This window comes from Lutzomyia longipalpis, chromosome 1 (genome assembly GCF_024334085.1).
Source record: "Lutzomyia longipalpis isolate SR_M1_2022 chromosome 1, ASM2433408v1".
Classification (NCBI taxonomy): Eukaryota; Metazoa; Arthropoda; class Insecta; order Diptera; family Psychodidae; genus Lutzomyia; species Lutzomyia longipalpis.
Window position 1 is genome coordinate 28,016,244 of NC_074707.1, and position 72,089 is coordinate 28,088,332.

General features: G+C 34.8%; 2 protein-coding genes across 4 annotated transcripts; both read right to left on the minus strand.

The window, feature by feature from the left end:
- Positions 1–6,542: 6,542 nt before the first annotated feature.
- On the minus strand, positions 6,543–21,184 carry LOC129797698 (protein obstructor-E). 2 transcript variants are annotated; one of them, XM_055840516.1, is made up of 5 exons: positions 20,965–21,184; positions 10,407–10,616; positions 10,128–10,316; positions 9,135–9,345; positions 6,543–6,823 (listed from the first exon to the last, which is right to left on the minus strand). In XM_055840516.1, the coding sequence occupies exons 1-5, from the start codon at positions 21,005–21,007 to the stop codon at positions 6,769–6,771; spliced, it is 708 nt and encodes a 235-aa protein (XP_055696491.1). In that variant the 5' UTR covers positions 21,008–21,184; the 3' UTR covers positions 6,543–6,768. The 2 variants fall into 2 exon arrangements, with proteins under 2 accessions (XP_055696491.1, XP_055696489.1); XM_055840514.1 differs by lacking the exon at positions 6,543–6,823 and adding an exon at positions 7,674–8,610.
- Positions 21,185–31,310: 10,126 nt separating this feature from the next.
- Positions 31,311–33,643, minus strand: LOC129797541 (esterase B1-like). Of its 2 annotated transcripts, XM_055840244.1 has the most exons (4): positions 33,151–33,643; positions 32,939–33,076; positions 31,960–32,847; positions 31,311–31,893 (listed from the first exon to the last, which is right to left on the minus strand). In XM_055840244.1, exons 1-4 carry the CDS (start codon positions 33,286–33,288, stop codon positions 31,432–31,434), a joined length of 1,626 nt encoding a protein of 541 aa, XP_055696219.1. In that variant the 5' UTR covers positions 33,289–33,643; the 3' UTR covers positions 31,311–31,431. The 2 variants fall into 2 exon arrangements, with proteins under 2 accessions (XP_055696219.1, XP_055696218.1); XM_055840243.1 differs by having other exon boundaries at positions 31,311–32,847; positions 33,151–33,388.
- Between the last annotated feature and the right edge of the window lie 38,446 nt (positions 33,644–72,089).

A 72,089-nucleotide genomic window follows, 5' to 3' on the forward strand; every position in this document is an offset into this window, starting at 1 on the left:
GCAGGGACTAGGACTGATTTTTATTGGTATTATTTTCACATGGCTTTCCAATTGTTTGTCCCATTTCCCACACACGAGGCCACAGAGACATATTCCATCCGCCCCGTTTTCCCATTTACTAATGGATCCCCAATTCTCACTCAACTGCATCTAAGCAGAAGTGAATTTTGAGAGGCAGGAAGGAGGACCACCCAGCCACAGACTTGGTTGTAAGAGAAGCCGTCCCGCATTTTTGCTTTTCCACTACATTTTTCAACATTTTCCTCCTGACATTCCATCCTTGTAAATAATTAAATAATAAATATTTGCAATGAAATGTTTCCTTGCTGAATTGTTTTTCCTTCTTTTTTTCCTTCTTTCTCTTCCATTCCCACGGCTGCTCTTCTCTGTGACCTTTCTCCGTTGTGGTTACAATAGCAGGGAGGACAACAAATATACCCGTGGGCAAGTTTTCCTCCGTATTTCACCACGACCAGTTGAATTATTCAACGAGATACTTGATAAAATTTGTTTTCACGTCCAAATCCATTTTATTTCAAGTTTCTCATTTTTTTAAAGATATTTCGCTTTACAAATCGAAACATATCTTTGATTAAATTGATATTTTGTTGATTTTAGATTTTTTTTAAATTATGTAAATCAAAATAAAGCTCATATCTTCTTTATTTTGGGTTTATATTTTTTATTACTGTCTTTCGGCAACTATGCTCATAATTAATTATAAAAATTAAGAAAAAAAATTTTTAGGTTCAAAATATTAATAATTAACCCCTAGTTCCCCTATTTGCAAAAAGAATTTGTTTAAGAATGGGAAAAATAGACATTTTGAATAATTAAATTTGTGTTTGAATGTTTTCAAAAATGAACCTCATTCACCTCATTCAAAAAGTTGTTTTGACAAAATGTAAATTGATATTTTAAGGTAGATTTATATAGAAACAAAAAAAATGCAATATTTTTCCACCATGCTGAGCAAAGAAAAATTCTCTTGGTACTGGGAGAATTATTTATTCTGTGAGTGGAACTCCCATGAGCTTTCTTTTGGGGGCATCATGAGAGTGAGTTTGTGGCCTCGCGCTTCCGTCGAGCTTGCGGTGTGATGAAATACATTTTTCTCATCCCCTCAATCCCACCATCCCTCGTCGCTCAGACTCTCATCAACAGTCTGGGGATGGTTTATAAAAATGTCATAAAAACTTTAGTTGGTAGCAGAGGAGGCCCTTCTGCTGCTGAATAAATTTTAACTTTTTCTTGTGATCTACCACGGTGCTCATTTTTTAATGATGATTAAAAATACTTGGTGAAAAATGTGGACATTAGGAGAAAAGTGTGATAAAGGTGAGGTTAATGCAAATTGGTGAAAATTTTGATTAAAAACTAATAGATTGCGTGCGATGAGTGTGTTTTGGTCCCTTTTGGGGAATCCAGGGTGCTTCTCTGCCCCAAGAGGCATGTTTTCCTCATGGGCACATTCCGGGGACGCACAAAAGAGCGAAGAAAGAGAGGCATGGAGAAAATGTATTTAGGAAAATTCAATTTGAAGTATCTTCCATACCCCGCAGTTCTGTTGGCATTTACTCTATGGATAAAATTCAAGCGCTTTTTTGGGGTTTTAAGTTTTCTCTGTGTATGGGAGGATGGATATATTCACTGTTTGAATTCAACAGCATTTTCTCGAGCCCCATGATGATGGTATTTTCCCAACCATGCAAAACGATTTAGTAGCTGAAAATCTGTGTATTGTTGATTTTACATTAAAAACTCAAAATGAGATTTTCCAGTATTCATCTCCACCCTCTTTCCCCCAACCCTGGCTAAACTTTTATTTGATACCCGAACCAAAATAACTGAAATAAAAAAGGAAGAAATTCAATGGAAATGTGCGGAAATATGTCGTTTTGCTTGCCACAAGCATTATATTTGAATGAGGATGAGAGACCAAAAAAAAATCTATTTGTTGTTTTTTGCATAAAAATTATTATCCTTTCATTTAATGGAGAGATTTTTCATATTTCTTCCCCCACTTCATTTTATTTATCCTCTCATTTTCCCCTTTCTTGGATTGCTTTTCTACTATGGCGTAACAAGTAAATGTGAGAGAAAAAAAAGCAATGAGGAGTCTCTTTTATCCCTCTCCCCCACTCATTGTTGAGCTTTTCTCATAATTTTCTCTGCCACTGAGAGGTGCTTCAAAAAAAAAGTATACAAAATGTCAGGATTATAATGTTTTATAATTGCTTAATTGCTTCAAATGCCATGAGGAAGCTTTTCGTACTTGGTAATTTAATTTCTTCTAATCTTACCTCTTGGGGACTCTGTTAGAAAACCACCCCCATCCATGATGCTTCCGCATGAACCCCATAATTTCATAATTTATCCTTTGAAGTTTTCTTTCACCCTACGCAATTTTTTTCTACCTCATTCATGGGGGAATAAATCCTACAAAAAGAACTCCCAGTGGCAATTAATAAATATTTTTTATGCTTTTAATTTGAAAAGAAGCAAACCTACTCACTAATTTGTGCACATGAAAAAATTCACTTCAAGAGAAATTCCTGGGATTGAAATAAAAGTGAGATTACACCTACAAAGGTACATGAAGAGTTTTTAATATGTAATATGGATTAAATTTTATATATTTTTTGGAATTCTCTTTAATAAATTGAAAATTTATGAAAAATTCTTTAATAAGTAATGAAGACAACGCATTAGCTTTTGATGCACTTTTTCTGTTCGGAATTTTCAAAAAAGAGACTGTTAATATTAGTTGGTATACCACAATCGTGGCATACCAAGTATTGTAATCGTCGGAAAAACCGACCACTTCAGATCGGGCTCAAACTTGGTATGAGCACGTTTTAAACATCCCACATTACGAAAATGGTGGTGGAAAATTTTTGATCCGGCCGGCCCGCCGGCCGGCCTGCCGGCCGGCCGGTGCGCTAAACTTTGTGTTATAGCTCGAGAACGGCAATAGATAGAGACTTCCGGTTTGAGGTTTTCTATAGAAATATGGGTGTAAAATTTCATTTTTTCGCATTTTCAGAATCCAAGATGGCCGCCGTCCGCCATTTTGAAATACCGTTAACTACTTCCCTTATAGTTAGAGGTCTGAAATTTTAGTATGTTGTATAGCTCAGTGAGACGTTTTCATCAACAATTCATACTTGACGATCGGTCAAGCGGTTTAGCAAATATGGCGGCCTAAAGCAAAAAGTGTTTTTTCAATATATCTCGAGAACGGCTTGACCGATTTTAACCATCTTTGTATCAAATGAAAGGTATTGCGAAGCCCTACAACTGTCTAGAACATTTCAAGTTCCAAAAACATCCGCAAGAGGCGCTAAATTCAAAAACAAAAATTGCCTAACTTTAAGGGGCAATATCTCCGAATCCTCATCATCGATTTCTTTTAAATTTGGATATATTGTAGCCTGACTTAATATCTTTCACCAGTCCGAAAATGAAGAAAATCTATGTCGCCGTTTAGAAGATATTGCCATTTGAAAAATTCTTGAATTTGAAAAGTTCTAAGAGCCATATCTCTTGAACGGCTTATCCGATTTTGCTCAATTTGGTATCAAATTAAAGGTTTTGCAAAACTCTACAACTTTCTAGAACATCAGAAACCTCTAGAACCATTCCTTGATGACAAAAAGTGCCAAAAACTGTTTTGGTGAAACAAATATCCGCCATTTTTGTTCTAGATGTGACCTTGAATATTATTGAAATTTATGTCAATTTATAGCCTATTTTAATACCTTTCCAAAACTAGTCAAGAATTTTCTGTAGGTCTTATAGAACTTCAGATATGAGCATTTTTATCTTTCATATTGATGAATTTCATAAAAAAAATCAACTTTGCCTACTAATTCTGCTCACAAATTAAATTACAACGCATAGACTGACCCATCCGCGTTGTGGTATACCAACTCTAATAACTGGACGCGTTATGATTGACTTTTCCTTATTATCAATTTACCCCAATTTGATTCTATTCACCTTCTACGATACAACAGTTATGAGAATAATTTGAATTTCACTTTAAAAGCTCTTTATTGAAAGAGATAACAATATAGAAAGAAAAATTTTATACAGACCATCGCATGGCATTTGCTGTGTAAAACTATTGATATGACTTTGCCCTTTATATGTACATATGTTTGTGTATATTGAAAATTGATGAAAATGCAAACAGAGCAGCACAAGGAGTAGCATACTCTGTCGCAAAGAAACTCAATAAACTTGAACGAAGTAGAAGGATAAAGTTTTCCAAATAAATTGCAAAATAATGTACTTAAGATATTAAAAATTGAGATGAACAAAACTTCTAGATGGGGGTCTACCGAGAGACTGGAGTGTGCCAAAGCGAAGAAATATATGTCTTTCCCATTAAGTCAAGCAAGGATGAAATTTTTGCTTATTTTTTTTCTACCAACTTCACCATGGCACATTTAGAAAGTTTGTCATATACAAGGATGCGCATCCTCAACTAAATTTCGGCTGATTGATCAAAGTTTTAATGCATCAGGAATTTATTTGGTCGGGAAATACGATGAAAAGTCACACAAGAGGATGGAAAGAGAGCATTTTGCACAGCAATTTTATGTTGAACTTCTTTGAGGACAACATTATACGGTGTGTGTAAGATCTCTCAGGCATAGCATGGAAAGGTTTTAGAGGTGCTTTGATTTGGTTTTCCATCGATTTCCCAACAAAGTCACATCGATACTTCACACACACACACATACATAAGCGTCCCTATCTTTGGCCATCACCTTTTCACCCTGATCGTCCCCATGTTTGAGGGCGGTGAAAGGCAAATACACGTGAAATTAAATTTATTATCTCCGTTGCTGTCGCTGCTGTTTTTCACCCTCACCGTCACTTAATTCTTCCCCCATACCCTCATTAAGTGTCCGTCGATAAATTTTAATCTCAATCGTGCTAATTTGACGCTAAATTGTTTACACAGACACACTAAATGGGACAATAAAATCAAAGACACACAAAAAAGGGAGGATTTGCATAAAATATTTAAAAAGCGCTTTTACTCCCATCCCTCTTATGTGTGACCACGTCCCCATATACTGGAAGCATAAATCACAATTTTTCTCTCATGCTCATCTCCAACTTTATTGCAATTAAAAGTTTTTATTTAAAAAATTATGACATGTTCGCGAAAAAGGATATATTGCGGGATGCTGTGATTCATTTTTTTCTCTCCCCTTCTCATTACGCAGAATTATTTACGGAGCATGGTTGTGTGGTGTACAAAAAAAAAAACGACGAATGAATGCAATAAAATAAACGTAAAACATAACTTTTATTTATTTGATATTCAAGTTTTCGTTTACCAACTGAAAATGATATGCAATTGAAGCACCCTGAAAGCTATAAATGAAAATGGTTGGGGGTGCGATATGTATGTATGTAGCTCTGTGTGGTGAAAGGGGTGGAAAGAAGGTTTAGAAACAACATTTCCCGCCATTTACACTTATTAGGGTATTTTATAGATACTTTTATTGGAGTAACAACGCCCTTTACTCGCCCCAAACCCCATCTGTCGGACCCACACACATCGATTTGTGTGCGATAAGGAAGGCTTCCACCATTAAAATATATACAACTTTTGAGGCGTGGGCCACTTCTTCGTCATGCCATCGGCCAAGAAAGAGCAAAATCGTTGAAAAATTATACCTAAAAGCTACTAAAGTGACAGAATTGCGTTTAAGCGGGGAATTACCCAAAGCTCTTTAACAATATTAAAGAAGTAGAATCTTTTTCTTTTAAATTTTAACAAGCAAAAGGACGCTATGCACTACGCCAGGGAATTATTTTTATAATTGTTCTCGAGATGTACTTTTCAGGGGCATCTTTCGAGAAACTTGCTTCATTTTGATTGTTACATTCATTTCCAGCGACACTTTGAATTTTTGTTTAATAAAATTCATTGTGAATGATTTCAATGCTTTCAATGTGATTAAAAATAAAATTCAAAATTTACATTATTCTTAGCTTTAGACTGGATTTAAAAAACTCTGAAAAACTAGAACGTTATTTTAATTTATAATATTTTCTATTATAAACATCTCTCTGTATAATAAAGTTTTAATTCAAATATTCGTTCAAAAGAGGCAAAATTGTGTGTTTAGCATAATGTCATAAATTTTAATTTCATAGCAATAATTTTTATTTCTTTCTCAAACCCATTCTATACAAAAATGTTCTAAAACCATTTGATATACATTATTTTCTTCCTTAAGGCCTGTTCGTACCATTATTTGGTGAACTGTAGAACAAAGGAAAAGACAAGAAGGAACACTGAGAACCATTAAAAATGACCACGGGGCAATTATCTTCGTGAATTCCACTGATAGAGCTTTTGATGACATTGCTTGTTGGAGAAATCTTTTCTCTGATTTTTCTGATAATTCAGAAAATGTTCACAAGGAATGTTACTATATACCGCTTCCTCTAACTCGTCATTATTTTCCATCCAGATATAGTTGGGGAGGGGGTAGAAGGAATGAAAATGCACATTTTTTATACAACTAAATGACTTTACTTTCATTTTAATTTCTTTTATTGTCATTTTGGGCTAGACTTGGGATTTCAATTCTGGCAATCTTTCACTGTTTTTTTAATCTCTGATTTGTAGATATATCTGTATTTTCCTGATTTGAAGAACAACGTCTTCTTCATAAGCAAAAGCGTGGCAATTTTGAGCTTTTCTTCAGTCTTGCTGCAAGCTTCAGCGATGGTCATTTAGTAGCCCAACTTTTTCAGGGATTTCAAATCCACATCCCCATAGTAATCCTCACTGAAAGACAAGAGGGTTACTTTAAAAAATCAAGAAGTTTTTCCCATTTGTAATTAAATTATTAAAAAAAAAAAAAGAAACATTATTCAAAACTACAAAGTTAAATTATGAAATTAATGATAAAATTATATCTTGCTTACCTACGAAATTGAGATTAGGAGGACATACATAGGTTTTTTTTTGTTTAGGAAAAAAAAGTAATAAAGAATCTTTGGGAAAATGGTGATGTCAAAGAGTTGAGATAATAATTACGTTTTACATCAACAGTGTGTAAGAGAGAAGTTGCTTAAAACAAAAGCTAAACCATTACATAGAATGTATAGAGAAAAATATGTTTCAATGAGAAAAATTATTTCATTCCCAAGTATTGATTATTGTGAATGAAATTTCCTCCCACAGATTATAAAACAACGATTACACGAGTAATAATAAAATAAGAACATTTATAAGGAATATTATCAACAAAAAAAAGAGAAGGAAGAAAGTTAGTGGTCAATGACTTCAAGACAAAAAAAAATATTAAAAGACGATTAATAAAGAATGGAGAGAAATTTTGTGATGTTTTTATTTTTGTTTTGTTTATTAATTAATTATTATTTATCATATTACGACTTCTTTCAATGTAATTCTCCATTATTGTCTTCAATGTTTTTCTCACTTCTTTTTACTCCCATCTTGTGTCTTTGCCATGTCTTTCGCACGGCAAAGGTTGAATCACGTGTCAAGGTGTGTATACTGAACAATTAAAGAACCTCAGTGTAATGTTCTCTTTGTAATGTAATAAGTGTCTTCTGTAAGCCAACTCCTTCGTGTAAAACTGTCGTGTGTTCTGAATGAGTATTTACCAGTGTTTTGTGTTGTGTTTTATTCTTATTTATTTCACCAATTTTTGTCTACATTTTCACAAAAAATGCTTCATGGATAGAAATTAGTTTTTTTTTTTCAACTGATTCAGAGTATTTTTTCATGTTTTTTTGTCTGTTGTAGCTCTAATTAAACAAAAAGGGGAAAAAAGAAAATATCAATAAATAAAATTAATTAATTTTTTTTTCATAAGTATCTCTCATATGTTGAGTGTATCGAAAAATATACAAAAAAGTTTTTGTGTGTGAATTTTCGAGTGTTTTTTTTTTCTGCAACTAAATTGACATTTTGCGAATAATTATTAATGGTTTCAAGTTATTTCGCTCGGCAATTTATTTATAACTTTTTTTATGTTGATTTTTCTCATCTAACAAAAAGATCATCAATAAAAATTAAAAGTTCTAACATTTATTTATAAAACAGTCTATAAGTTTGGGTTCTTATTAACGTTGATTCATTTTGTTAAATTAATTTTCATATTAATTTTTTTTGTTTCATCTTGGAGACTTAACATTAAAGGTAAAAAAAAAGAAAATGAACATTTCCAATATTGGTGACAATTCTCCAATTTTTCGAAATTACATAAAAGTTTTTCTCCTTTTTTCATTGGACATCCCTAAATTAAGAGAGGAGAAAGAGGAAAATTCTCGGGATAAAACAGAGCGAGAAAGGATGAAAAGAGAATTTATTTTTTGAGGTCTCTGAGAAAGGACATAGGAAGAAGGGGAAGAGGAGAAAGTATGGTACAAGAAGGTGGTTGAAAAATTGAGGGGTTGGTGGAGACATTTTAGGCCTCCTTGACTCCTTGCGGGCGTGGTTTGCTGTTATTCTTAGTAGCTGGACGAGGTCCATCTTGATTAAGCCCGGCCAGCAATTCACTCTTGCGGATGCTCTTCAAGTCCAGATCGCCGTAATAATCTTCACTGCAATGGGTCAATGAGAAGAACAAATTGGACGACGAGGTCACACAAAGTCCTTTTTTGGCATCAAAAGTCTTTCTTTCCTTTTCTCCCCGCCTAACTTTCATTTTAGCGTTTTTTCCACATAAAAAAACATTTCTTTGTACATATAGCGACATAAAAATGCATAAAATAAACTTTTGTCCTTGGTAGCCAATAAAAAAAACACTTAACCCTAAACGTATGTACAAAAAAGAAAGTTTTACCCATCTTGGGTTTCCTGCACGTGGCAGGTGTCAATTTAGAGAGAAAGAGCGTGAAGATTAGATACAAAGTGCATTTTAGAAACAACAAATAAGTGAAGATTTGGAATGTTAGAAGAACCAAAAAGCCAAAATAGTTTTGTTTTAGCACAGTGTCACATACAAAGATTATTCAATTTTATAGATTTTTTCTTCAAACAGCCAATGCAGTGGATTTTTTTTTGCATAAATTAAAGCCAATTTGAATTTTTTTAAATAAATTGAAAAAAAAAGAAAAATACTTACCATCCGGGAACTTCCTCTGGATCTTCACAATTGCCAGTACCATCGGCATCACCAATCTTGAATACTGTACCAATGGGACATCCGTATTCGCGGGCAACACCCTCGAGGCAGATGTAGTACTTGCGGCAGTCATCAGGGTGAGCATGTCTCGAGAATGTACCGGAATTTGTGATTTCACCCGGGGCAGGGCAAGCAAATCCATTGGCAACTTCTGCAATGTCAACAAGAGTTTGGCATACGCATAAGTTCACAGCAACAAGTTCAATAGCCTTGGTGAAAATTTAATTTTTTTTCTTTAACCGGATCATTTAGATTAAACTTTTCTGGGTCAAAAAATCTACTGACTTTGGCACATTGATCTTGATTTGATGATTTTTTTTTTACAATTAAATATTCGAGGTTGTACGCAAATTAAATGTGCAGCAGATTTTTATGATTTCAGGATAGAAAAAAAATGTTGAGCCATTAAATCATAGGAATTTGCTGTCTACATTAACTTGTAAATAAATTGTTTTTTTTTAATTGTTCTGAGTTCAAGAAAATACCAAATATTGTTTTTTTATTGAAAATTTAAAAATAGTTAAGTTTCTGAGAAAGCTTTCTCGACGTCAATAATTAAGCCAGTAAAAATAATCTAGACTATGTATGTATGTATGTATGTAAAATATGCTGAGAAAACTTCAAGTTTAAAAAAAAAAGAAGGAGAAAACTCATTTGAGGGAAATCGTTAGGAAATTGTAGAATTTTTTTATTAAGAATTTAGCTTTAATTTCTAAGTCAGAGAATTTTAATAAATTCATTTGAAAATTCCTCAAATATCTACTAGGATCCAGTCATGATCTTAAACAGATCATAAAGACAAGCAATTTATGTCGCTCTAAACTAGATTGGTCCAGTTTCATTTTCTTTGTCTTCTGGGCAATATAAAATTTCGAAATGCCCAGTATTTGACCAAACAGAGATAAGAAAACTTGCTTAATGCTACAAACTCACCCTCATTCTTGCACTCTGGCACTTGGTCAGCCCACATACAGACACGGGCTTCGCGATCGTAGGCAAGACCAGGTGAGCATTGGTACCGTGAAGCTTCGCCATTCCAGCAGTTCCAGAAGACATCGCATTTGTTCTCATCGGCGAAAATGCCGTACAACCGTGGGCAGTGGTGTGTACCAATTGGTGCTTCTATAAATGTTGCATTACAAGAACACTTTCAGATTGCGAATGGGAAAGTAATAATGCGGGTGTGTCGCGTGGTCCTCGCGTGCAACTTACCGAGTTGGGTGCGGTCGCCGCAGTCGACATTGTGAATGTAATCGCAATTTTCTGTCAGGTACTTTGAATCAGATGCATCGAAGGCTAACCCATTTCCGCATGTTTTCAGCTCGGCCACATTGTTGTCGCATTTCCAATATTTGTCGCATGATGTGTGGTGTGGGTAGAAGCCAAAGTCATCTGGGCATTTGAAGCTTTCCTGGGCGGCGGCTGTAAGACAATGCAAAATGAGAGAGAGATTAAGAAAGGTGTTAACCACAGAGACACATGCCGCTTTTGTTCTGATCTCTCTGTTTAAAGGATGAATGAATACATTTTCTCATAAAGCGAGCTTGACAATCGATCGACATGCAGACGTGAAAGTTGAAGATGTTGAAGATCCAAAGCATCTGCTTTGATCTGGCTTTAATGTTTGTAAGCTCTATACACAACAAGTTGTCTGCACGACAATCTCGTGCATGACCCAATTTCCAAATGTCACCTTAAGCCATCTCTCATGAGATGATTTTAAATGAGCCTCTCGCACCAGCACTTTAATTAGGCACGCAGACGATAGTGAAATTCAATCGGTTTCTTGCGTCGAGAAAATTGGAATTCAATTTTTGCGCAATTTGTCGTAAATTTTTTTTCCACGCAGTTTCGCAGAAGAACTCGTTCCTCGCGATCGTCCTCTCCAGGTGAGTGAAAAAGTGGTGTATTGCGAAAAAAAGGTACGCGACATTCCACAGAGTCAATAAAGCCTCACACCAATTTCTGACTCACTGCCCCCCAAGATGAGGTATTGGTGAAAAATGAAAAGTGCAGCAGTTTTTTTTGTGTGGGACAACTCCCCATCACGAATTTTGCATATTCAATGACATATTGGACAGCATCAAGTTCAACTAGAAGTCGAGGGACGAGTAAAGAAACTTTCATGGTCAATAATTGGATCGCCTTGTGCTTAAATTCTTCTGCGGGAGGGGACCCTCGTGTTTTCCTCTCAAACAGCTTCATTTGGTATTCACTTGAATAATCACATTAAATACGGGAAAGTAATGAAATGGGTGCTTTTTACTCCTTGTGTTTGTCAACCAGTATAAGTAAGTGCTTCGAGTGCTATTTGCTATTTGCTATTGAAAACTTTTACTCAAAACAGCATGAGAAAATCAATGATGTTGAAGCGAAGGTGCTCACATTACACCAGCTGCACCCAGGAAAATGCCTCCAAGAGAATGCCAAAGGTTATGCCTGACGTGTTAGGATTACGCATGATTTAAATTAAAATAACAATTTTTATTATTAACTTCTAAGAAAAAAGTTCATGTGAAGTTGTAGGGAAATTGTTGAAAATATTTTTCTTTTAAATTTTCTCACTAATTTGATTGACAATTTTTTCTTCATCATCGATGAATTTTGATTTTTCGGATTAAAATTAAAATTCGAATTTTTATACAAAAGAAAATCCTAAAAAAAAACTACTTCTAGGTAATCTTTAATATGGCTGAAAGCTCTCAGCAAAGCTTCAATCTGGTTTTATAGTTCTTACTACCTTCATAAATTCAAAAAAAAAGTGAAAACTTATCTCAAAGGGTAAAAGCTTTTGATTCTTCAATTCCTCATCTGTTTTGTGCATAAATTTTCATCAAGAAACAAGATACAAATTTAACTACAATTTATCCCGAGTATACTGAAAAGTCTTCAAGAAGAGATTCTTGACTTTGAATAATGCAAAAGTTGCCTCAACATTTCCCGGAGTATGCTCCATAGTAAGTAAGGAAAGTCATCTTAGTGAGGATCACACAATACGCGGTGTGTATAGAGTATAAATCTCTCCTGGGTGGGTAATACGAAGCCACCTCCTTGAGCTGGTCGTTGCATCAAAAGAATGGGTGGTCATTATCACCGGTGTGCAAGGAAAGTTGCAGAAGAGCCACCACCAAGGAGATGCTCTTCTCATTCAGCCGCTCGAGGTGAGCCTTTGTGTCACCTTTAGTGCAAAAGGGATATTTTATTACAATAAATCAACACCGAAGAATCCACTGAAACTAATTTATCACCATGGTAATTTAATATTTTACCTCAAACTTCCATCGTTCTTTTTTTGCTCTTCCTTCCTTGCACACCAGACGCTCATTGCCACTTCTTTCAGTGGGTGATTCATTATCTTCGTTGCCCCCCTGGGGGGTATTTTTCGAAGAAATGCCCTTTTTTATCCCCTTTATTGCGGCTGATTTTCAGAGCAAGACAACACTTTTGAAGTAAAAAAATATATATTCTCTCATGTTTCATTTTTCGCGCATAATGTTTTTTTTCGCATCGATTCCAAATCATCCAAAATGATGATCACCGTGCAAATTTATAATCTCACATTGAAGGTCTTTCTTTTGCACAAAATAATCATCGAGCGATCCTTACTTTGCGTGATGCCGCGCAGACTCTTGCCGAGAGCTTTTTTTGTGGTAAGTGTGTGAAAAAGCACGTGAAAATTTCGTGATTAAATTACATCTGCGGGAGTATCTCACACGAGTAGTGTCGTGTGTACATTTTTTCGCCTCTCTTTCTCTTCTGTAATTTTCGAAAGTGAAAGTAAAATAATAAATAAATATACATAATATTAACATCTGTGTGTTCGATTTATTCTTATGCGCGATGGAGTTCGGCAACTGGTTGTACCACTAAAGCTACATACATAAGACCTCTCTGCACGCCGGACTTTGAGAGGTGTGGTCCAATCTTTTGAGATCACCGTGTGCAAAGGAAGAGAAGTGGATAAAAAAAAAGAGGCTTATCAGGAAAAAAATCTCAAAGTAAATATGCTTGACAAATTTTTTCACCTTCTTGTGCAAACATTGACGCTATTTTACCCCACATAATGGTTTATTGGTGAAAGACTATGATTTTAGAGGTGAATTGTTGACATGTAGACAATATGAGAAAAGGGTAAACAACTAAAAATAACCAAATTCCATTTTCACATGCAATTTTCTCTCACAATTTGACCTTATTCTCACTGTGAAAATTGTGCAATAAATGCATTCACGAGATAAGAAAGGTTGTAACTTTTTAATTAAATAAATTCAAGGTCAAGATCAAGGTCAAAATTACTTGTAAAGATTTTATAAAGTAAATTTTCTTGCATTAGATACAATTTTTAAATTAAATACCTATTAAAGTGAAATAGAAGTCAAGAAGGTCAAGAATTTAATTAAAAATTACACACGTAATATTTAGAACAGTGTGTGTTGTTTAAGATCAAAGGAAAAAAAATATGAATTTATTTTGAAAATCAGAAAGCTTTTTTGAAAATTAGTTTTCATCTTTAGACAACTTTTGAAAATTATATAAAAGCTCATTTTCTTACCGCAGTAAAGTACATAAGTTCCATTGTTGACATGTCAACAACAATTATTAATTACGTCAAATCTAACAAGCCAATTGCTAAATTTCACACATCTCTGTCAAATATTGCGAGATTTTTTATGCATTTACGTGGCGCAAAACGCAACAAATGGAATAATTGAGGAGGCACTTACAATGGCAAAATCACATACAATTTCTTCTAATTGAATTTATTGGCTGTCATTAGACATTGCAGACATGAGAGTTAGGAGAAAGATTTGAGTGCAGAGCCCATTTTAATTCCGCTCAGGAGGTGTTGAAAAAAGCCAACAAAATTGTACGTAATAATCACTAAATATTGCATAAGAGGTGATAAATTAGAGAAATTTAAGCCCCTTAGTGCGCTAAAATTCATAACGTATATATTGGCAAAAATGCAAAAAAAATGAGTGGAGAAAATGCGATATATGCCAAGATAAGACAGCACATGTGTGACCTATTAAAACAATAACCCAGTGATCTCAAGTGGAGATCGTAGCGAGTATAGAAGAAGTTGAGATGATAAAAAAAAACTACTATTAAACCCGTTTATCTTATTTCCATTTGCACGAAGAAATAGAAACGATTTTACCTTGAAAATGAAGAAACCACAAAAAGAGCAATCTTCCCGCAGATTTCCAGCGAAGATCGCGCGAAAGCGAAGATGCGTACAAATTTGCATACTAATGAGCATTTCCTTATGGCGTGCCACACAGTCCGAGCGCTCCGATGTAATTCTTATATGTGCATAAATTTGCTTGCTTATCGTTTTGGCTATTTTGTAATCTGGCTTAACGACAAAATATGATTGTGTAATGCCAAAGACTGATGAAGTAAAAAAAAAACAAGAGCCAAAATGCTGAAAAATAATCTCCTTCGGATATTTTTTTGCAGAGAGGCGAAGACTACTCCACGTTGGAATGTTGCAGGCATTGAGTACCTAAAGAAAAAAATGTCTCACCACGCAGGATTTTCCAGGTGTGCGAGAGAATGTGGCCAAACAAGCCAAAAAGTCACAAATTTCCACCTTAATTCACTTTCAGTGTGGAATTTTGAATATTTGACCACCACGTGGTGCCAAAGAAAATTTTACGCGAAAAATAATTCCATAAAACAAGATTTTCTATATGCAAATGAGTCCAAAATAGGACTAGAAACTAAAGCATTTTACCAAATAAAAAAAAATAAAATGCTAATGTGCTGATAAATTGGTTCAAGATAAGGTATTTCCGGGATTAATGAAATTTAAATATTTTTGAATTTTTTTACACAGAAATAAAATTTTATTAATTTTAAAAGGAATTTTGAGCTCCTTTACTTGTTATTCACCATAAACATTTTCAATTCTCTGTAATTTTGAACAGTATTCTTCCATGTTGTATTATTTAATTAACTCGTGAATGTAAAAAGGATAAAAATCCTAAAAACTTAAAATCTCAAATTTTTCTCTTTCTGAAAATTTATTAAATGTTTATTACATAACTTCCGCCAAGTATACATAGTATTTCAAGGACGCATTTGATAAGTGATCTAATACGAAAATTTAAAAGATATTTAACTTCATTAAACCCAATATGACAATATGGAATAAAATATGTTGCACATATTGTAATATGATTTTTTTACAATTTAATCAGGAAATGCATTGCTTTTGAGCGGTTAAAGTTAGTGAAAAGAGTCAGGGAGAGGGCAAGTAAATCGGTGTTGAGAGATATTGCTTAAAATGGGTTTCTGTGTGGTGCAATGCTGAAAATTTCACTTTTATCGAAAACCGGTCGATTGAATGTATCATAAGTCAACCACATTTAGTCTGTCTCTCTTAGCCAATGGGAAGTCTTTGGGTCTTTCCTTATGCTCTGTGGAATTCTGGTTAAAAAAAAATTTTTTTTTTGACCATTGAGGCTTGATTTTGTCGATTATGACTGCTTTCTCGATAATTTATGCAAAATTGAGGATGAAAATCGCATCTCTTTTTTGTGTTCGTGAATGTCGATTAAGTAACATACGTTAACCAAGTGGATGACTCCCGAAGGCACAAATACGAAAGACACTGCGAGTTCATTTCTTCTCCTGGAGTTTGGTTCACGCTCTATCTTCACCGAGCTAAGAGAGTGCAATTAGGAATGCAAATGTGAGTCAATAAGCATTTTGAGTATATATGGAGACAAAGTGTATTATTTCATGTACACACCAGCATTCACTCACAAAGTTGGAGCACGACTTTGGTTAAAACTTGCATGACGTTATGAATGAATAAACATTAGAATTGTTGTGTGTCGCGGTCGCATTTATTACTTTCCATTTCATTTTCTGTATATACATACAACAGAGCCTCCACTTTTGCCTCACATCAAGTCTCTTTGGCTTTGTAGAGTACAGCGAACCCATTTTTGCCTCCCTACATCCAGCTCATACAGAGTCGCGCAGATACATTTGCGCTGTTATGGCTCACTCAGATAAATAAATTGCATGAGACACAATATTTTACATAATTACGCTTTGGAATTTATCTCTCCTTCTTTAACTCCACGTGTAATTTGTCATTTTTCCAACTGCGAACTGCCAATTGGTGATGGTGGACATAGATGCGGGGAGTGGGGAGGAAAATGCAATTGAAAAATTGTTTAAAGAATTTTTCCCAGTATAAGAGATTTCTCAATTGATCGAGGACACACAGAGGTGCAGCGCAATCTTTAATTGTTTTTTCCTCCTCAAGCCACTTCTTTGAAGCTCAACCAAAACTTTAAAGAGAAAAACGAGGGAGTCGCAAATTAGGCTCCTACAAGCCATTTCTTTCGTGTGTGCATGCAGCGCTGTATGCACCATCATCACCTGACAGACACCTTTTTGTGCGGGCAAATGCCCTCCTACTTTTTGTCCATGAAACCCACCACGCAATGAATTTCAAAATTCAGCATCTTTTGCTGCACTCCCCATCAGAGAAATTAGCATGTGGATTGCCCTGCAGAAGATCTCCCAGACACGAAATGGTGCGCATAAAAAAAATATAAATTACCATCTTCAATCTTTCGTGTCTGCACCAAACCACGAAAACTTTTGCACATGAAATGAGCAACGAAAAAAAAATGAGAAAAATCACAAAAAATTAGAATTTCAGCCAATGAATTCACTATAACATTGAATGATTTCAGATTGAAAATTACAAAAAAAAAGTGTGAGAAAGAAAAACACACCATTTCACATGAAGTTGTTGTTTGAGGAGAAAGTTCGATGATTTTGCCGATGCAAAAAAAATCTCAGGTGTAAAATGCAACGAATTCCAAAAGCTCTGAATTGACTCACCTCAATTTTTTGGCGCCCCGTCGCGAAGAAAAAAAATCGCAAGAACTAGAAAAAATCAATCTAATGCCCTCCCCTCCCATAGAGCTGAATTGATTTTAAGGGGGGCAAAAATAAATCCACACGCCGGGGTCATTAAAGGAGATGAAATGGACAATCTTGACACTGATCTCGATGGAGGCAAAGTTGGCAAAAAAAAAAGTGTCTCAAACTATGTCAAGAGGGTAATCAAATGACACACAGCATTGAGCACGAATTTGCCAGTTTTTCTTCTCAATCGCGTATTATAGAGAAAAAAAGTCACATTATTGAATTATCTGCAACTCCCTTCGAGATGCCCCCAAACTCTCAAGACGAACTTCATTAATCTTCTCGTCTGCATATTGATTCACTCGATTATGTGTGACAAGAATTGGAGACAGTTTTCATAGAAACTTTGAGCATTTTGAGAGACCGCATTAAAGGCGGTGAATTTCGCAAGAAGTTACTCAAGTTGGCACACAGAGAGACGAAACATATTACATCGAGAACGATATAAAAAGCCACAAAGCTTCTTTGAATCGAAATATGTATGTACAACATAGAAATATGTATATAAATGTAGGTATTTCAAAAATTACTCATAAAAGTTCGACATTTATGAAAAATTTGTTTCTTTGATCAATTTTTGGGGGCATTTTAAAATTTTATTTGCTTTAAATGTACTTTAAATTGAACCTCAATTAAGCAAAGAAGTTCATTCACTTTGGGAATTTTTCTTGAAAAGTTTATTACGTCCGTTGAGGAATAATTTTTATTTTATTTTAGCTATGATTTTTTAAAGTTTCTCAGTATATTTTAAAACTTTTAAAATAAGTTTTGAAAAAAGCTTCTCATCTCTATGTCTCTAGAAAGACTCTGCAGATATTTTATAGACCGCATAATCGGAAGATCATCGATTGATAATTATCTTCACACGATTTTTTTTATGGATTTTTTTATTATTACCGAAAAAAGCTAATTTGAAATTTGATATGCGATCGTTCATTTTTTTTTGAATCTCTACTGCTTCCCATTCAACCTCTAAAAATTTAATTTTAGTCTCGATTGATTACCCTGAAAGAAAGATGTCTAAAAAGAAACAGCAATAAGCGTAAATTTTAGGTGTGACCCAGCGATTTTTGAATAAAAGTCGATACGAGTGCGATAAAAAAAAGATAATTTGTGCGATTTGAGCACTTAGAAGAAATGCACTAAAATTTCTCTCAAAAGAGATTAGTTTATTGTTTAGAAAGCTGCTCTAGTTTGGTAAAAAGTGCACTTCACTTTTACGTTTGATTGAAAAATGGAGCAAAAAAGATCACAGGTGTTCGAATGAGTGAAAAACCATGAAAACATCGCATTGGAATGTACAATTTCATAAGATAAATCAGTGAGAGATTTCGTTGTGCTAATGCAGAAAAACGCGCATGCTGGAAAGGAGGTGCTGAATGGGTTGGTTGGAGATGGTGCGCCATTAGCCCACCCATGTGAATTTACAATCGCGCATTTTCCGCGACAGGTAGCACATAAAGAAGGTGCATAGATAAAAGCAAAAAGGTGTCAAATAGCATCACGTGTCAATCTCTTTCAGTGACCATGTCTATTTCTGTTTGTCCCAACCGTCCATCCTGTCATTGTCTTCGGGTCACGGAGTGTGGGTTCTTAGCTGGGAGAATTTTCCGTTCTCCACAAGCCAAAGTTGGATTTCTGGGAATAAGTCAGCTCTCACCAGCATGTGCTAGACTGCACAATGACAGCCAATGAATAATACAAGAAAAAAAAAGCTCAAATGAATTTTTAAAATTGAGCTCACGCATTTCTGTCAATGAACCTGCAAAGCACTCTTTCTACCTCTTCGACACCTCCATTTTTTTATCCAAATGTGCTCTTTTTGTTTCGCCTTTGTCGCCGTATTTATCTCATCAAACGGCTATTTTCTTTCCCATCACTCCGTCAAGTCTTTTAAACTTCTCCGTTGGCAAATTATTACGTGAAATTGAAGATGAACGCCCGAAAAAAAAAGAGCCACCGCGAAGAGATTTCTATGCAAATTTCAGGAAGAAAACGTGCAAGATTTGAGTAATTTTCTCTCATTGGCATTTTTATATATCGCTTTTATATATCGCTTTATTGCTAACTCGTAGCACGATGAACCACGCGAAGGTAACAAAACGCCAATTGATTTGCAAAGAGATTGAACTAATTTCACTTTTTATTTCGAATCTTCTCGAAATCATTTTTTTCTTCTTCTTTCTCTCTTGGCATCTCATGTTGGACAGAAAACAACATAAGTTCGGGAGAAAGAAGCATTTTTCTTTCTGCCAAGATGAACACAAGAAATCCAATGCGTTTTCTTCTCACTGCGAGAAAAAAAAGAAGTTGCTTTTCTGAATTGTCTTTGTTATCAAACTACCAAAGTTCAGTGACTTTTGGCACTAACAATTGGATGTTTTTTTTGTATTGTGATTTTGACAATGGAAATCCATGTACTAATCAATGAATGAGTGCCATTAAAATATCGCTAATTTACCTACAAAGAGCTATATATGTACATAAGCCTTTGAATTGCATTTTAAACACGATGGAAATTAATGTGAAATTTTAGTAATTAGTCTAAAATTAAAATAAATTCATTTCAATTTAAAAATAATTTAGGAGATAAAGATTTATGAGATGTGAAAACTTTTTTACATATAATTTTCATAAATAATTATATTCAATTAAATAATTAGCTTCCGAATATTTTTTAATTTCTTTATAATAATTTTAAACATTTTTTTCATAGTTTTCTAGAGGAAAAAGAAAAATTTAAATTAATAAGAAAAGGCAGTAAATATTAATCACTGCGGTACTTTTTAATCAGATAGATTGATTCTAAATCTTTACGAAAATAAATGATAATCTGCTCAGCATAGATTCCATTTGGAAGCTTCAATGATAATTCTTTAAAACAATTTAAATCTTTCTGTTTCTTCTCATTTTTTTTCTTTTCTTAATAAATTTGGTCTTTAAACAACAAAGGTTTTAATTACCTATTGAAAGAAGTTTCTGAAAAATATATTCCAATACCCATAAAAATTTTTTTTAATCAATTTTGCAAAAAACATCAAACAAATTATATTAAAGATAATCAATTGCATTACGCCGGTCTAAATTAATTAATCTTCGGGCCTCTACTTACAATTAGAGCTCTCAATACAACCAACACAATGAAATTACCAATAAAATATTTTTCTCAGTGCGTCTAGATCAAAAGCTCGTGCAAGAAATTGAATTCGCATAAATCATCATAATGCAAATTGTTGAGATTAGTCGAATTTCAATCACTTTTCACTTTCATTTGGCAAAGGTGAAAGAAATGTTTCGTGTGGAAATGGAGAGCAAGTCTTGGGTGTGTTTGGAATTTCATGATGCAGTCTTTCATCAACACTTTTTTTTGCTGTCGCAGGGCGGGAGTAAAGAAATTTACCAAAGAGGCGAAAAATGTTATTATGCAACTCAAGCACCAAACATCCCAGCCCTCGCAGCATTCGTGGGTCGTCGAAACGAGTCAAGAATGAGAAAGTGACACGAATCCTCTCACTTTTTCATCATTTCTCCTCGATGGATTTCTTGATTAACATTTCTTTCTTTTCTCCAAACTATTGGCAATTCTACATGCGCATATACCGAAAACATTCTAAGCACATTTGTTGTTTTTTTTTTCTCTTCAATCGTGGGATAAAACTTGGGTTATATCACTTGATTGACTCTCGATTGCCAAGAGGACTTTGTAACTTATTTAAAGAGGTGCATTATATGGTGGGGTATGTTAATCCATAATGTGAAAATCCATTTTCAAACGAAGAGATCAGAGTTTTAAAAATTTTAAAGTACGTACCGATTCCGACAATAGCAACAACCACAATTAAACACTGTCTCATTTTTGCTGTGTTCTTTTTTTATGTTTCTTAGAAAAAAACTTATTTAAAATTATAGGTGCGCCCTAGAGATTTTAACTTCTTGTAGGTGCCAAAAACAATCTCTCCCTCTCGTGATTATTAAACTCCGGTCTCAACACACGTCTTTCTCGCGCAACAACTCACTAACCAACTGTGTTTGTGAAACTTTTACCATTCTCTTTTTATACCCAGGTAAAGGTGTAAAGGCGATTTCGAGAAATAAGTGGGGCTCCATCCATAAGTTCATAACACTATATAGATAAAGTGTTGGAAGCCAAAGAGAAGAAATAGTTGTACGATACACATTTAAAAATATTAACCAATTGTTCACTGGTTTTTAACATCAAGTTTCCAAGTATTTTCATCCAACTCCATTCAATACTCACCCATCGAGTCCCCACTCTCCCCTTTGCGGCAAATGAAATTTTTCAGTGTATTTTACCAACATTCCCAATGCTCGCAGATGAAATTTATATACCTCTTTTTTTCTACCTCCTCACCCAAAAGAATTCACCTCATCCCATGGCGGAGAGTCACAAATACAGCAAAAAACCAAACACACAGCAGCGCGCGACTCTGCACAAGAAAATGAATAATGAAAAATTGTTAATCCAGTTTCCATGTGAAGTTGAATATAAGATGCCAATTTTCTCACAAAACTTCTCACAAATTGAAGAGCTGAAAAGGTGCATTGATTAATTAAAAGTTGCAATTGACCGCTGAAAGAGGTGCGGGAAGCGATATTGTTTATTTTTTATTTACTAAAATGAATTAAAAGAAAAAAATATTCATTGACACAGAAATTGTCTTCATGCAATTACATTCAATCAATTTCTTTTTAACCAAACGCGCGGGAGTTTTTCCGCAGCATGAGAGCGTTGTCATACCACGAGAGATGGGTTGGTATACATTACATTTTACATAAAAATTTACATAAATTGTCTACAATAGTTGGGTGAGGAAGGTTTTATACGAAAACGCAACATTGGGCCTTATTCAGCAACCAAGAAACCCTTAAAATTCGCTTGAAATCTTGAAATTTCAGTACAAAGATTTCAATAGTTTCTTGGTCGTTGAATAAAACCTATTATCTAGAATTTTTTTAAAATATTTTGTTAACTGAAAATAATATTCGTAAAAATGATTTGAAATTTTTTTTCTGTTTTCTTGTTTTTATAGATTTTAAATTGATAATTTTTTTAAAAAAATATTTGTTAATACAAACTTTACATACCTAAAGAAGAAAGGCGCCACTTTTATGGAATGCAGCGACGTTTCGATTTTATTTTCAATATCAAATTTTTCCTCAGCATAAATTCTACAATTGAGCTTCCCATTTCAAATTATATCTGAATTTCTCTGCACTGTGAACAACAAAAACCAATAAAAATATTCAATAAATCTTTTAATGCGTTTTAAGTAAATTAACATAATAACAATTTGAATTTGGTTTTCAAATGTACATCAATAGTCTCGTAAATTAGAGAATCAAGTAGAGTTCCAACTTGATAGGCGAAGAGATAAATGTGTACTCATACTTTATAATGCACGAATTTAGTAGTCAGTATGGTCAACATTCATTGAATACATAATTGAGTAATCAAATCCCTATTATTCTGAAAGCATCGAAGTATATTTGAGCCTATTTTGTGGAAATTAATGAATTTCGTAACTCAATTCTAAGACCAATTTGATAGACCCGATTGAATTCTAATTCAGTATACCCAACAGGTATATCTAACTTCATTTATATTGCATGCTGTAAGGGGTCTATTAAATTTCTTATTTATCATTTTATACGAAAAAAAAGAGTAGGTACATACATTTACAATTTTTCTTAATGAATTCTTACTTTCTCCTGGGACATAAATGAACTTTTCTTTGTAGATAAGTTTTATTGCAAATTGTGGTGAACAATTAAAAACATTCCATACATATACCATGGCGATTGCAAAAAAAGGATTCAAAAAGCACGAGAGAAATGCAATCATTGCACGTGAAAGAGTCTGTGACACTGAGAATGCTAAATATTATTAGACGGAGACTTGAAAATGAGTGAATTCCGCTTTCGTTGTCTGCAACCTTACGTAATAAATTGGATGTGGTGAGCAATTGAGTAGTTGCGGGCAGTATGGAATGAGTAAAGAAAAAAAAGCATATATACACTGGAGAAATGCCCTTCACTCTCTGGAAAAACTATGGCTGTAGATGTTGTAAACCCTGATGCACGCCAGAGACGCAAATGGAGGGAACGTGGAAGTGGGAGTTTGTCTCCGGTCACGGGTAACAACAAGCTTCTTGGACAAATCGGAAAGGAAACACCTAGCCCCAAGCACTTTTTCACCTTCATTTTAGACGACGCACGGCATTGAAATGTGAACCACCACGGATTCTTTTATTTTTTTTCTTCCTCCCCTCTCCAGCCACTCACCTGCTATCGTCTCACTGAACCGCGGAAAAGTATATAATATGTAATATGTACCTGCATTGACGCTCAAATTAATTTTGCACCACTAATTGATTCTCGATAATTTCATCTCCACCTTCAGCAAAAATATTACACCTGAAGATTTTCTCAAGACAAAATGTAAATTAAGTTTGTACACCTCTTTGGGTGCGGGTATTTAACCTGCTGGCGAAGTCTGCTGTGGAATCACATTGAGATGGATAGCACAAAAAAAACCCGCGCGAAATTCATGGTGAAAAGTCACAGGAATTGAAGAATAAATGTGAGAAGAAAACTCAAACCACCTCAATTATGAAATTATTTATCGTGATTCAGTATTGAGACTATGGAGAAATTAATTAAATACACAATTTACATATTTTCTAATTAAATGGCATACAATGTACATATTATTAGTTGTTCCGTATTTCCACGTTTGAGGCTATGTTGGTTACAGAAATATTTGCAAAATTGTTCGAAAACCAATTAAAGTCTTTTTCAAAAATTTGATATAATATTTTATTGATTTTAATACATTTCTGCATTTTATTATTTTTCTCTTTTATTTTATTTTTCAAGGTATTTTCTCTTCATAACATTTCGGAGGCATTATTCTGACTTCATCAGGTGAGAAAAAGAAAAAAAAAAGAGATTTTATTATTTACTTTTGAATAATCAGTATTTCCATATATGTACATAAGAAGTATCCAACTAATTTTTAAAAATAAATGACTATCTTTAATAAATCTTCATTTATTCGTTTTAAAATTTTTTTTTTTAATAAGAAATATGTTTATAAAATTCTGTTTTTATTTTTATGAAACATATACTTATATGATAATTCATATCGTAGCCTCATCCCGTAATGTGGAAAAAAAATATTGAAGTTGAGACGAAAAAGTGTGCTAAAGAAATTGTGTAAAACATGCATTTTTCTCTCAAAAAAAGAAAATGCAAAAATCACAATAGGGAAATTGATTTAGAGGTACACGAGTAGGCAATACAATGTGAACTCTATGCGCATTTCTCCACAGATCAGTTGGTGCAAAAAAGAAATCAAGCTCTTTCTCACTTTTGCACAATACCCATCATTTAGCATTTATTATTATAAATACATCCAATATTGTTTTAGAGTCTGTTCATAATCTCATTAGGTGCACCACGTATGAATGAGGTTCGGTATTATGTATTCATTGAAATTCCTCTTTGTTTACCCAGTGTGTGCAGAAAATTCAACCGTGCCATTAAAATTTAAATCATTCTGCTTTTAATAAACAGATAAAATCAATTGAGCGATTAAGTAAATCACCACACGGCAATTTTGTACAAAATATTGTACCTATAAATTTCCTTTTGACACACTTTTCACAGGAAACCCCTCGCTCGTAAAATGACATAATTCCCCAATATCACGACACTAGGGCAGATGAAAAGTCACATTTTAATTTAAAATTAATTTTTCTATTGCAAAAAAACCACTTTAGCTCTGTTTGATGAAATATTAGTTAAATACATAATTTCTTCAGTTAATACCATTTTGAGTTGCGCGTTTGTATGAAATATTTCAGAGCATATGAGGTGTAAATTTTTCAATTTGAAGCAATTATCATTATGAGCCTTATGAGTGTAAATAAAATGATTCGTAAAGTAAGTAGTTGGTTATAGGCAAAATATTGTGGATGTAAAATTATGTATTTTCAAACAAAATTGTATAAGCATGTAGTAACATTGCCCCAATTTATTTTGTAAATTGACTTATTTATGTTGCTTACAGTGTTTAATGAGCATTTTGGATTTTTGTTCTCTTCTGCCAATCACCTTAAGTTCAATCACCTTTAAGTCATTCGTGTAGGGAGCTCAATTTTCGTTACAAAAATCTACTCAATGAAATAAAATGATTCGTAAAGTAAGTAGTTGGTTATAGGCAAAATATTGTGGATGTAAAATTATGTATTTTCAAACAAAATTGTATAAGCATGTAGTAACATTGCCCCAATTTATTTTGTAAATTGACTTATTTATGTTGCTTACAGTGTTTAATGAGCATTTTGGATTTTTGTTCTCTTCTGCCAATCACCTTAAGTTCAATCACCTTTAAGTCATTCGTGTAGGGAGCTCAATTTTCGTTACAAAAATCTACTCAATGAAGATCCAATGATAATTGTTTACAATTTACAATCTTCTTAATCCCCGTAAGTGAAGATTACCAGAACATATTTTATTTTTTATAATCATTTAAATAATTTTAAATTAATAATTTAATTCCTAATACTCTCTTAAAGCATCTTCAAATTCAACTGCTAGCATTTGCATGTAGTTTGCAATGCCTAAGCTTAGCCAAGAGAAAATAAATAAGATGAGGGAGTATTCAATAAGCATCTGCCTATATTGTTTTTCAATTGGAATAAATCACACACAGAAGCTGTACAAAAAACATTAGAGATTATTTGAAGTGAAAAGTACCTTGAGAATCTAGTACTATCTAGTACTTTACAAAACGAAATGAACACGAATAATTTCTTAAAAATTGGTTTTTTTTGCAATGCACTATTGAAAGTAATCTTAAAAGCTGAAAAGTATGTTTGTGGCACTTGAACTCCTTCTAAACCGATGGGCCGATTTTTATTTTCCTCCCAAATTTGCGCGAAGCGCAATAAAGCTCCGTGTTTGTTACTATATAAAAAAAAACTAGTAAACCTAAGCCCCCAATCCCGTGTGAGCAAATTACACTTGAAGGTATAATATGGAAGCATACATATTATTAATTGTGGTCGAATAGATTTTTGGATATTCTATTGTAACTTTCTTTCAAAAAACAAGACAAGCAGAATATCTACCTGAATTGAGTTAATAATGAGGGTAGCATAATGACTTCTAACGGTCATTATTGTAAAACCCGTTATATCCTATTTAATGATAGACATATGCTAAACTTAATCTGTAAAAGAATGTCTGTCTGTAGCAAATAAACTTCTACAAAACGACTGGGCCGATTCTACTGAAAAAACGTGCATTCGCTATTTAAAAAAATGTTTTGTCTCTCACAATGATTTTTTTATTTGACTGAAAATTCGGTTTTCTGTAGGAGGTACCTGAGAAATATAAAATGAATTTTTCCCTGTGACCCTTAAAAAATTCAAAATGGCGCGCTCGAAAGTCCTTAAATCGCGAAAACTACAAACAATTTAGTCAAACATGAAACTTCGTTTAGAAATTTTTTTTCCGCTTCGCGCTTGAAGACACCTTAAAAAAAAGATTAAAAAAAATTTTTTAAGGACATCAGTTTTTTATTAAAGGCGCTTCGCGCTTGAAGACATCTTTAAAAAAAAAGATTTTTAAAAATAAAATAATTTCTTAAGGACATTAGTTTTTTTTATTAAAGGCGCTTCGCGCTTGAAGACACCTTTAAAAAAAAGATTTTTAAAAATAAAATAATTTCTTAAGGACATTAGTTTTTTATTAAAGTCGCTTCGCGCTTGAGGATAATTTTATAAGAAAAGTTCTTAAAGCTATGCAAATTTACAAAAATAAGCACAGCTCAATTGTGCATTTTTAAAACGAGTCGTCCATCCGCTTCGAATACCTAAAATGCTTCGAAGCTTCGAATATTTTAAAAAGCTTCGAAGCTTCGAATATCTAAAAATTACTCGAAGCTTCGAAGCTTATTCGATTATTCGAATAATCGAAGCATTTTAAAAAACGAAGCAGTTCTTTTGCAGTGCTTCGAATACGCTTCGATGCTTCGAATCACCGAAGCTTCGATGTTCAGATCGAAAGTCCGAGCCCTACTTGAGATGTTTGCATTGTCTCAAGACATTTCCACTTTTTGTGCGGAACAAGAAGAAAATATGCCGTCTGAAAATTCAGATCGTGCGATAGTTTCCTTTTTTCTCTTATTCTTTCTCTTTCAATTGCCCACTAACACGCGATGACGGTGAAATTAAATCAAAATTGAATTGATATGGTGTTTTAACTGAATTTTCACTGCGATAGCGCAAAAGTTTACAAGAAAGGGTGACTCACAGGAGAGAGAGAGAGGGGGGCGATGGAAAAATATGTGGCTTCCATCTGCAATTCGGTGAGTAATTTCGAGTGTTGCATTTAAATGTTGCCCACTCCCTTTCAAATAGGCAAAACCGGGGACAGCAATCCATGTGGCACACATGGCTGAGGCTTTTTGGTTTGTGTTTGATCCATTCATATGCCAAGGACAATGCCACATTCTCCAGCAGTCGTCGGATTAATTAACCAGAAATGACCGACTGCATTTGCAGCCGTGCAACTCTCGCACAGTTCAACTTGAGCGCCTTCCCACTAAATGCACCACCGCATCAACCCTATAGCCATATACCCTTTCAACACTCACGAATCCCTTTTGTGCATGCATCCTACATATATATGTACCTGCATCCACAACTTATATATATTTCAATTTCCAAAGTAAGCTTTAGCCTTGCTGTGGACAATTGTATTCTCAGCACATCTCCTCACATGAGGGCCAACGGTGAGGAGATAGGCTAATATTGAATCTCTCACATACAGCCACCACTCTTGAATCCCTTAATCTCATCCCGCATGGTGGTGTCCTTTTGCAATGACTCCCTTCAAAACACATAAAAAAGAAGAAACGGAGGGTATTGTGTGTGTCGAAATTGCTCGCAGACGACATACATTCGACCAAGGTTAACACCATCGCCATGCAACTGGAGGAGCAATGCACAGAAAGAGAAGTTGCAGGGCAAATTGGGTATCTTCACGCTCACTGGCCTCCCAGTTCGTCTCGATTTTTTTTCCTTCTTCTCTTTTTTTTTTCAAGAAAAAATACTTAAATCTCCCACGAGATCTTGAGCTGGCACATCCCACAAAGCATAGTGTGAATGGCATGAAAAGAACACGCCATCACCACCAACAATACACGCAGAGTGTTGACACTCAATAGAGATGTTTTATGTTCTAAAATACTCACCTACAGTATGTAGCAATTTAATTAATGCCTACAATCTTTATTTATTACCGTATCATTGCCGCACAGAGCTGCACGAAGACCTGTATCACCTCATATATGATTAATTTCATCGAGAGAAATATGTTGACATTTTTTCACATAAAAGTGCAGCAAGACATTTTCTTGGGAGAGTTTTCTGATTACTTCACGACAGAAAGAATTTGCATTAAATAACGTAAAATTAATTACTCAAAGTGTAAAGAGTTTTTACCTCAAGGAATTATATTCTTAGCATTATCCTTGAAATATGTATTCTTATGTTCCAATGTATGTGTGTTCGATGTATGTAAATATTTTAATTAAAATAAATAAATTCAAAATGATTGATCATGGCCATAACATCTTTTTAATTGACCCTTTTATAGGCCTTAACAAATTTTTCCAAGATTTATTTTTAGTCAAGCCTTCTCTTTTCAAATAAGAAGGAATTTTGAGCTTTTAGGAGCTTACAGGAGCTTCTAAGAGCTTTTAAGAGATTTTTCATGGAGCCGATATTATTTTCCTTATTTTCAAAATTATCTTGCAAAAGGATTTCTCTGCAATATAAAAAAAATCGTAGATTTCCTTTGTTATCACTTCTTCTTCCTTTTTCCTTCTTCTTTGTCAAATCTTCTTCTCAATTTTGTATTATATGCTTTAATTTTGTACAAGTAATTCAAATCAAAGTTTGTGAGAACGTTACTTTCTTGAATTTTCAAATCATTTTATTTATAGATATAATTTCTCCACTCATCTATTTATTCTCCATGAAAGATTCCTTGAAAGATCTCATTAATATTAATCCCATCGATGGATGCTTCACATTCTCCCCCTACAAAGTGCCTGATTTGCATCAGAAGGGCCAATGAGTGTTTAATAATATTTTTAAGAGTTTGTGAAGGAAGTGAATGTGCCCCAAATAGACCGCTTAATTAATGATTTCAGTGCACGGCAATATACTTCACATATTGATGGTATGGTAAATAATGATGGTGATGATGGCAGAATAGAAAAGAAGTGCCGCACGAAGAAGAAAAAAAAAGCGTAATGCACTTTATGTAACTGCACACGTTTTGTAAGCAATAGAACGCGAAAGGTGGGAGACAGTGAGGTGAATTTGAAGAGAGACAAAAAAAGCTTATAGCTAATAAACTCCTTTGAATATTAATTGGGTATGTGATTCAAGGTGTAAGTGGTGCTAAGTCAGGAAGAAACTTAAAGGCATAGCGAGTCATTTTAATGAATGGCCATTTTATGCGCGATGTACAGTCAATTGTAACTTGCGGCGTGCATTCACTGCGATCTGTGGCTTATGTCGGTGATGGCCCCACGGCATGATGTGGCGGAGGATCCGTTAGAGAATTCCTCACACCACCGAATTATTAAGACTTGGATGGCACATTCACATTTTTTCAGGGTCTCGAGAATTTCACACACAATTGTTTTACGCGCCAGCCCATCGAGGGATCGTAGTGTGGTGCCGATTGAATTCTAAGAAGCACACCGGAAGTACGGATCGCACACAAGATATCTCCTCCACAATGTTGCAGTGCCGTGAGAGTGATTGATTTGCAAATTCGAGGGGATTCTGGACAAAATTCTCTTGATGGTCATCAGCACGGTGACGGATTAATTTCAACCCAAAAAATATGCATAAATTCAATATTTTGACCGATCTCCCATGAGTGATCACTCAGCCGCATGATTTAAGAAATAAAAGGCGCTAAAAGAGACAAAATAAATTCCCACCATGTCCGAAATGGCGAAAAAAAACCAATTGTGAGTGAAATTCATTGAAAACGTGAAAAAGTCAATGTCAATACCAGTTCAAAAATATACATATATTTAATTCAATCATGTTATTCCACATTTCTGCATGAATGTTTTTTTTTGCTGCCCCGCTCCGAGCACCCGTCCATTTTACCCTGACAAAGAGCTGTCGCATAAATTCACCGGGAGATATTAAATATTCTTGGAAAAATTGTATCAGTGTGTGAACCATAGAATCATGAAGCACATAACTCAAGCAATTTGGACAGAGGGTCCCCAGGATTCCTTGCTGATATGCGATATGAGAAATGATGGAGTATTTTCTTCGTGGACTTGCGCTATATCTTTTGAAATTTGTTACAAAATTTCCCCATTCTTTGTGCTGCAATTTTTCTGCACTTTTCATCTTATCGTATTTGAGCACAAAAAAAAACTATCAAAGACGTATCTTCTACACACGACTCCATGGGACGTGGAAGAGAATCGCGTTTCATGGCGAAGACGGTAATAAAATTCATCGAGGACATCTCTGAAGAATCGCATTCAAATATACTGTCGCTCGCCCAGTGGAGGTCTCCGGGCTCCATGGATGGTCAATTTTCTGGTCATTCGGTGTTGTTACATTTTCAACGCCAAATTTCTCGTTTCTCAGGTGACTCAGCGTGAAATTATTCAATCTTTTTTCCACACTCTGTGGTCTACGCGTCGAGCAACCTACCTGTGAGGGAGATTAATTGTTCTGAGAGTTTTTTCTTAATTAGTGCATTTATTACAAATCTTGTTTTCCGTTTATGTGTCAATCCATAAAGTCAACAAAATGACTACTAAAAGTTCTTTTTGGTCCAATTCTGAAAACCAGTTGTAAATTCTTTTACGATCAATTCAAAATTGAATCACATGGCTTGAAAAAAATCAAGAGTTATTAAGGAGATTATTCATTTTGATGTTTTCGTGATATAGTCAAAAGATATTTCCTTGACAAGATTCTTTTACGAATGATAAAGCATTTGAAAATTGTTTGATTTTTCCTCATAGTAAATAGCTAGAGCAACAACTATAGTGCAGCACAAAAATAATTCAAATGATTCACAATAAATTTCTTTATTCATGAAAGCCTTAAAATGAATAAACTCCTTTGAAGACATTTTAAATGTATTAAAAAAAACCTATTACCATGTATTTTTTGTAATACAATATAAAATAACTTTACGTAAGACTTTGGCGAGTGTAAAAAGAATCCCATAGTGCCATTCGTTCTGTTTCTGGAAGTTGACAGAATTCAAGCTTATTTTCGTTTATGTTGAGACACCTAAACGGTGGACCTGTAACTGCAACTGGATGCCAGAGTTCCGGCCTTGTGGCGTCACAATTTGGATTCCCAGTTTTGGCAAAACTTGTCCAAATATTCACCATTAAATCAATTCCTTTGTGATCAGAACTTCCCTTTGTGATTGGTTTTTCAATGAAGGAATTCTTAAATAGGAATCCCAATTCATCACCATGGCATATACCTGGTACAGGATCAGTGCAACAGAAGGATTTCACAAAGGCAAGATTCGGTGAGTTGTAGTTGAAGCGATAGAGGAATGTTGGAACTTTGAAGGTATTTTCGCATCGTGTTCTGACTAATCTTGAAATACCATGCCAGAAATCTTTGTCCGAAAACAACTGAAATATTGAAAAAAAAAAATTAAAAACTTTAATTAATAAATTATACCTAATAAGGACTCTTACCTTTACATAACTCGCTATGTTTTCTTCTCTTGAAGTGTTCTTGGCAAAGTAGAACTCTCTCAATTTGTCGGCAATCCTCTTCCGTTCAGCACTACTTGTGTTTAAATTAAGATCCAATGGAACACAGTCTCTTAAACTGTGAACTCCTTCCTTGCCCTGAGTGTTCTTCTTGATGTCCTCATAGAAGAGCAATCCTTCCTCACTTGTAGCACCCACCATTATGGGAATAAAATTACCCCAAGCTGTACGGCACATTTCGCGTGGATGGCGTGGGATCATGCATTGCTCACTGAAGTAGGGCTCAATTGTAGGGCCGACTTGAGAAATTGAGCCCTGTTTCTTCACATCAGGAGTTATTAGTTCCTCCTGCGCTTTAACAATATCCATATGATCAGCCTTCATGAGAATTTCAAGTATTGCTGCTTCTCCTCCATTCCCATTCCAACCAAGAGCTTTAGCTATCCGTCCAGGAGCATCACGATCAATAGGTAGAGCCCAGTGGTTGAAAACAGAGCCAGACTGAACTATTGCTCTGTGAAACAATCCTCTAGCTAATTCTGATATCAAAAGGTAATGAACCGAAGCCCCTCCAGCACTTTCACCAAATACGGTGACACAATTTGGATTTCCTCCGAAATAAGAAATATTTTCTCTCACCCATTTAAGGGCTAGGACTTGATCTTTAAGACCTGCATTGCCAGGTACATTGAGTGTTGGATCGTTAAGGCTTAGGAAACCCAAAGCACCAAGACGGTAGTTGATCGTTACAAGAACAACATCTTTTTCAATCAGAAAATCCGGTCCGTAGACTTGTGTTGCATTAGAACCACATACAAAGCCTCCTCCATGAATGAACACCATTACTGGCTGAAGTTTTCTGGGGTCAGTCTGTGGAATAATCAACAGTAAATAATCATCTTATCGAATTGGAACGAAAAAAGTACTCCAGCATTCAATATTTCTCTACTGATAAACTTACATTCCGAGTGAAAACACTTAGATGGAGACAATCTTCTTCACCTTGGAAAGATTCCAAGAACATCATCTTCTGACTGCAACCTGGACTTTCTTCCGTACAGTCCAAAACCTCGCTCCATGGTTCCGAAGGTTCAGGATCCTGGAAGAAAAGTTAGAGGAAAATAATTCGTTAGAACTTGTGGTCTTGTATAGTGAAATAATGGCTAATTTTACCTTAAACCTTCGACCTCCAGTAGGTGGCTTAGCGTAGGGTACCTTAAAGAAACTAAGGTACTTGGTATTCCACAAATTTTCACTACAGAGCCCCTTAATGGGCCCCAAAGCTGTACGCGCAACAATTGTGTTCGACATCGTTCACAGTACTGATTGATGATTTCGTATCAACTTTCACACTCTGCTCCAAAGTCACAGATTAATTTTCTTATTTATCTGTATTGTAGCTGTTCTTATCATCGTGCGCAGAGACTTTATCTGAACCAAACGAAGGGGAAATATTCACTGTCACGATGAACAAGTAATACTATGAAAAATTGAAAGCTGCGATTTACTTGACTACATTATCTCATACATTTTATGTTGGTTGTGTGAGTATCTCTCAAGAGAAGTTTGCAATATATATTTTTTAAATACCCATCATCTTCTAATATAAATATTTAATTTAATCTCACAATTACTATTTCGCGTTAAAAGTTTTATTTATTTGCCATTTACTCATGTAGAGACACTTTAAAGAATTATAAAACAACTTTTTTTTCTAGGAATTTGAAGCAAGAAGTTGTGATTTTTTTTTTAAATATCATCAATCGTACTCAAAGTAATAATAAATACCAGACGTCCAAATCACCTGCTGGGGAATTAGTGATAATAAAAAAGAGAGCTTCTCAAATTATATTTTAAGAACTTCACCTGAAAAAGTTGATATATTGTACGTACCTCATGGTGATTTTGAAGAAATTATTAGCAATATAATTCAGAAATAACTGGCATTTATGGTAGACTTGAACTCACAAAATTGTCACACATTAAATACAGTACTTGGACTTTTACTCACTCTCCGCCGTGCGAAATTGTTGTGTGATAAGAGCTTTTGCCATTTTTGGTGTATTAAAAGCTCAATGGGGATACCCACCCAGCCACCCACTGAACTGATTCCTTGGTCTCGCGTTGACACTGTGTGGTGCAATAAACTCAGGTCGTTACTTCGGGGACCTGGGATGGTGAACTAATAAAATAAAACACTAACAACCACAAAATTGGCGCTTTGCCTGGAATTCCAGCGGAATGACTCGAATTTGCGTGCATTGTGGAGCGGAAGCTTGCTATATATATGCCTCTTTTTGGACCCTTTAAGCCAAAGCGGTACTGAACCTCTACATAGGGGGTGGGGGTTGGGTGTATACAGAGGGATCGTCTATCATTATTCTATTTATTATGTTTCACATTCAACCCACAAATCGACTCAATTTTATGAGACTCTGGTGCGGCTTCCTTCATCAGCATGACGCAGCGAGCAACTTTCCACCCATCTCTGTGGGTTGTTTAATAAAAAAACAATTTCTCAAAATTTCCTGTTGCGCATCCCCGTCCCACGCTCTTCCTGTACATTCCCGGCATAAGCTCTGTCTTTTGCATGAGCTGCTTCTTGTGTGTTTGCCGTAGCATCATCACACAATATATCCTCTCATACATCATCCCCATCCAGCGATCATCGCTGTGACTGCATTATTATACGCCCAAAATCGGGATGGGGTATTGTATACCCACCACGAAGAAAGAAAAGAAACCTTCAAGTCAACCACGGAGAGAGGACCCCAACACAGTGGAAGCTATGTGATGGAAATTTATCAAAAATTGCGAATGTATGCCGAGGATGAAGATGCTTTACAACAGAGCGAAAGCAATCTTGTTGGTAACAGCTGAATCATATTAGAGAGATGCCAAACTTTATGAGACCACTTCATTGAATACATTATTTCCTCTCTCGCACACAACTCATCATGTTGCTATTTCATGCAAAACATTTTGTATTACAAAACGCACCCATTCACTCGTTCCCAATTACATTTTTTTTGCGGAAAATGTCGCTCATATTTCCTCATCTTCGCACAGCCATTGAACGCAATAGCATTTTCAGTCGTATTTCATAGAATATTTTACATTATTCTTTTATAATCCCATATATTGAAAAACAAGTTAGTAGCGCAGGTAAGAAATAATAAAGTTTTCGGCTAATTAGTTGGTGTAGTAACATCAAGTATTGTAATCATCGGAAAATTCGACAATTTAGATCGAACTCAAATTTGGTATGAGCACGTTTTAGACGTCCCCCCACGTTACGAAAATTGTGGTGAAAAAAGCCGGAACACTTTTTTTATCACCATTATTTTCGTAATATGGGATGTCTAAAACGTGCTTCAAGTTTGAGACCAATCTGAAGTGATCGGTTTTCCGATGATTACAATAGTTGGTGTAAATCAGGAAAGGGGAACACCAACTAATTATTTTCAATTACGATTTATCACTGAAATATAATTGTAGTTGAACTTTTACAATCCTCACCGCATTTAACCAAGTTTCTATCAGTCTCTGGAGATAGTGACACAAGTAACGTTGATTCTGAAAAATAACAATCCTTATTCTGTAACAGAAGAAAATAGATAGATAGATGCTCCTATCCCGGCTGAAGCTGGTGCCCTTCCCAATAGGACTTGCATTTGCTATGACCATCAAAATTCACATGGACGGACAGTCAAAACAACTCGTTGGGATTGACTTACGCACAACCTGCTTGTACATGGCGAGTTTAAGGGTAGGAAACCCTCAAAATCTCACAACAGCCTTACTCCAAACGAGAAAACGGAGAATTTTCTAAAAATTTAATTTAATCAAAGGTGCTTTGAATTTTGTTAAAAGGAAGTTTTTTGTTTGGTGAACGCGAAGAAATGATAAAAACAAGTGTTCTTTTTGTAGCGTTGATGTATGAACTAAAAAGGAAAATTGAGAAATATGCAGAAATGTATGTAATTTATTTAGCACTGTAAAGCTGTACCCATACGACAGCGTCAAAAGACGTTGTTCGTTGTTTTTTCTCACTTTCTCTTTGTCAAAATGTATCGCGCTGTCACTGTCACAAAAGAAAGGCGGTTATATAACATAAAAACCGCGTTTCTTGTTTGACAGTGACAGCGCGATACATTTTGACAAAGAGCAAGTGAGAAAAAACAACGAACAACGTCTTTTGACGCTGTCGTATGGGTACAGCTTAAGGGTCTGGAAAAAATTAGGATTACAATTACATTATTTTGCTGTGATGACTAAAATAATTATTCAAAATCCTGACGAAAAAGATAGGAAAAGAAAAATTTTTCTATAATGTAATGTGGGATGACTAAAACGTGTTCATAAAAGTTTGAGTCTGATCTGAGGTGGTTGGATTCTCCAACGATTTCAATACTTGGCGTAAACCACAAAGTGGAACACCAACTAAAATTTTTAGGTGCATTACATTATTTGGAATCGAAGGGTATTTATCAAATTAATTTGAAACAATTAGAGCCAAGTTTTCTTTCATTGAATTATGCTACCTATACATAATATTACTTTAATCAATATGAAAAACATTTCTGCTTCTAAATTGACTAAAGTCGAAACTTGTAACTTTAAGTGGTACTTTATAAGTTATATTAAATTTGCTAGACTTTAATATAATAGGATTTTCTATTATGAAAGATCAGCATATAATAACATTTCTACCGAAGAACTAGTTAGAAGGCTGTTTATTAGTTTAAAACATAAATATCAAAGTCAGAAACTTCCAGAACATGATTCACAAACTGAAGATAACATTAGGCAGAAAAACTTTACCACGACTTTCTGGCAAGAACATCTAATTAGGAAACTTTAAATTTTCTGTGCGCATCAAAGAAATAAAGAGTTTTGTGTAAATCCACACACTGTAAGATACTTAATATTCCGATGATGTTCCACAAAATACCGTGGGACAAATTCATTAAATTGCATTGTTAGTTTTTCACACAACATAAAGAACGGGAAAAGAGTTCCTTCATTTTTTTTTGACATTTTTTTCAACGAAAATTTGTTAAGCGAAACACGTGAGAATGCCGTTGGAAAGGAGAGAATAAAAACATTTCAATAAATTATAAATAATTACATTTTATTTTATTTCTTCTAAGTGTATTAAAACTGAATTAGAACTATGCAAAACTTAAGGAGAGGGCTTTCTGTGTGACTAGAATATATCAAAGAGAAATTCTCTTCATTGAAATCAATTTGGTATAAAATATCAAAGAGGTGGCATCTTTAAAATCTTCATTATCAATTTGCCCTAAATGGTTCCTCATGGGGTGGAAAACTTTCCAAAGTGAGAAACATAAGGTTATATAAAGTTCATTTTCCATCCTCAAACTGTGTTATTCTGTGAAGTAAATGTTTTATTTATTCTTGTCTTCTCCCTCCGATCCTCCATTCCCCAACCACCCACGCACACACCCTCGGAATCTCCCTCGTCGAGGGAACATTTCTCTGACCAGTGGCCATACGGGGGCTCTATAGATGCGAGAAAGTGAAGAACTGAAGGTAAAGACGATTTGTAGGACACCAAAATTGGGGAGGGTGAAGAGATCCAATCCAATTTGGAACGTGACGAAAATTGGGTATTTCCTTCAAATTACGACTAAATATGGTCCATCTAATCGTGTGCTCAATGTTAAGGTTTGTAAAAGGAAGTTTGTCCTTCCATCACCCACTAACCCACCCACCCCAAAGGCTGGGCAGCAGAAAAAAGTGTCGAGGATGCGTTGTGATGGTTGCTCGTTGATTTCGTTACGTGTCCGCTTCTATTTTATTGTCGTCATTTCTTGCGCTACTTCCTCATACAAAAATAAAACTCCCATCCCGAAGATGAAGCACGATGAAATGGGTGAATCAGGAAAAAGTCGGAGAAAAAAACTGTCAACTGGATAGAGATCCAGGGGAGAAACCTAATTAAATTTCTTTGGTTCTCTTTAATTAGTTTGCTTCCAACACCTCACTATATGTACTCCCCACTGTCCTGCTTTTCTTTATTGCTGAAAAATGCGTTGATGATATTTATTTCTCACATGATTCCACATTTCTTATTAACACAGACTCATCGTACAATGTCACAAGAGTTGGAAGTGGGAAAATCATAAATTTTTAAACATTGTGAAAGAAAATAGGAATAAAGATTTTCATCGTTTCACACATCTAAGAAAATTAAAAGAAATGAAACGTTGAAATAGCTAAAGCTATTAAAGCTCATAGAGAACTTTATAAAGCTGACAAAGTTATTAAATAAAATCAATTTTATTAACATGATTTTTTTCCTGTAAAATACAATTAAAGGGGTGGCTAATAGTTAATCAGCCAAACCCAACAAAACTCCTCCCCTTTCTCACCCCGAATGATGGAGCATATTTGCACTTTTCGCACGAACAGAATAAAATAGAATTTCAAAAAAGAACCTTTTGTTTTATTTTTAATAAAATACCAATGAGAAACTATCGAATTTAAAGAAAAGTCCAGGAAAATAAAATAATTTCTCATACCAACTCCCGCTTTGAATTAAAATCAACACTGCAGTCGAGATAATTGATAAAGTCATCCCTCATCTCCCATCATGTAACTCATAGTAGTATACTATATAGTGTACCACTATATATAGTTATTAATAATAACATCAGGGCAAGTTTGTTTTCGACAAACACATTTCAAGTTTGTATTTAAACCTCCTGTGTATACGATTTCCCGGTTTGTAGCAACTATATATATACGTTTGAAGTGAGGTAGAGCTGGAATTTTCCTCTCAATTATTCACTTCTCTCCCACACACTTTCTGTCAACAAGACTCCAATGGAACAATATCCAGGACAAGGAGTGACATCTTAATGAAGATACTCTTCTCATGAAAATATACTCCACGCGAAAATGTCTTGAACAACACAAGTTAAGAGCACCGAGAACGATGCCTCTGGAGCCTCAGGAAAAAATCCTCCGTGACAATAATATCAGAGAAATATTTGCTTTGAAATTTTCCATGTGCTTTTCGCTCGGGTAAGAGGCTTACACGATGGAACTTTTAGTATTATATGGCAGAATACCATACAAAGTGAAACTCTTGGGAAATCACTTTATCGACCATTTCCAGCAGATAATTTTGAACGTGATGTTAGGTGAGGTAAACATAGAGGCAAAACCCCCATGAACCACTTCCACTATATTTCACTTGCATAAGAAACAATACCATTAAGATGGACTCAAATATTACCCCAAATTCGAGAAGGCAGGAATTTTTGTGAAGAGTATTTTTGCCTCGTTTGTGTAACAAAATGCCAGCTTTTATACAAAAGTTCAATATTTGAGCTTTTTCTCCCACGTTGATCTTTTTTTTTTTTGTTGATAACCTTTTTCTGGCAGCTCGATAATCGACTTTTTCAACAGCCATTTCTCCAATAACTCGGAGGATTAACTCAAATATTGACTCATTTTATTTTGAATTGGAAAAATTTCAACAGTGCAACCAATTAAATTTACGAAGTGAAGCCCTATTGGATGGTTCCATAATTAAAGCAGTTTTGTTGTTAAAGTATTTTGATATGTTTTAATAAAAAAGTTCTTAGTTTGTTAAAAGTAATGAAAGAGAATACGGAGAAAATATAAAAATTATTTGCAATTTATGACATTGCAAATTGGGCAAATTACTACATATTTTACCAATTTAGACATGTCTCAAGTTTTCCTATTACGGGATTAAATAAAAAAAATCTCAAAAAACTCTAAATTACCATAATATCTTTAAAATGTTTCAGATTTTAACAATTCTTTAAAAAAATAGAAATTTTCCATATAATGCATTAAATACAAAAATATTATCGATATTAATTTGAAGTACACTCGTATGTATACTCGTATTTAATTTCCGTTTTCGTAAGCTCTTTCTAAAGCTCCTCTCAGGGGTATAAATAATTAAACAACTAATCAGGATTTTATTAAAATTTAACATGTTCTCTCATGTGTACAAAAAAAAGTGAAATAAATGCACGCAGACAAATTGACGGGATGTGCCTGAATAAAAAAAAAATGTAAATTATTCACAATTGACGTGGTTTTTCTCTGAATGGTAAATTGGGTAAATTAGTAATTGGTGAGTGTACAAAAGGATGGAGAGGATACGAGAAAAAAAAGCATATGGCATGTGTGGTAAATGATGGAAAAACGTCCCCATGGGAATCTTCAAAGAGACTCCGGGGCATTGGTGGAAAATATGAAATATAATTGAATACTCAGGGAAAAGAGAGAATGGCGAATAAAATTGCTACCATTGAACACTGGTTGCATTCGCATCATAAATTATTATTTGATTACACTATTTTTTGCCACTCCTGTATGTAATGTTTTGCTAATTAAATTTTCAGAACGCACACCGATTAACTTTTTGTTTTCCACGTTGACACAGACCAAGTGGAAATGTGTTTGCAGAGTGCGCGCTGTAATTAAATTTTCAGCAGACATATAAAAATGTTTTTGTTTAAATATGTATATAGGATGTGATTCTTTTTATTCATGTTTTACGATGAAAAAATAAAGGAGTAAACACACTTTAGATATAAAATTTATTGCTTCGCTTGTTATTTAAATTTTATAATAATTAGATAAGAATATTATGTTAAAGAATTAAGTACAGATTATGTTCTTTTAGGGGAAAAGTCTGGAGTTTTTTATCAAACTTTCGAATTGAGAATTTATAGATTTGAATTTAACATAGATAGATAGATAGAATTACTTTATTAATGCCCAGTGAACATAAAGATTCCTTATGGACTATACATAAATTTTACAGTCATATGAAAAGTTTAAGAGTTGCGATCGACCGGGAGCCCTAAACATTGTGAGAATTCATCCTTTTGATATTAGATTTTTAAATTCTTTTAAATTTATACATTTTCTTATTTCTTCATCTAAATTATTATAGTGTGTAATAGATTGAAATTTGACTGAGTGAATACCAAACTGTTGTTCGAGGGAAAATATTTTTAACGATAGTCTTGCGTCTAGTCACTCCTGTTTCTTTTAGTGTTATTTTGTTTTGCGTGTGTATATAATTGTTTTTCTTTTTGTGTATATGTGTGATTTGATGCAATTTAATTATTTCTTTAATTGGTTTCAGTTTATAATGTTTGTAAATATATGAGCTTCTTGTAAATTTATTAAGGTTGAAAATTGACTTAATTAACTTATTTTGTGCCCTTTCTACTTTTTTAACATTTTCTTGTTTAGTACAGCCCCACACCTGGGCACCGTACGACAAAACATAAAAGAACCAATTACAATACAACTTCTCTCTAGCTATCCCTTCGTGATAAAATACCGAGGAGTCTAAGGAAATTGCTAAAGCAATGGGGGAGTCAAAAAGATATTGCACATCGTTAATACAGTGTTAGTCCTCAGTGTGTGACAATATAAGTGATTGAAATCATTTAATAAGCACAAACGCTTTTATCAACGAGCACGGATGCGAAAAATTTTCATGCAAACTGCACACAGGAATAGCTCCAGGGTATAAGAAACTTAGCGTATACATATTAGATTTTGTAAAAAAAAAAAAGCACCCCTATATAAGATCATGAACTAGTGGCAATTTTAAAAGCTTCCTCATGCGATGAGGTCCTACCTTTTTCTCGTTTTTTTATCCTTGTTTGTGATCCACTCCTGCACCATATTACACGTATAATTGAAAGCATAGCGGCAACAACAGCACTATGTGAGGCCGGATGTAAAAAAAAAAAGCTTCAGTGAGGGTTAGGTGAGGGATACGAAGTCACACAACCTCTGGGCGCAGCATGCAGAAAGCGAAGCTGCCATGAAAATCGCACGTATGCGTCTCTGGTGGCGTAATGGTTGGAAGAGGAAGCCATAGAGGAAGGTGAAAATGCAGAAAACTCGTAAATGTGTCTACAGTGCGAAGGAGAGATTCTTCTTTCATTCTCAACCCAAACCCACATGAAATTCCAGACACATAATATTGTTATAATCGTAATTGATTTCACCCTCCACACAATTCCAATTGAGGTATTATAAGGTTTAGGAGTTGGAGTGAGGGGTATAAAATTGATTTCTATTGCATCGTTGAAGTGAAAATATTCCATGAAACTTTAAAATCAAACCTCCCCAGAGTAGCTTTATGTGTATACATAAAGGCCATACACCCCTACGGGAGGGTACATTATGAGGAAATTCTCTATACATTTTCCTAAAAAATTCATGGTCGTCCCAAGGAGAAGCTAAGCGTATCTTACTTCTATAACAATGAAAAAACCAGACGATATATTGGACCTGAGCCTCTTATTCTATTTTAGAAAAATAAAACAATTTTTTCTCTATTTAAAAAAAAATACATAGTAATATAATAAAAAGAAATTAAGTAAGATCTCTCAAACTCCTTAAATAAAATATCTTTAGAAAACTTTCTGAAAAGGTCTTTCACGAAAATATTATGATCAAAGTTCCTTGTGCATAAAAGAACGAAATTAAAAATATTGCAAGTTAACGTAGGTATACTACAAAAACATTCGCTTTTATGCCAATTCTTCTCGTAAAAAAACCATTCGTAAAATTAAGACAGAATTCTTTAAAGGAGTTGCTACATGTAGTACAAAAAAAATTGCACAATATACAGCGTACAGTTTCGACTTCAAGTTAACTTTATATTCCCACCCCTAAGTGCAGTTGGAATGTTCATCAGGATAAATGTAAGATATCAATTAACCCACGAATTGCTAAATTGCTAGGAATTTTAGTGCAACAACGTGTCTCCGAAATGCCCCATTAAATTCCACCTAACTCATTTAATTTATTATACCCTTAAATACTTCGACTACATGCCAATTTATTGCACATGTCCTGTCTCAAGTAAATTTCCCACAGATGCTTAATTAATTGTTTTGCCATGGGAGACAAATGGAGAAATGCATGCGGAATGAAGTGCTCTCTCCCTCCATACATGTATGTAGTAGCATATTGCGAACTACTAGTGGGATTTCATTCATTGTTGCAACAAAGGTCTTATGGAGAAAAAAGTTTATAAACATATACCACCCCTAGTTGCTAAAATGGACGATGTGGCGTATGCTTTGAAAAAAATCCTAAACCGATGGGGCACAATCGAAATGCGTTACGAGGGATGAGATCTCGATTGAGTGCTGCTGCATGGCAATAAAAAGTGATTGTGATCCATTTGAAAAGGTGAGAGATCGTGAGTGTGCAAAGGAGTATGATGAATTGTGTCGATAAATTATGTTTTGTCTCTCCTGGGGTAGGATGTGTGAAATTTTGTAGTTGATTGCGGCAATAATTTGACACCCACAGCTACTGGGTCCAATATATGCACTCAGCGGGATGTTGAGATTACACAGAGAGACCGCACAAAAAGCCCAAAGTGAGGGTGATGAAGGGGGTTACCGCAAAATGAATGACAGACTTCAGAAGGGAATTCCTGCCTAAGCCACATACCGTCGTATGAACATGATTGATTGACGATTTTGTTTACAGCTTTTCAATATCAACGCCCCAACCCTTAAAATTTCTTTCCACCATAACTTGAATAATAACGACGACATACACGCAGAGGAAAATATGATCACGCATTTAAAAAAAAACAGAATTAATAAAAAAAAAGAATAAGAATCCTTAAATTTTTCACGAGGATAATAAAAGGAATAAAAGTAATGTTTATCAGCTCAGTAACATTAAATTATTTTTATTCAAAGTATATTAATATATCATATTTTCAGCAAAAACATTTTAAATTCCACAGACGTTGAGTGATTTTTCTTTGATGCAAATTTCCTCTCAAAACCATAGTTTTAAAGTTAATGGTGTACTCAACAGAGGGGTACATTGTAAAACGATTTCCTTTCATCTTTTCAAAATCACACTTTCGATCCGCAAAGTTGACTTCTTAGACATTTTCACGTGACATGTTTAAATATAAGGGAAATTTTGGTATATGTCGAAGAAAATATGGTGGGGTGGTGGAGTCACTTACCCTCTTACAATATTGAAAGCACCTTTCACATCCAGGTGGCTGCTTATATGTATAAGATTTTTGCACAAAAGTATCCCCCGTTGATAAAAGGAGCCGACATGGGTCTCAGTTGAAGGGTGTCCCATGCACAAGGGGCGAATACTATCGATGAAAAGTCTCTCAAATGCACCGACAGATGAGCTGTGAGCATGAAAAATAGCCCAAATGCAAAATTATTATACCCAACAAAATAATATAAATATGATGAAGGCGAATGGAAGTGCACCAGAAAGGGAGCAAATGCTTTCAACTCTTGCATTAACAGAAGAACCATGAACATAATTCATTTCAATAAAGGGTAGTGAAAAAAAGGGAAATAAAAAAATCTGCCTGCACTCTATTTCTGCAATTTGTCTCAATTTGCCTAAAAGCTCCCGCTCTTGTGTTTTCATTTCCTTCACAAGCATTGCATCTTTCTTGCACAGAGAAAAAAACTGTGAAAACCCTTGTGTAGGGGGGTAGCAAAAGTCTCAGAGAAAGCGTCCGTCGTCCACGTGAGAGCCAATTTATGGTGAGAAAGTGTCCACCATGGGAAATTAGATTAATTTTCCAGCTTTTTAATGTACCACCTTCGCTACATTAACTACCATTGAACACTTTTTGAGGAAAGTTCATTGTTCCCGTATACTTTAAGATCTTTAATATTTGTATACATTTTTCGGGGAAAATTGTGGAACCATGAAGTTTTCTATTTTTTAGAATTTTTTATTGTAAATTGATGAGATAAATAAATATTTTAGAATAACAAACTATTTGCTATTTGGTTATATATGTATGTAGTTTGTTATTTAGTTTGTTAAATAGTCATAATTTAAAACGATTAAGTTTATAAAACATTTAAATGTTATTAACAATTGATAGACAATTGGACAAATGTAAATGTTCGTTGTATAAAAAATGCATTCAAATAATTTATTCACCTGTGTTTTTGTACATACACGGTTAATGCAGTATGCATGAAGAGCATAGTCATACACAAAAAAGTACCATTATGAATGTTCTAAAAATGATTAAATTGTTTTAACTTTTTGATCTAATTTTCATCCATTTCCTACTCTTCAACTTTAGCGCAATGTCATCAGACAAAAGCTCACAAATAAAGAGCTTTCTGACCAAGTGCTCTCATGCTTCCAATAACCGACTTTGTCAAGTCAAATTTTTCCACACAAAATCCCATTAAATCTAAAAGAAAGCAGATATGTTATTCTGTTTCAATTAACGTTGCACTGAAGCTCTGCCAAATCGTGATATGTGACGTAAATACGGAGAGAAGAAGCCAATGAGCATGCTAACCGAATTTGTTATTAGCTAATCAGAGAGCATATTTTTCTTTTTATAATTTTTTTTTATACATAATTAGAATCCAGCAACTCCAACAAAAAATCGAAAAGAAACCATCTACCCAATTCTAAACATGGTATATACATATGTACGTACATAAATACACGCAGGTATATTGTAAAGCACTTAAATATTATGAAGTTACTTTCAGATTACCTTGCTTGTGCATATAAATATAATAGGAGAAGTATGTTTAGATAAAACCTATATTTCTGAGTTAGTGCAATTTGATGTGGAAGATTTTGTGGAAGAGCATAGAGACTATCTAACTCCTAGAAACACATAACTTTTTCCATGAGAATTATGACTTTGAGTGCTGAATTCTGTATTAATTGCTTTTAATTCAGTTTTCGCCGTCATTGTTCTGAGTGTATACGGCAAAAGTTTGCGAAGTGTTTCAATCTTATTAAAATAGTAGTGCCTGATGGTGTTCCTTGAGTTATTTATGATGCGAAAGCTCATAGAAAGCTCCTATGCCCTAGCAGCCCCCTCTGAAAATGCCATGAATGTCTTCAAAGTACTATATATACAAATACAATTGCCAAACGAGTAGTACGAGGGAATATAAATCCTAAGGCGGAGATTGAGGATGGAGACGAGAAGTTGTTTAGGCTCATTATACCATGGGATCATCGTCAGGAGGGAAATCTTAGAGGGTGAATAGCATAATTATCTTCTCTCCTTATCTCTTTATCTTACTCCGAGGCCATATTTAGATGGGTTGTGTGTGAATGTTGTCTCAAATGGGTAAACACTCGAGGAAGAATGTGATGGTGATTTTAGCACTTGAATTGCATACACCACATGAGCATTAATCTCTAATTTGTGCCTAATTTATTGTACTACTTCCACGCCACTTGATGCTAATTAATTGCACCATGGAGGGAAATTGAAAACAAATTGGAAAATTTCTCCATACTCTGTGAGCTCTTCACCAGCAGCTCAAAAACACGAATATTTCACTTTATGCAGTCATTTAGGCGAACTTTTTGGACATTTGTATTGCAAGATGTATACCTACATTTAACTTGATCTCTCGTGTAGAGGTGAAGAAAGTTTAAAAGAGATGCCAAAGTATTTTTTTTCTGCTAAACACTGACTCCATTTAAGAAATCCCCTCGAAACACATAAAACTTATTTGATTTATAAGAGTTTGTCAATAAAGTTTTTTTTTGTGGATTTTGTTGGCCATTTAAATCCGCATCGTCGGTCGTTGAGTTTTGACCTTCGTGGTGGAAATTTGCAAACACACGGTCTCTGAATTTGAAATGGTTCATTACCAGTGAGAATTGATGTTAGAAAAGTAGTACGAAATTTCCATCTCAACCAAGAAAACTTAAAGCAATTCCCAAAGTTTTAAGATTTTTGACCTTGCTGTTCATTAGTTGACTAAATTTTCATCTAAAGAGATTTTTGGGATAAGCATTATAAGCCCCTGATGAGGATCCAGGAAAAATATGAAAGACAAAAATTAAATTGGAAAATTTTTAAAATCAATTCTCTACAAATTCATGGAATTTCTTCACGAAAAAATGAAGTTTTAAAAATTAAATTAATATCAATTATATAGTTAATTTTCAACTTGATAATGTCAATCTCTCACTCAACGGCTCACCATGGTGTGAGAAAGAGTTACGCTCATTGAAAATCAAGCGTGTAAGGAAAAAGTTCGCGACTTTTTTGCCCATCTTCACAGCACACACACCTTTTACCTGAAGATGACAAAATGATTGTGCTGCAGATTAAAGAAGCTTGTTATCAAAAAAGTCGTGATTACTACAGAATTTGACCAACTTTCGAAAAACTTATATAACGTCATTCGCTGTGCTTCTTGTGCGGCATCATTTTGGGCATCTCAAGGCGTTTATTGACATTTTCAAGAAAGGCAATCACGAAAGTGAGGGACATTTATTGTGAAAATTATATATTATGGACATTGCAACAGAATCAAATAATTTCTGGTGTCATTTTTAGCGTCAACACTGTGATTTTTTTTCATACTGATTAGATTTAAATGAGATACACCACCCAGTCTTCAGTCGTTCCGCCACAACCACCATGGCGAGATATTATCATTTTTTCTTCACATCGCAAGATCATCATCAACTGATTGTTGCAAAGTTTACCGACTCCCCTCTTTCAGAATGCACGGACGTGATAGCTGAATAAAAATGCACAAACCTCTATATGAGTTTAAACATATTAAAGTCATTTTTATTCATACGAAATGTATTTGTGCGTTTTGGTCGTTTTTATGTATTAAAATGAAAAATGCAAATGTAAATTAATTCAAAGAGAAAGACACATCACAACAATATGAATTTTGATGTTGCACTAAATATATGCAACAAATTTATCCTAATTTCCTCCATAAATGTTTATTGTGCACATGAATAAATACACAAAAAACTTCTACACATATTAAAGTTTATTATGTAGTTATTCTAGTTATTCTCATGTTAAACTTTTGAGCAGTTATTACTAAAATTTTACAGTCTTTTTAATGTGAAAATAATTGTCTTTTATAGCAACACAATTAGCATAAAGTTTCCTACATAAGTATCCGTATGTGAACCGTAGCCAATTTATTTATTTTTCTCAAAATTGTGTAAAAGATTTTTAAAAATATATTTAATTTGTTATCAACAAAAACATTTCTATTTGAATTTAGAACATTTAAACGATACAGTAAAGAACACTAAAGAGACAGTATAAGGAAAAAATATTTTTTGTCTGAATAAAAGCGTTACAGAATACTACTGAACTGTGTCGTATGTATGAGGACAGGTGTAAAAAAATTAACATGTTCATTAATGGAACAAATCGACGTATTAAATTTTCTGTCAAATTGTCACAAACAATGAGTTGATTCGTACTTCATTGATGGAAATGTATTTTCCGTCGAAATGTCAGTTGAAATAGTTCAATAATTTGTATTTTAACTTAATTTTAAACAGTTGCTTGTCCATCAAGAATATTTATATAATTTTAATTTGGAAAATTGGTTCCATTTATGTATATTCCAATTCTTGTTGTTTGATGAATATATTGGATGAATTAAAAAGAATTGGATTAACTACTAATCGAAAATACTAAATAAATAATCATTGTTTGCTCGTATTCATATATTTTTGAAACTAATAGATTTTTTTAGTACAAAAAAATTCTCTATAACTCACCATTAACCTCATTATGCACTACCACGTAGGCAAAGTAGACTAATTGAAATAAGTTTGAACCAAGTTTGAAAAAAGGGACAAAATTGAAATAATAAATGGATGAAAATTAAATTTAGATTAATTAAGTAGAAAATTTCGTAATATATCGTCGAGAGACATTTTCGCGGAAAATGTGTTGGAAAATCACGTGATGAATAATAACACGATGATGATGGTCGATTCCTTTAGCTGTACGAAAAGCTCTAATCTCAGCTATCTCCATGGGATTTTCTATCTTTTCGCACCCCTCCACAGCATGTGTTTTGTGTGTCACATTTAAGGAGTAAACTCTCACCCATTAATATTCCACTGAAAAGGAATTTCTCTTGGGGTCTTCCCACGAGGATTTACAGAGTCATGTTTGACTTAGTTTGCTGAAGGAATGCAATGTATATTTTTCACCACAACTAAATCAAATACAAAACACGTAATCCTCACACTTTCTTTCCCAATGACACCTTACTCGTGCAAAAGAAACTCGAGCAATTTACAACAGTCGTCGTATTAGGCACCCTCACAAGAGTTCAGCCGAGGAGTTTTGTAGGAAATTTCATCTGAGAATGATGTGGAAAATTAAAGCTTTACTGTTTCAGTACCAAGGATTTTTTATTATTGAAAATTTTTTTCTTCGATTTCATTGTTTTTCCTTTTAAAATATCTTTTAAATCATTGGAAGAGTAGAGCTTAGTTCAAGATGTTCAAGATAAGTAATTTGTCATTAATTAAAAAAAAAATAAAAAAGAAATATTTTATTTTTTTTTCAGAAAATATTCTTCAGTTAAACAAAACAAATGTAATGAAGCAAAATTAATTTTCTTCAACCTTCGACCTGCGCCACACATCGAAACCACAATAGTTTCCCACCCGAAGCTCTGAAGCAAAGAAAAGAAAAGGAGCTTTTCAGAAATGCTTCGGAATGGTGAAAATTTATGTGGTGCCTTGCTGCTGTTTTCCAGCACTTATCTCCATGAATGGTTTAATTAAATTGAGGGTGTTTTTTTTTCAACCACACTGAGAGTTTGTCTCCATCGTGAGCATGTGCCCCAGAAAATCGTTGCCATTGTCGCATTTTTTGGTCATTAAGCGCTCAATTCACTCTGCCATGGGGAGCAACAGAAAGGGAAAACTCATGCTGAGGCTTTCAGTGACGTTCAAAAAGTATATATAGAACGAAAAAAAAACACTAAAAGATCAGTGTATAGAGGAGAGTCATTTCCTCCGCAGATACTTGTGTGTCCATTTCCTCTCCCACACAGCCACCTCCTGTGCGGTTGGGATGCTGAACAAGAAGAGATGTTGGACATAAAGTGCGAGAGACATACCCACTAATCCACATTAAACTTTCTTCCACTCACAACTAAATAATAATCTATGAAATGCTCAATCTGCTAAACTCGATAAATTTCTCAATTCACTCGCACTCCTCTTGTGTGTGGGGGTGGATTGAAATATCTCAAGCTCCCGCAAACTTCATCCCCCCATCTAACAAGAAATTCTTTTTTGCTCACTTTCACAAACTCAGTTGAGAGGAAAAATATCTCAACTCAATCCAGGTTGGGCAAATTGGTGCTTTAGCTGTATCTCACATTTCCCCTGATTGAGATATGAAGTACCTCAGAATTAGTTCAATTACAAGAGGAAGTTCGTTAATTAGCCATAAGCAAATTCACTGAACTTTTCTCTCAAGAATTCCAATAAATCCAACACTCTGAAAACATGCTGTTGCTAAAATGCCGAAATACGTTTACGAGCAATGAGTTCAAATTAAATGAACATTCTCATTTAAGATGCTGACACAATCTTTAATTAATTACTCTTCTTGGAGGACGTTTTTTCTGATTAAGCAAAAATTCTTTACAGTTCTCCTAGATCCCTTTGTGCTTTGGTAGAATGACATTTTTTATTTTTTTAAACACTTATTTTAGTTTTTATTTCAATTCAGTAACAGAGATTCAAAACACTTTGAGTTCAAAGATATAAGGAATTTCATTCAAATATGGTAAATTCGTAAGTACCTTAATAATACATAATTATTTCAAATCTTATTCGCAATTAATATTAAATTATAGTTCAGATGAGATCAGTAATACAAAATTAAATCAAATGTGAAGTTTTGACCTAATTAATGTTCTAAAATAATAGCTAAATTATTTGTTGCTATTTCATAGCAATAACAACATCATTTGTCAGTTATTTCTCAGATTTGATTGAATTTCGAAGTTGGTTTGGTATTCGGGCCTAGCAATTTAAAAATGATAAATGAGAGTTAAGTTTTTTTAATGTAAATAAAAATAAAACAAAAAAGGACTTAAAAGACTCTTGAAGTCCATAAAATCTCCATGTAGTCGGTGTAGTCTTTGTTAGTAAAGGGAATATTTTTGTTTGAAAAAATCTTCAAAAGAAGCCTATCATAAGTATAATTTAATCTTATTATAAATGGGCAATCTAGCGTAATTTTCAGACATCTTACCCCACACCCCGCTCTTATAATGTGTACTTAATGAGAAATCAATCAAGCCTCCCGTCTCATATAATCACCAACTCCATTTTCCACGAACACCACCAAAAGAGGGGCAGGGTGTCATTCAACCCTTTCCTTTTTCTCCGAAAATTTTCAATGAGCTGTAAGATTCTATGAAGCAGATAAGATGGTTTAGAAGATGTACTTCCTGACCCTTATCACCTTTGTTCTTCATCGCATCCCTCGTTTATATCCCCCCAATTGAGATCAGTGAGTGTGTGCGCGTGTGTCCGTAAATTATCTCAAAAGGACCCCGGGACCTCTTCAATGCACAATAAATCCACTTTGCTCACATACCCCGCCCATTGCGTCCTTTTAAAGATGAAAATCGTCAAGTTTCCCCGCACAAGAGCACGTTGGCAGGAACATGTGTTCCAATTCTTGTCTCCATAATTCAATCATACTCCTCCAAGTTGGAAATTTTGCTGTAAAGGTCTCTCGACTTTCACTCCCACACTCTAACACTTCCAACTTTCCTTTCGCATTTCTCTATCTCTTCCGAGCCCACTGTGTATGTTATAAGATGAAAAGGGATGGAGGGGACACATTTTGTAGGCACTTCTTGGCCTCTCTATTAAATTTATACTATATGGAATCCGTAATCATGGAATTTTAACATCTTCCACACAAGTCTTGTACGTACATATACACAACACAACTCCTTCGACTGCCTTTCATCCCTTACAAGAGAGGACCACCAACTTGAAGGTGTACAACATAGCCCCCTTTTTGTCCCAATGTCAAGTATTTTCACTCCAAGAAACTCTGTCTCACAACTAACAAACTTTATATGTTCATTCTCAAATTACACGGGATTCTGAATGTGGGCTTGAGAGTTTCAACTTGAAATCATCACAAAACTATATAATTCACTCTTCATTTCGCGAAGTGGTGTCATTGATGTGTGAACATGAGGACTTTGAAGTTGTTCTTCCATGTTCCTCATGCTAAAATAGTATTATCTTTTCTAAAATATATGTATATAGCAGATAATTTTAAATTAATTTTTTAATTAAAATTTAATTTAAATTTAGTCAAAAAATTAATGTGAATTCAGTTTCTCTTTTTAGTAAAATTTACTTGATGCAATGCCCTGAGGTCCTCCATCGTACATTTGTGTAAAACTGACTTCTTGAGCTTCTTCATATGGGGATGAGCAATGAAAATTTCGTTGGGGCACAAATTCCCGCTATACCAGCGATATTTCTGGGGAATATTATTTAGAAATTTAATGTTTATTGTTTCACTGACTTGTGATAAAATACCCAACTTCACCTACTAAATTTCCCCAGAGTCCCCGAGTGTGCCCTTTGGGGTGGAGTTTTGCATTTACCATGAGAAAATGCAAATTCTTTTTCGATAAATAGCTCCTCTTTCTCTCATGGCGTGTGCGGTGGAATAAAAAAAGGAAGACAATCGATTCAGGGATGACGATGTGGGGGGTTGGGGGAAGTGGAGTTTTAGGGAGTTGGGTATGCTTAGCTCATGAGAATGAATTGCTTTAGATTTATAAAAGAGCTGACAAGGCACAAAATATTTGAGGGGGTGCTAGAGGGTGGAAAATTACGATTCTATTGTTTGCATGACCACCATGAGCGAAAGAAAATTTTCCTCTCTGTGGGTGAGGAAATAGAGATGGGAGGATGCGAATATAGAGGAGAAAAGTATATATGGGTGAATGAGCTTTTTTCCCTCCATGCCAATGCAACTTTGGCCTAAAGTGAGGCGGAATCGGCCGGGAGACATTGCGAGAAGGAAGTGAGACGCCTTGGTGGATGCTGAATGTAAAATTTATGTGGGAAATCACGAATGGAACTCTGTAATGGTACGGAGTCTCTATATATTGGGTGCTCATATTGGTGGGTGGAGGCATTGCGGTGAGAGCAATTGGGTGGGAAAATTGGAGATAAAAGAGATGATTTCCAAGGGTTCACATACACATTTTTAACAGTTAAATGCTCATGGCAATGTTTCAGCTGTCATAGAGTAGAAAACCAATAAATTCATTATGATTAATTTTCCACAATGAAATTCTCCTTTTTCCATCTTTCCCACACAAAAAAAATGTGACTATTTTCCTCCTGGGAAATTACATCACTGACACATTATGCTCCCCTTTGTACAACTAATAAGCGTAGGGGAGGGCGGGGCTAATAAAGTCACTTAAGGGTTTGGAAAAAGCCTAAAATATCATATTTCCTAGCTAAATAGAACAAAATGATCTGAGAAAGAGTTGTAGGGCAGTAAATTTTCTATAGAAATGAGCTATACATTTCGTTTTATCTTTCTGGGAAATATGATATTTTGAGCTTTTTCTAAACCCTTAAGTGACTTTTTTAACCCCGCTCTCCCCTATATATGTATATTATATACAGTATATACTATACATACATACATACATATAGCAATATGTATAATAAAGCACTTTTCCTTCCAAAATTAATATTCGTACAATATCAGACGGGAAAACTTCTCAGACAGTTAATTGCTATTATATAGCTTTTCTTTCTATTGTCTGTGAAATAATTTTAGTTTGTGATAAATTTGCCATGCAACTCGCGCATTTTGTTTACAGAGGAATTTTTCATCATGGCAAAAATTATACTATATATTTGAACTTGGTATCCTTTAGAAATTTGTAGCATGAGAAGAAAAATTTTCCACCTCGCAAACTATTTTGTAATCAATTATGATGAGTTGTGCTGTGCGCTCATGGATATATCCTAGCATCGCATAAATAAATAATTCGAAAGAAATATACACTCCCTGTGAAAAATTCGTGCTCAGCACAAATAAACCATGTTACTCTTGCTGTTTTCACGAAGTAAATATGAAACATCATTAAATACGAGCAAAATTGCCAAAACTCAAACATGCTGACATTATTTAAACATCCATTTACTGATCTTCTCCACTAAATTCGCACCCACCGAGGTACTTAATTATACATAACTGGCAATTTTACTTTCAGCAGAATGCTGCTTTTGCGTCAAAAAGTTCAATATGTGCTTTATATACCTACACCAAAATATTGTAACAGAAAGTTTTTCTCGTGTAGCGTAAAATTAATTATGCATTCAATAAAGTTTGTCATTCGATGAAAATTCTTGCGGAAATAAGTATATGTACACGTACAGTACATATACATCATTATATATTAGATATGTCGCAGCTATGATAGTTTAATTACGGTGCACGTGAAGGCAGCAGAAAAACCCTTTATAAACCTTTTAGGTATGACCTGATGGTGCTGGCGAACTTATGGGAAAGTATAAGCAGCATTTTCTTCTTTCCAATATTAAAAATTACTAATTTGATTTTGGTACATGAATATTGTATGCATTTTTTCCACACTCATAAATGTTATTCAGAATGCAAAATGAAAGTCATTAAAGTGGGGAAAGTTGAAATATTTGATAGGGAGAATAAATTGACAGACCCAATTGAAAATAATAAAAACAAATTCATTGATCTCGGATCAATAAGAAATTTCAGAAAATAAATTTCAGAGCTTAGAACTTTTAAAATAAAATAAACCAAATGTTTTATGCAAAAAGTAGTGACATAATGGTTTCAAGCTAAAGCTTTCATGTTGTTAAAGTCTTGTACACCAAAGTAATCCCATTAGTTTACCATCTTAACCTTTAAATGACCGTGGGATGATAATGTTTTTTTTTATGTTGTCTTCAGGAACAGATACTTTCTTTAGGGAGTTGTGTGGGATGGATGTAGGACCTATTGTTTGGTGAAAATATCAAGTCATTTGTCACACACCACGAGTTATAATTTGTACATGAGGTTCTTCTTCTTCTGCCATGTCATTTCGTCGTTGGTATAATCGAAAATCACCAAGAAGAATTTCACTGTGCTGGCTCTCTGCGGTGGTGCCGGTGAATGATGAGAGCTGCCTCTGTCAGACATTACAAAAGGATCTCTGCTTAATTAATAAATCATTGGGATTATAATTTGTGTTCTGTGGGGCGAGAAAAGAAGTAACATAAAAAAAAGAATTTACTAGCATTTTTTTTCGTCATTTAGTATCATTTCACAGTGATGAAATTCAAGGAATATAGAGGGAAATCAATAATGTCCGGGAAAGTGAAAATCATTGCCAGAAGGATATGTTGTTTACTTCAAAAATATAATGTGGTATAAGTGAAATGGGCAAGTCACCGGGAGGTGAAGCAATGTAGGATATAAGTATATCCAACTTCCATTCTGAGTAATTTTATATTAGGACTTGAGCCAAAATGTTGACCCATCTCTCCAGACAATTCCATTCCCAAATAGACTGAAGTACGAAATATTTACAGTTGAAGGGAATAACATATTAGATTTTACGAGATTATCTTCAGTCTGCATTAAAGTCTTTTCGATGATACTCCAGCCAACAATGATGCTTGGCATCGTTACAGAAAACATGAGCTCCGTGCACCCTTTCCCACTACCTCCTGCATCCCCATTGCTCTCCGCAGCACTTCCTTCTGCAAACACCGAAAAATAGATTTAAAATTGAAAGAGTTAAAGATTATCATAAATAATCCCTTCCTCATTCGCCTTTTTTTAAGCTCGCATATACCCAGCCATTGAGTCTGTGTGTGAATTTGTAAGTTGAAATTAATTATTCCTCTCCATTTTCTTCCGTTTCGAGGGATTTTCCCCCATGAGTGGGCAGCTAAATGTGTGAGAAATATAATTGTTACTCAAAGGTAATTTTCACTCTCGAAACTCTCCCTTCCACGCCTGTAAATTTCTCACGCGGAGAAAGACGTGCAGGACGTTACATCGATTCTTAAGCAGCTTTCAGAAATCTTAAATATTTTATCAATTCACTGTGCCCCGCTTTTCTCATTCTCACTTCTTTCTCAGCCCATCGCTGCTATTCCATTTAACTCATTTTGGAGGTATAACTGGGTGGTAGCATAAAGGACTCACAGTGAAGAGCGTTAATCAGTTTTCAACTATCTCAATAATTCAAAAGATCTTTCGAACATGATACAATTTAAGTATAACACGGACAATGTTATAAATTTTTGTTATGAATAGATAAGTTTCCACAAAAGGTTATAGAAAAGCATTTATAAATCATTTTAAAAATAAAATTAAAGCATAAAAAACACCATATAACATAAGTTCTCAGAATGGTTGGACAGGACATCCAAGTTCTTCTAAAGGTAAAAGCTTTTGTGTCGATAAAATGTGGACTTGGAACTTTGATGGGTTAACCTCAGAAGTTTTGCTGCATTCTCAATTTTCTTTGATGAAAAGACTGAGAGAATCAATAGTTTGGAAAGCTCTAACAACAAATACATCTACAAACTCACATGATGTAGTATGTATGTGTTGTATTACTATAAATATTTACAAATTGCCATTGTTTCATTTTGCAATTTGTTTCTTGTGAAAACAGGTAAATTAATATGCGACAACAAACGCGTGTATAAACAAGCAGAAATTGCAATAACGCCCAGAGATTATCCTCTAAAATCTCAATCATCGTAATAATAGTCCCGCAGTGTTGTTCAAATATTTGAATGAAAAACGAAAATATTTGTGATTATGTTCTAAATTTCCAATTATATTCAACTTCAAATATTAAATTAAATCCCATTTCAATATTTAGCAACATATTTTGACGTGAAAACATATGGGAAAATTATTAAGAGAAATTTATGATTTTTAATATACTTTTCATGAAATATTTCTAAATGAAAAGATATGTGTAGCTTCTATACCTAAATTGAAATTCGGATGTACAAATAAGACATGAAGCGTGAATGTGAAATTGGCAGTAGATCCGCTTCAATATTGGGGATTGTTTGCAGATTGCACTGCTTATATAATATGTGTATGTGTATGCTTGGCTATATGGGGAGAGACTGAGATTTTCACGCACTCCTCCGTCGAAAATGTTGTCTCATGTTACGCCAAACATGCTCCCCAAATCAACACCCACCTCTCGTGGCAGAACATCCCGTCGCATCCATCCCATACATCCACCCAGATGTATTCAATAAACAGAGCCCCAGGGTGACATTCGGGCCGTTTGTTTCGCTCTGGGGCGAAGTATCAGCTGAATTTCCGTTCTGCATATATTACATTTATTGCAAAATGAGATTTCACACATGCGTTAATCAATTATTGACTAGATTGATGGTGCTTCCTCTCCTCACCCACCACTCAACCCCTACCGTCGTATCTCTTGAGAATTTATGAATTGTGCAATTCGAAACTTCAACCGCATACACATATATAGCAAATATGCACATTCCAAATTCACAATATACTCATTTTATACTCAATGATTTATAATATTTATCGATTGCTTTCACAATCCTTCAGCATCATCTCATACAACTTTGAATTTCCAATTAACCCATTTCCGACGAATGTTTTTCTTCCCAAGCACCATGAAAATTAATATTTTAAGATGTTTTATTTTACTTTTTCCCTCAACTTACAAAAAAACATTTTATAGTTTTGTTGGAAAGATATAATTTTCCAACTTTCCCAAAATATAAAGTTGAACCTATTGAGGTTTGGGTTAAAAATAGCAAAGCCCTATTTAACCATAAGAAGGCTTTTGCGTGCTAATTCTGCGTCTTCGCATTTTCACACAAAACCATACAGATTAAAATCAAATTATTTTCAATGACAATCGAGATAAATCCCTTATCATTTCGCCTGATGATGCTGCGGCAGTGGGATCTTAGTGGGGTGGGAGGGCTCCTTTGAGGTGGAAATACTCGCGCTCTTCAAGCAGCAATATTTGTATAATTCATTAACAATCATTCACCTGCTTCCTTTGCGTGCCCCCGCCAGCTCCTTCGTCAATCACTTGGTGTATATAATTTCACCAGCATCCATTTCCCCCACCATTGGTCGTGACAGACGATTTGATCCATTTGAATGAATTACTGAAGATTTCGTCGTTTACGCTGACGAAGCAATCGTGAAGCAATGCCATGAAAAAAAATTATTTGTGTCGACAAAAAAGGGAGAATTTTTACACGCGAATTCCGAAGAGAATACAACAAAAAATGTACTGGTAAGCTGACCAAGCTTACGGGAGCTGTGTTTCTTTCAGTGTACCAATTTTGTGAGAGCAAACTAGAACGCAAATTAATTTAAATACGCGCAAAGTCGGGAAAAGTTGAAAAGTCATACCCTAAGAAATCTTTAGAAGGCTATATCTCGAGAACGGATCCATAGATTTTCATAAATTTTTTTTTGTTTTAAAGGTCTCGAAGTCAGCTATAACATATCGAAAATTGAAAAAAATTTATGTCGCCATTTTCGAAAAATTCGAGTTCGAAATTTTCGAAAACTTTGTTTTCGATTTTAGCGCCTCTTGCGGTCATTTTTCGAAGTTGCAATGTTCTAGACATTTGTAGGGTTTCTCGAAACCTTTCATTTGCGCTTGAGTTGATCAAGATCGGACTTGTAGAACCCGAGATATGACATGCCAACTTTGGAAGGCTATATCTCGAGAACGGATCCATAGATTTTCTTCATTTTTGGCATGAAGCTAGATAATATGGTCAGCTACAACATATGAAAAAATGAAAAAAATTTATGTCGTCGTTTTCGAGATATTCATCGAAAACTCATCGAAAATTTTGTTTTTGATTTTTGGCCCTCTAGCGGTCACTTTTGAAACTTCCAATGTTCTAGAGAGTTGTAGGGTTTGTTGAGATCTTTTATTTGACCCCGGGTTGATCAAAATCGGTCAAGCCGTTTTCGAGTTATGGTCGATTTTCGATGAAAAATTGTGGCGGCCATATTGACTAAACGGCTCGACCGATTTTCGAAAATGATGTATCGTTGGAAAGCTCTTGATGGCCCCTACAACATATCAAAATTTCAGCCCTCTAGCTATAATAGCGGCTGAGATATAGCGAAAACAAAATTTGGGGGTTATTCAAAATGGCGGACGGGGGGGTGGGGGGTAAAATTTGACATCATAATCGGATGTCTTCCGGTCGATATTTAAACTTTGCCGTTTACCGCAAGTCTCTATCTATCACCGTTCTCTCGCAATTCAGCGTTATACTACGGCCGGCCGGCCGGCCGGCCGGCCGGAAAAAAATTTTTTTTTGGCGCATATGTTTTTTGGAATGTGGGGACCCTAATTCGTGCTCATCCCAAGTTTGAGCCCGATCTGACGACTTTCGATTTTGCTCGGTACACAAAAGCTGTGTCTGAAAGAAACACAGCTAAAATGGTGTGGAGTAAAATTTCGCTGTATACCATTTTTGCACTTTAATTTCGCATACTCCCCTTTCCATCCACTCCTCCTCGGCATTTGAAGAGAAAAAGGAAAATTCCTTCATCAACCCCGGAATCATTCGCACCAATCAATTGACTCACTCCATCCGCTTAATGTCTGAGACTTCATCACGTAGATTTTTTTGTCAAATAGGCAAGGAACAGAAAAAATACAAGAACAATGATGTACCATGAAAATGTTGGGGTGTAAGAAGGGAATCTCGTCACTCTCACTGTCTGCATTTGCATAATAATGTGCCATAAAAAATTATTTGAGACACTTCAAGTTACATTTATTAAAAAGTTTCCATCATTACTTTCAATGGTATTCTTCGAGTGGATAATGAAACTTCACATTGCCTCCCACAACCACCCCCAGAGTACACAAGAAAACCCCTTTTAGCTATGTGTGTGTAATTTTCATTTATTGCAAAACTCACATCATATCATTCTTCATTTTATGGACTTGTTTCCACTCGCTCTCGAGGGACCCCTTCTGCAAGAATGTGCTTTTTGCATCGATTATCCCCACAGACAACAAACTTGCACCATACGACAACGAGCTCTCTAGTCAGAGCATACCCATGTTTGAGAGATTCATTATCATCTATTTACGCCTATAAATTGTGGAACTTTTTTTTTTAAATTTTTAATAAAAGTTTTTACTTGATTTCATATGCCTTTTAAACTTAAGATTCCGCATAAATTCCTAATAGGCACCAGGCGTCTCCACTGCATTATTAAATAAACCGGAAATCATTTAAGGTAGATAGTTTGGAATTAAAGACTCAATAGCAGAGCAGAAAAAGCGAATTTTAAGAAAGATTTCGAATTAGAAGATGGAGGCGCCTGGTAGTTAGCAATGCTCTTCAGCATTTTACTGCATTTGCCCAATATGATCACTTAACTTTAACCATGTGCTTAATTTCCTTTTTGAAACTCTCAATAGGACTTTAAAAGAAAAAGCTTGAAGCGTTTAAAATATGCTCTTCACTTACTCGGTGAAAGTAAATTACACGAGGTTTTCGCGGTTTCCACTCCCAAACTTAATCACATTGCACCCTTGGGAGTTTATGTACTTCAATTAATTCTTTTTAAACAAGAAACAGATACCTGCATAATTTAAACTTCATATGTGCGTCAAAAAGTTCTGAAATCAAATTCCTCTCTCGCGAACATTGTAAAGTGTTTCGGTGCATAAATCTTGTTTACCGGAGTATCTTTGGTATAAAGTTAAGTTGGTACGTCGCTTTTCACAGACGCATTGTACGCCATATGTAGGTATACGTACCCCTTTTGGGGATTTGCAAATGCAATATTTCTCGGAGATCACACAGTGTTGTGTTTCAGGGCAATATTGAATGGGGTTTTGGCAATATTGGCGATATCGCTGAGGAACTTGTGAGCTTGTTCGCTTTCCCCACCACTCTGGGGTGGATTTGTGTAATATACACTTAATACATGTTTGATGGGGCGTATGTGGATTGAACGGGGTGGTAGTGGATGGAGGAGGAGCACTTCGACATAGCGGGTACGCTGGGGAAGTGTTGTTTCAGCTTTTATGTTTATGTTTTTGCTTAGTGTGGAGAGAAGAGAACATTTTCCAAGAGTGCTTTCAACGCAAGTGTTCCATTCGAGAGCTTTCCCATCATACGCCGCTGCTTCCGCCACTGTCCCCGGAGTCGTTTCTCAGCTCAGTGGGTGGTTTGACACACACACACACACACACATTGGAGCATTATTAAAGTGAAAAGGTACAGCGTGGGGGGATAAAAAGAGAATATTAATCATCCGAGAGATTCTTTGCTCCTGCTGCTTCTTAAAAAAATCATTTCTTTTATTTTCAAATTATTTTATTTATCTTTTTTTCCAAATGATTCATTCCTCATTTCCCCCTGACCTTAGGGTTACCTTTTCCACCGTCTGTGGACTCCCCGGAGGGATGATAATAAATTGAATTTATCTATGTGCAATGATGGGGAAAGAAAAGTCCCTTAAGGTCAGAAAAAAGGTCTCCGTAAGACCGAATCATGAAGCCTTCAGTCATGTGCTCAATTTACATTTCTTCCTCCTACTAGAATCCACACCACACTAATGTCAAGGAGAGGAAAAAAAGAAACTGGCAACAGTTTAGCTCAAGACAATCACCCGCCAACTTTATCATTTTTGTCTCCCCACAATATTATACCCTTCTGAATAAAATTCATGAAGGCAAAAATGGTAAAAACACATAACAATATCATCATCATTGACATAATCATCATTATTGGTTAAGACATCAGCCGTGCCCTTGTGCCATACCGTCCTTTTCTCATGCGTTCTTCCTTCCAGCACTACAAAAAAATTCTGAGATGTATTTTATTATATGATTAGTGCAAAAGTATGAGAAGAATGACAAGAATTGTTCTATAAAAGTATTACGAGATGAAAACCAAATGTAAAACTTTCTTTAAAACTTGAAAATGAAATGTTTAATTACTTCCTAATATAGCCACTGCTATTTTATGAACTTTAAAGCAATTTAACAAACTAACAATCAAAAATAATTCACATAAAAGTACCTGCATAGAATGTTAAAAAAAAAAGTTCACATGATAACTTTCCAAAGTCTCCAATATGTACTTTTTATTCAAATCACTTCATGAGCATTCGAACCGATTCAAATTTTGCAACATATCGAAACAAATAACACTGAAAGCTCATCTATGTGAATATTTCTCTGGGTGTATAAAGGAGAGAGAAAAAAACTTTCGTCGTTGAGAATGGAAAATGTGCTGATGCTGTGACAAAAAGTGCAAAGAAGGACTTTTTTTCTCTCTCCCACTTGAGCATCCTCTCAAACTAAGCGATTTGACAGCATCCGTGTAAATCAATCATTTTCACATGGCAAAATTGTTGACTTTTACACGGTGTTTGCTCATCGTTCACTTTTGCGTTCACATCGGGCCTCAGTCAACCAGGCGTCTCCACTGGGCAGCTTGGAGTTTTGTGTATGTTATATATAACATACTTTGCGTCCATCGAGAGCTTCCATGTTGACATGAGTAGTTGGATGTGAGGAGTCTGAGTGAGTTAGGAAGCAAAATGCACAAGTTATGCAAAAATGTGTAAATAAATAAATTAAATGGATGAAAACGTTTGAGGGTGTCCTCTTGCACTCGCCGAAACACCCAGCAATTTGACATGAAAGTGGGTACAACCCCCATTTTTCGACATAATAGTAGAACCACTTCACCCGCACTGTCTGCGCTCTAGTTGAGCTTTTCGTTGGTGTTGTGTAAGACCAAAGCAAACAACATGGGAATTTTGGGTTGTTGCATTCCATGAAAGGGAAACAGCACAGTAACCCCCGGAATGCACCATGGGCCCCATACGGACCAAAAAATGTGCACACTACAAAGTGAGGATGTGACCAAATAACGAAGTCTCTGAGTTAATTTGCATTCATTATTCAAGGGGTTGAGTTTTGGAATTCAATGAAAGTGTGACACTGTAATTAGTTTAACCTCCCCCACGTAGAATTTGTGATAACACAAACGCTCATACCGCATTTGAGTTGAAGAATTTTTATTTTCTTTCATATAAATTTAATTTAAGAATTAATTATATTTTATTGTGTACCTTACCTACAAAAAAAACCCAAAGAGTTGGCGTTAATTTAATGTACGAAAAATGTTGCAATAAGTTCAACTCACTTTTATAAAAGCTTTGGTTGTGGAAATTTTAGCTTCAATTATCAATTGATTCCCTCTACAACAAATTTTTACAAAAAAAAAAAACATAAAACATGAAGAAGAAGGTAATCACACACGAAAAGTAATATCAAAATGAAAGAGAAAGGATAAATTAGGGCTACATTTCGTGTTTTTAGCTCCAATTAATTGTTGAAATTTTAATTAGGCAGACATCTTTTTTCTCGGAAGTATTTTGAGATTTTAGTAGATTCAAACATGAAAGATATGTAACTTTGTGAATGATTATGCCCCCCGATTTGGAGTCAGCTCCACCAAATTTGGCATGTTAAAACTTGATTATATTTCTGATCATTTGGCAGTGGAATTTTTAAAAAAATCTTAATTCAAAAAAAAGTTATAAGCATTTAATTTCGTGACTATATCGCTCCGCCACCCTGTATATAATATTATCAGCTTAAAGCTCATATTTCCGTCTATGGTGCAGAATAAGTAAGGACATACATATTTGGTGCCCTCAGTATTCTAGAGAGTCGTGCGGAAAGCGCATATGAAAATCGCGACGATGGAAGTATTTCTCGAGAATCTCAGCCATAATGCTGGCAGAGTACATTGCATGAATTTTATCACAATGGTGATTCTATGGGTATACCGCACATAAATGTATAAAATGCATCATTCATTCACATAATATGATTGCATGCAATTGCTCGTGCTGCTCGATCATCATCCGCTACATACACACAGCTCTCGCAACATATTGTTGAGGACTTGTCTGAAGCTGTGGCAAAGACGGGTGCAAGGGAGTATGTAGTGTAGCAGTACTGTACTCATCTCCCCTCCCCCCTCCCCCTCCACACACAGTACACCAAACATGGTTGCAACACTCCCTTTCCCAATGATGGGGTTTAACATGAGGTTGGTGTGTGCGGGAAAGTGCAGAATTTCGTTTCGTGATTGGAATTTTGTGGTAGTGGCTTTCAGTCCATGCCAACGACGTTACATACGACTGACTGACTCACTGTTCAAGGCGGACTCTAACCCGTTCTGTGTTGCATTTGACGGTTTGGACAGGTAGATCTATCCATCCGTCCACTGAGCCACCCACCTGTATGTGCTTGGAAATCCTTCCGCCCACAATTCTACGTGTGCAGGTACCCAAAGTATGAGGAGGTTGAACTTCAAGGAGCAGAAGCCTCGCAACATCACAAGCTATATATGTACGTACATATATGTAGGTAAATGTGGAAGTGCACCCCAAAAGATGAAGTGTGCACACTACTTCCACTTCCCGAAAAGCCCCCGTATATGTACGTACTACGTATATTTTCATAGAGTGAACTCTTCAGTGTCTTAAACACCCAACTCATTGTATTTGAACAACCCGTCGAGGAATCCACCTTTTCCCTCCTTCCCTAAACTTCACCACGTCACGTCAACACGCGGGTGGGAAGTTTTAAAAAGCGAAAACCTCATGGTGGATAGATGGGGCGGAATGCTAGAGTAAATGTGATTGATAAACAAGAAATTCGCGTAAATTCACATCATTTGCATGTAATACTTTGGTAACGGTGGGAAACCATTTTGAGATAGGTGGATGATTCTAAATGGTAATAAACGAGAAATGTGTACATCACACGGAGAAATGACGTGAAATAGAACGAGGAAAAATCATGTCATGTTAATCAATATACAGAGTAGGTACTCACAAAAGTGTATGAGTTACGGTCAAAAATGTGCATGCAATGCGGGAAATGAATTATGTATGGAAGGAAATAAAAGGAAATTTTGACAGGAAATAAACATTTTAAGTAGGTACCTACAAGAACATTCTAAAAATTCTAGTTTAACTTTTTATTTGTTGTAAAGTTCCAGTAAATTTAAAAAAGGTATACATAATTCGGTTCATGCACCGATTAGAACAAAATTAATCTGTAACTAAATTTACTAGACAGACGTATTTGGACGTTGATGGTTCTGAAACAAGGTGTAAATAATTCGATTGATTGATTTCTCATGCTAATCAGTCCGAAAGCAAACCTCCTGGCAACCGTTTATTAGAAAATCCTTACCAATCATGCAGTTAAAAAGAAAAATGAAAATGACACATTTCATGCAATCAGCGACGTTTCGAATAATTTGTTTCACATTTAGTAGATTACGTACCTACTGAAGTTTTTAGATTTTTTAAAAAATATCCGTTGACAAGAATTTTGATCATTTTCTTATCCCTCACAATTGCTATTGTATTAAAAACATTGCTGTTACGAAATTTCTCTCTCAATTTCATTTTCAGATTTTATTATTATTTCTATATTTTTTCTGCAATTCCACAGTGTGGCTGGAATGAAGGAGGATTTCTGCTTGTGAAAGATTTCATTTGAAAGGATAACTAAGGGGTACAGAATGGGGTAGGTGAAAGAGTAAAAGAATATATTGAACAAAACAGTGTGGGAGGCAAAATAGGAAAAAAAGTGGAGAGAAAGGGAGAAAACTACAACTCCTCTAAAGTAAATGTAAAATGTATGTTTTGGAATTTTTTGGGTGGAAAAGAATGAGAGTACATGAATTTTCATGAACATCAAGCAAGAGAAAAGCCAACTTTATATATAGCAGCGAAGTGGAAGGAAAGCCATGGTAAAAGCCACATATCCAATGTTTTTCACATATAAAGGAACAAAATACAAACTAAGATTTATGACATTTTCACCCCACCCCCAAACTTTCACCACACTGCTGGAGATAAACCAGGGTGTGCGGGGGGTGCTAAAAGAAGATCCACATGACCACGGCAAAAAAAAACCTTTTCATCCTCGCGCCCAGAAAGAAGGAAAAGTGAATATTTTTGCCGGGGGAGGGAGAAATTACTTTTTCGTTCGTCATTACAGCACAAATTTCCCTCAAAATGCTAAATTATTTGCATGGAAGCCATGGTAAAATGGAATTCTCGCAGTGTTATTGACATAATAGCGATGATTAAATTATGAGAGACGCTCCATTCCAGATCCTATTTATCCCTACAAACTGTCAAGAGACAAATGACTGATGAGTTTTATATAAGGATCTTCACATTCTTCATACCGCACTTCTTTTTCCATCATCATTCCCCATCCAAAAGTAATATTCCTCTGTCATTGCGAAGAAAATAAAGCTGCATTCAGGACATACACGTGCTCCGCCAGACAACCATCTTAAAAAAATGACGCATGATGAACGTTCAGGACATTAGCAAACAATATAAACAAAAGAGGAATTTTAGATTATCTTCTAATGACATTATTAATTTTCTAAAATAATATTTTAGACATTGACCTCTCTGGATAGTTTATTAGATCAATTATCAATTGGATCGATGGGCCTAAGAGAAACCCAAGAAACCACAAATAAGTATAGGTATTACAATAGAAGGGGTAAAAGGGTATATTCGTTCGCTGATTCTTTTTAGATTTTTTTGAATACCTTAAAAAAGGTAGAAAATCTTACTAACTTTTTTATCTATATTTTTTTTACTGTAGAAAATGATTTTTTTTACCTAAATATGTACACTTTTTTTTAAACAATGATATCTCTTAATTTTTATTAAGGACGCCCCAATTCAAATCATTTTTAGAAAGATTTAATAGTCATAAATTTAATTCAATTAATTCTGCAGCTTTTGTAGGTATGATGCTAATTTAATTTTAAAATTTTTTTAGGGAATTTGAATTATAAAAAATAAATGAATCAAACATAATTTCGCCAAATATTCGTGAAAATACATCATATTTGATGAATTTTGTTGGTTTACCCTCCATTTGCCATGGGAGCTATATGAGATGAAAAAGATGCCGACAAATGAGATTCTCAGGAAAATTCTCAAAAATATGCATGTAATAACACAATATACAAGGGAAAATGATGATGAGTTTTCACAAAAGCCAAATTCTTCTGTGATTCATATTTTCTGGATTTATTGAGGAATTTTCTAATAATGAAATGGATTTACCCTTGTGCTTCAACAAACACATAGAGCGAGAGAGAAGTGACCTAATGAATTTTCCCATAGATCCCACCCCGCACATCCTTCTATACTTCCTCGTATGTGCTGTGTTAGAACCCAACGTGGGATTTTCCCATCACTTTCTTCACTTCCATATACCAAAAAGTTGTGCCAAACTCTGAAAAGCACTGTCGGTGAATTTTACTCAACGGAGAGGATAAATATCATGATTATGCGAAAATGATGTTGATAATAGTTGATGATGTCGACTTTCATTCACTCTCTCTTCAACTTTTCTTTCCACATGGGATTTTTGGGGTGTGCCCCCGGGGAGGGAAGCTGAAACATTTACGGGTTAGGAAGTGGCTATAATTATTGTGTTTTTGTTTACGGGGGTGGTACACAAAGTCGCGAAGTGATTTACAGCGAATTGTGCATGAAACTATGGGTTTCCGTTTCAAACTTTAACAACAAACAGCTTCCATGTTCTTATTATTCATTTGGGAAATTGACTTTGAGTTAACTAAATTGTTTCTTTTACTACAAATATTGTATTTTAAAGTTTATTTAAATAATAACCATAATTAGTTGGTATACCGCAATCGTTGCATCCAAAATTCTTGTAATCGTCGAAAAAAACGACCACATTTAGATCGGGCTCAAATTTCGTATAAGCACGTTTTAGACATCTCACATTAGGAAAACTAGAAAAAATGTTTCAACCAGTAAGTCGTTTAAACTTTGTCTTATAAAGTGATTCAAAAACGGTAAGTGTAGAGTACACAACGTACCTGTAATTACACAGGCCAGGAATTAGTCGTCCGGCACGCAAGGAACCAAAATTTTGAATTCCTTGCTGCACAGAAGAAAGTTCCGGCTGATGCTGGCGATGGGATCTTCCACGGTGGACTGTAGATTGCGTGGAATGTAGGCAAACACTTGGGCTTTTTCTTAACACAACTTAACTTTAATAAAATAATTTAAACAATAATTTAACAAATTTGGGGAATTTCTTTGCTCACTGTGTCAATTTACGTCTTATTTGCTTCAATGCCAATGCAAGAGTGATTTTGGGTGATATTGAGAGAGGGGAAAAGAGCGGGTAAACCCGTTAATTGTTTAGTGCATCAGGGAACTCCTACACTAGGCAACAAATTAAAGTTTTTATTTTACAAAGTTTTTTCGATAATAATTTTCCCTCTAATCTCTTGGTGTCAATCACCAACAGTAAGAGATAGAGACTTCCGGTTTACAATTAGGTACGAGTAGGTCTAAAATTATACTTTTTGCATTTTCAAAATCCAAGATGGCCGCCATTCGCCATTGAACGCATCGATGCCATTGAGTACAGATTATGTTAGACTTCCGGTACTTTTAACCGCACTTTTCACATTTTAACCCTCATGTTCAAGTAAATAGTTTAATAGTTTTCGTATTGAAATGCATTTACAACAGTTCAATATAAATAATATTCCCAAAGTTTTCGAATAACAAAAATATGCCACCTCTCAGTACAATGTGTATTCTTGATGTTCCTTCAAACGAGACACGCGAAAGAGGATTGCATATCAACAAAGGGAACTAAAAGTTGTGGCAGAAATTTGCCAACTTCCCTATAGGGTGTAGTACAGTGGGACCCCAGTACAACGACCACTCGGATGTACTCTTCACACTCATTATTTTCAATGCGCGAGAGTAGTATAACCAAGTGGTCGTTGTACTGGGGTTCCACTGTATATTGTTAGTGCGAAAAGTTTGAGAAGTGCGGGTTATTTGGAAGCTCTTTATGGGGATGACTTTGGGATTGAAGTGTATGCCAAAGAGTTTTATGTGCTAAAATTAAACGTACATAACATGCTGTTCGAAAAGTGCTCCATGAAGTGCCCGAAATTGGCGAGAATATGGTGTCAGTCATGTTAGTGGGTGGCAAACAGTCAATACGAGTGACGTTCACTTAACCTTATGAAGAGTGGATGTGCATATAAGTGAACTTTATGCCTGGCGGAGGATGCCACACACACTCATACTCTGTGTATAGTCTTTACCCAAAGACTTTATTACTGACTTTGCTATGAGACACTCAATTCGCTCCATTTGAGGCTTTTCCCGGAAACTTCGACACCGGAAATTTCCGCTCACAAAATTGATGAGACCGATGAAGTTGTAAAGACCGAGTAAATTGAAGATTCCCTGTTGACGTGTTTATCATTTTCCTCATTTTCACTAAAGTCGGAATTAATACTTTTGCTACTTTTACTATGGATTATTTTGTTGATTGGAGATAAAATGTTTAAGAAAAATTAATAAGACTATCCACATGGTGCACAGTACCCACAGTACCTATATGTAGTCCTAATTTTTTCCAGACCCTAGTCTCATGGCTAACGGGTGGGGGAAAGGTGCAAGCTAAGTGTCCTAGGCGGTGGATGTACGTGTGAGCGTCGTCCATTAGCACGCTCCGGTATGGGTCAGTCTCTTTCTGAGTTTCGTCAGGGGCGCATGTGGGACACTTAGTTGGCCGTGTTCCGCTGCTCGTACGAATTTTTGGTAGCCAATCTTAAATTGGACTACATATATAAAAAATATTTAATAATAATTTATAGAGATAGAAAAGAGTCTTAAATTAAATGAGTAAAATATTTTTGAAATATCAGAAACATCGGTTACATACATACAATTTTAAACCAATTTAATTTAATTTCAATTCAAACTATTATTTTATTTAATTCATACGAAACTTTACCAACATAAAGTGAGTTTTTAAAATATCCAAAAGTCTTTTGAAATACAAGAGAATAGAATAATAAGAACTCAAGATGTAAATTCGTAATAAGTGTATTCAAAAAGGCAATAAATAAAATTCATATTATGTAACGTACAATATGAAAAGTTTTACGATAATCGAAAAATGAGAAAATTGCATTCAATTGTGGTAATGCTATTGAAGAATCAATTTGAACTGCCAATAAAAATGCCAAAGGAGACAATTGCAATAATATTGCGATGAAATTGCGTGCGAAGCTATAAAAATTGTATTGAAATTATGGGGAGAGTGTGGAATTAAGAAATGTGAAAGAAAAATATGTGAAGAAATTCTTTCTACACCAAGTATTAAAGGTATATATACATATATCTCTCCTAGCATAGTAGGTGTACACCAATTCTCAAATATATAAAAATTCAATTAAAAAGAATAATAGAAATCAACAATACCATCAAACTTATATGGAATTTTCTTTATTAATACTATGTATGCTGTGTGTGTTTATAATAACTTTTCAATTTTCTCCCCCAATGCAATTTCTCTAATCATTTGAGGAACTTCCTAAAGCCCGAAGAATGAAGAGAAGAATTTATTTTGAATTATTCCAAGGCAATGTGGGAGATGGAAAACAAATGGGTTGAGGTGATGCAATGACACACCAGGAATTCCATTGAGTCTGCAATAAAACTTGAAGATTTCACTGGTTGAGTCCCCCACATTTCGTACACACCCCCTTACAATGCATTTCCAAAGGACTCACACAGCAACCAACAAATGGAATCCATCAGTGCTTTATTGCACAAAAGTGCCACCCACTTTGGCGTCACTGGCCCCTTGTGTGGGTCACAAAAGGTTGATGGTGTTTTCACTTAGCGGAAGAGCAATATACGAATAAAACGTGTGAGCATCAGAGGCGACAGATCCCATACATACATAAAGGCTAATAAATTACCCAGCAGGTGGTCAATTTATATGATTCCCTTCCTTTATTATCCTAAATCTTGAAGTTATTTATATTTTATTAGGTCTTTTTTTGTGAAAAAGAAATGCTTAATCAAAAGCTCAAAAGCTCAAAATATTTATCTCGAAAATGTTGATTTCTATAAAAATTCTTTTAAATGGAAAATTTTGTAAAATTATTGTTCTTTCTTTGTGAAAATGCACAATAAAAGAAAACAAACAGCAAGATACTCAAAACTGCATCGGCTCTCACCTTGAAAGAGAATCACTCTAATACCAGGAAAACCATACTGCAATTTATATTCAAGGCAATAACGGAGGTGGTTGATGATGGAAAATTGCTGTGGCAGATGTCATTATTAGAGACTTTCATCCATGTGAGCTTTTCTCCACACTACCAGCTCATCAATTTATTAATGATCCTCCACTGCAAATTATGTCTGACTTTTCGATCTTAAACTAATTAATTCATTAAGGATAAAGCTAATAATATTAATATCAAATCGATTAAATAAGGAATCAGTAATTAAAAATACTTGCATTTTGTAAAATTAGCTAAATCATAATTTAACTATTTTGATATAACAAAATTCAATCAATCATGGTCTAATCTTAATTATAAATGTTCTGATTTCGAGTTTTTTTTTTGTTAAAGAATAGGTGTGTTTGAGGTAGCTTCGGATCGCAGTCAGAAATAATACAAGCTTATTTTATGCTAAATAGCGACGTTTCGCTAATAGATTTAATTAGCATCATCAGGCTCTGGGAAGGGGGAGAGAAATTACAAAGATTTCTTTAAGAAAAAATTTTTAACAAAATTTTTAAAAATTTAACAGAAAAAACTGAGTAAAAATTTTTGAAGAAAAACGCGTATACAATTCCATAGCGGATGAGCAAAAGCAAAAGAAATTAATAAAGAAACTTACATTAGCAAGGCGTAATTGAAAATTGAGAAAAACTAAACATAATGTTGAAATGAACAAACACTGACGTCAATCATTGGGCACCACCACGTCACGGGAACTCTGCCAGATTACTGGTGAGTAGTACGGCAGTTTATTCGGCTCCAGCAGACTAGTTTGGTCAACGATCGACAGGAAGGCAGCTCCCTTTCGCCGTACTACTCACCAGTGATCTGGCAGAGTTCCCGTGACGTGGTGGTGCCCAATGGTTGACGTCAGTGTTTGTTCATTTCAACATTATGTTTAGTTTTTCTCAATTTTCAATTACGCCTTGCTAATGTAAGTTTCTTTATTAATTTCTTTTGCTTTTGCTCATCCGCTATGG

What these genes read in the sequence shown, in the direction of transcription:
- LOC129797541 (XM_055840243.1), bottom strand. Translation starts at nt 33,288, where the DNA reads ATGTCGAACACAATTGTTGCGCGTACAGCTTTGGGGCCCATTAAGGGG. An exon ending in CTGGAGGTCGAAGGTTTAAG is followed by an intron (nt 33,077 to 33,150) that starts GTAAAATTAGCC and finishes CTTTTCTTCCAG; the next exon opens with GATCCTGAACCTTCGGAACC. An exon ending in TAAGTGTTTTCACTCGGAAT is followed by an intron (nt 32,848 to 32,938) that starts GTAAGTTTATCA and finishes ATTATTCCACAG; the next exon opens with ACTGACCCCAGAAAACTTCA.
- LOC129797698 (XM_055840514.1), bottom strand. Translation starts at nt 21,007, where the DNA reads ATGAGACAGTGTTTAATTGTGGTTGTTGCTATTGTCGGAATCG. An exon ending in CGGCGACCGCACCCAACTCG is followed by an intron (nt 10,317 to 10,406) that starts GTAAGTTGCACG and finishes CAACATTTATAG; the next exon opens with AAGCACCAATTGGTACACAC. An exon ending in CCAGAGGAAGTTCCCGGATG is followed by an intron (nt 8,611 to 9,134) that starts GTAAGTATTTTT and finishes GACCCATTGCAG; the next exon opens with TGAAGATTATTACGGCGATC.